This window comes from Bufo bufo, chromosome 2, assembly GCF_905171765.1.
Source record: "Bufo bufo chromosome 2, aBufBuf1.1, whole genome shotgun sequence".
Lineage (NCBI taxonomy): Eukaryota > Metazoa > Chordata > Amphibia > Anura > Bufonidae > Bufo > Bufo bufo.
The window spans coordinates 56,217,032-56,289,120 of record NC_053390.1 but is presented as its reverse complement, the minus strand read 5'-3'; positions in this window follow the sequence as shown (position 1 = coordinate 56,289,120).

Sequence of the window (72,089 nt, the reverse complement as noted above, 5' to 3'; positions counted from 1 at the left end):
AAATTTCTGTCGACAGTAAGCGGTAAGTACAGAGCCCGGGGAGCGCTGCATTCACTGCTTCTGGGTTCTTCGGTACTAATGAGCGCTTCCATAATGTAAGCGCTCATTAGTATTTGCTATTTTCAGGGGGGGAAAAAGTGTGTCTTATGGGGCAAAAAATACGATACTTACTTACTAACTACTTACATGTGTTCCTTCATCGTTTCGAAAAAAAAAGCAGATGTGAATGTACGCTAACATATACATATCGTCATAGCATATATTATACATATCATCACATCAAGTCATATATATTAGATGTGACTTGCATCATTCATGCTGACAAATCAGATTTCATTCGAGAACATTTTGATCTATGACGATATTCCTAAACTCCTATCTGTTGAAAACTATCTCATCATAATCTTCTCGTCAAAATCTATTGAGCACACAGGACACAAAGACACAGCATCTCAGCTACCATCTTACATTTGGTTGATGTATCACATTTGTTGTGAATGTAATTATGTTGCTTGGGCAGTCTAGTCTAATTGATTCTGTGGTGCGGAGTTACATTTATTTTATGGCAAGATTGTTTTTCCTTCTTCCGAATATCTCGGTTCAGGGATTTGGGGGTTTTGCTTGTTAGAAAATAACATAGTAAATATTATTGTTGCCACAACTAGCAGTTTCAATTACACTGCACATTATAATGGTACATTATACTTTATAATGATACATTATTCTTAATGGCTGCTTCATCCCATAAAAACGTCATGGAAATGGGTTTCCATCATCCACTCTGTATACTCAGGCTTGTTTTATTATATGTATGATCTTGGGGTACCTTCTCACATATGTAGAATAAATACATTGAGAAAAGCATCTTCATTATATTTTTCACATAAATAGAATTTACTTTTTTTTTTTTTAATTTAGAAATGTTTCAATTTTTCTTTTTTTAGAATTTCCTAATTTACCAAAATAGAAAAACAAATTTTTGTTGCAGATCACATTCTTAATTTTTGGAATTTAATGTTTTAGAAAAAAACTGAAAGTTTAAGAAATGTCCCATAAATCATACAGTACTGTGAAAAAGTAAGGATATGCAATGTAAATTTAGATTTTTATTGATTTGTGGTCTTAATATTTCATTTTCTTTCAAATACAATATATTTATTAAAAAGAAGTGTACACAAAACCGTTGTGGGAAGCTCACCAAAATAGAGCACAGCCCGCTACCATCCAATAGCTAGACAAATAATATACAAAGAAAGGCCAGCTCACAAGAAGTCACCTAAATCTTATTTATTTATCACTTATAAAATTATGCCTATTATATGGCTAATCATGTATACATTATTACACTATCATATACTGACATAAATGTGCCAAATAACAATATGAGACCAATGTAGTTGTAAAACAGTTATAAAATATAACATATAAAATCAACATAAAATCAAAATAACAGTATAATTATAATAGTCACGGTCCCTCCTTTCTATTAGGCTGCGGAGCTCTCGCAGCTTATTATATGTACTTTAGACTACAACCCTTTGTTGTTTTCATTATACAGTACAGACCAAAAGTTTGGACACACCTTCTCATTCAAAGAGTTTTCTTTATTTTCATGACTATGAAAATTGTAGATTCACACTGAAGGCATCAAAACTATGAATTAACACATGTGGAATTATACATAACAAACAAGTGTGAAACAACTGAAAATATGTCATATTCAGTAGCCACCTTTTGCTTTGATTACTGCTTTGCACACTCTTGGCATTCTCTTGATGAGCTTCAAGAGGTAGTCCCCTGAAATGGTTTTCACTTCACAGGTGTGCCCTGTCAGGTTTAATAAGTGGGATTTCTTGCCTTATAAATGGGGTTGGGACCATCAGTGGCGTTGAGGAGAAGTCAGGTGGATACACAGCTGATAGTCCTACTGAATAGACTGTTAGAATTTGTATTATGGCAAGAAAAAAGCAGCTAAGTAAAGAAAAACGAGTGGCCATCATTACTTTAAGAAATGAAGGTCAGTCAGTCAGCCGAAAAATTGGGAAAACTTTGAAAGTAAGGGCTATTTGACCATGAAGGAGAGTGATGGGGTGCTGCGCCAGATGACCTGGCCTCCACAGTCGCCGGACCTGAACCCAATCGAGATGGTTTGGGGTGAGCTGGACCGCAGAGTGAAGGCAAAAGGGCCAACAAGTGCTAAGCATCTCTGGGAACTCCTTCAAGACTGTTGGAAGACCATTTCAGGGGACTACCTCTTGAAGCTCATCAAGAGAATGCCAAGAGTGTGCAAAGCAGTAGTCCAAGCAAAAGGTGGCTACTTTGAAGAACCTAGAATATGACATATTTTCAGTTGTTTCACACTTGTTTGTTATGTATATAATTCCACATGTGTTAATTCATAGTTTTGATGCCTTCATAGTCATGAAAATAAAGAAAACTCTTTGAATGAGAAGGTGTGTCCAAACTTTTGGTCTGTACTGTATTTCTCTTGATTGGTATACTTCCAACAGAACAATGGAAAGTTCTATGAGGCTTGAGTGAGTGTCCAGTATGTTAATGCACAGTGGTATATGCGTTATATGATTCAATAATTTAGCACTGAGGAAGAAACCCATGCGGTTTTGAAACGCGTCTGGCTAGAAGACTACACCCCTGCTATAACTTGCAATATACTTCCAGAACAGTAAAATCTCGAATATCTATTCTGATGATTGAAAAGTGAAAGTGCGCATGCGTGAAGTTTCAGATATCGGAGTGAAACAACTTGATGTGCTGTGAGCGTCCGGATATCTGTACTGCGCAGGCGCGCAGTGTTGCCGGCAGCTGGAGGACACACGTGAAGTCGTGAGCGCCCGGAAATCTGTACTGCGCAGGCGCGCAGCGTCGCTAGCAACCAAAAACTATCTGTGGAGCTGCCGAACCTTGCAGATTACCATCAACATTGGGTAAGAAGCGCATAGCGCTACAAAAGAAAATTACCCATAATATCACAAGGGTGGTAAAGCGACTGGATATGTAAGTGGACCTACGCCCCACTACTAACAATCATATAACGCATATACCACTGTGCATTAACATACTGGACACTCACTCAAGCCCCATAGAACTTTCCATTGTTCTGTTGGAAGTATACCAATCAAGAGAAATATAATGAAAACAATTATAATTATACTGTTATTTTGATTTTATGTTGATTTTATGTTATATTTTTTAACTGTTTTACAACTACATTGGTCTTATATTGTTATTTGGCACATTTATGTCAGTATATGATAGTGTAATAATGTATACATGATTAGCCATATAATAGGCATAATTTTATAAGTGAGAAATAAATAAGATTTAGGTGACTTCTTGTGAGCTGGCCTTTCTTTGTATACAATATATTTATTACCTTAAAGGGAACCTGTCACCGGGATTTTGTGTATAGAGCTGAGGACATGGGTTGCTAGATGGCCGCTAGCACATCCGCAATACACAGTCCCCATAGCTCTGTGTGCTTTTAGTGTAGAAAAAAACCGATTTGATACATATGCAAATTAACCTGAGATGAGTCCTGTATGTGAGATAAGTCAGGGACAGGACTAGTTTTTTTACACAATAAAAGCACACAGAGCTATGGGGACTGGATATTGCGGATGTGCTAGCGGCCATCTAGCAATCCATGTCCTCAGCTCTATACACAAAATCCAGGAGACAGGTTCCCTTTAACATTGAGTCATAGGATAGCTGCCTTACATCTGGTGGCATCAGAGGCAGAGCTTGTTAACAGCTCATTTGCATCCCTTTCTTGGCCGAATTCCAGATGAGCATGCAGACGTCTGTGGAACACGGTCCGTGAGATACCGAACTGGCATTGTAGGAGCGCACGGCATCATTGGTTGCTATGACGCCGTGCGCTCCTGCAATGCCAGTCCGGTATCTCACGGACCGTATTCCACGGGTGTCTGCATGAGGCTTAAGGAGTTCTCTCCCCACAGAGAGATCGTACCCCCCAAATCATAACTGAACAAAAAACACACACACAAAAAAAAGAAAAAACACCATAAATATCCATGGAGACAGTGGCACCCATCAGTCTTAGACTGTTATGGTATCCATTTAACAGATACAGATAAAATACTGCTATGTCATGCAGCAAAAATATGGCAACTCCATCATATAATAACCAAACGGAGGCCAATAGGACTTTTATCTGGTGAATCGGGGCCTATAATTTTATTTAATGTATGCTTTGAGACTTTTCCCAGTACATACGGTAAACATAGTGTGAAAGGATCCTAATGCGACCCAATCGGTATACTAAGAAAATCAAGCTGCATCCTGTGTAGTTGACTTTACATACAAGTGGGTACCAAGTATGGGTTTGAGTGAACAAGTTTCAGCGGTTGGAGCTTTATTAAAGGGGTTTTCCCATGATTCATTTAAAATCAGAAAATTAGACATCATATAGTGCATGTCAACCTCTTTCTAACAAAGCCAGAACCAGCCCTGTTGTCACGCTTTGGTGTGGGAGGGAAACACCACACCTAGCATAGGAGGGAAGGGGGGAACAGGCAATCAGGCCTGAGAACTAGGGAAGGAAAATAGACACCTTGTTGTGGAAACCCTAACCAAAATCCTGACTGACTACCAGTATGAACAGATCCCAAAGGTAGGTGAGTTCATACACCGGAATACCTCGAGTACTATCTAGCCCTATAGGACCCTGGTACTAATGGCAGGGACAAGACTAGCTGTTCCCCCAAAAGGAAGGACGAACAAGAGTCTCCTTCAGGCTTAATACAAACAATCAGGAAATGCAACACACAGAACCTAAACAAAATACAAAAGGGAAAGGAAAGACTTAACTTCAAAGGAGCAATGGAAGCACCAGGAACTCGAGATCCAACCACAATCTATCCAAAGGTCCAAACAGAAGCTATAAACTGCACAGCATTGTGGGAGAAGCAACTATAAATAGAGAAGATTAAATGACCCTAATAGCCACACCTGGTGAAAGAAGGTGTTGCAAGCACCAGAAACAACACAGACATCATTTGATCCAAACGGAAAACATGTTAGATCAAACCACGCGTTGCCAGTCTCACCGATCTCCTGACACCTGTCGAGGGAACGTCCATGACACCTGTATCTCACATGGGTCCAGAGATCTCCCAAGCATTGCTCCAACCGCCACATGTTTTCTCTGTTTTAGGGCATGTCCAGATACCAAATGAAGTATTTTTAATGCTTTTGCGTAATAAAACCTATTCATTATTTTCCTTTGAACATTTTTTCAATACACTTAACTAATATTTGTTTTTTGGTTCCATTAGAGAACTTGAACTTGCAATCTTCCGATTGCTCCTATGGTTTTTGAAAATGTGCCATATTACCATGCCTGGAATGAAATAACTCTCTGACACCACAGCAGGTTATAGATGCATCACTGAAAAAGGTGCACTAAAACAATGTGCAAATGATAATATATAGCTAAGGCTACTTTCACACTACCGTTCAGAGCGGGTCCGTCTGATGTCTGCTCAGACGGATCCGCTCCTATAATGCAGACGTTTGGATCCGTTCAGAACGGATCCGTCTGCATTATAGTTTAAAAAAAATTCTAAGTGTGAAAGTAGCCTGAACGGATCCGTCCAGACTTTACATTGAAAGTCAATGGGGGACGGATCCGTTTGAAGATTAAGCCATATTGTGTCATCTTCAAACGGATCCGTCCCCATTGACTTACATCGTAAGTCTGGACGGATCCGCTTGCCTCCGCACGGCCAGGCGGACACCCGAACGCTGCAAGCAGCGTTCGGGTGTCCGCTTGCTGAGCGGAGCGGAGGCTGAACGCTGCCAGACTGATGCATTCTGAGCGGATCCGCGTCCACTCAGAATGCATTAGGGCAGTACGGATGTGTTCGGGGCCGCTTGTGAGAGCCTTCAAACGGAGCTCACAAGCGGAGCCCCGAACGCAGGTGTGAAAGTAGCCTAAACCCTCCTGCTGGTGTTAAAAATTTGATTTTAGCCAATATATTCAGTTCAAGAACATATCGGAGCCCGTGCACCCCGTCAAGGTATCTCAGTGTAGCGTGGGACCTAACACTAACCTATCTGTAGTGTGTGAACACTATCTGATAGGTGCAAAAGTCTGACTCACAGCCAAAGCTCCCAAAAACAAATGCAATGGGAGGAGGGAGAAGGCTGTGAGCGCCACCTATAACAGGCTCATGTGACGGAGGCTATCAGGTGCACCAGAATGTTACCAAAGATGAAAACCGGCACATTCCATACATATAACAAAACCAAATCACTGAATAAAGTGGCCTAAATGGGAAAAAGTGCTCAGAACCCCAAATACTGTAGCGCAGGCATGCTCAACCTGCGGCCCTCCAGCTGTTGCAAAACTACAACTCCCAGCATGTCCGAACAGCCTACAGGTTGTGTAGGATGTTGTTGTGGCACATGTGGTCCGTTGCCGGCATCCTCCATTGTATGCATTTTTGCTAGGGATTGCCGTTAGTAACGGATCACATGAGGAGGATTTTCTCCCCCGGTTATAAATGCGCTACAGTATTTGGGGTTCTGAGCACTTCCTCCCATTTAGGCCATTTTATTCAGTGAGCAGGTTATAGATGCTTATAAATCTTAAAGGGGTTTTCCCATGATTAATGTAAAAAATGAAAATCATATATAATCTAGTACATGACAACCTCTTTCTAACAAAGCTAGAACCAGCCCTGTACCTCACATGGGTCCAGAGATCTCCCCACCCATTGCTCCAATTGTCCTGCTAGATTTATTATACAAGCTGCCAGCTCAGGAATTGTGTCGTTTCTCAGAGGGCATGTCCTGTATGCTGCAGCTGGTGGCAGTTGAAGGCTAGAACCGAGCATGTGCTTCCAAGTGAGGGAACAGGACAAAGCAATTTGAAAAAGAGCAAACAGCAGGTGGCGCTATACAGATAGATTTCATGTTTAACAACATGCAATTACAAAAATATTCAGATTTTAGGGGCTGATTTGAAAACTGTAGAATATTATTCATGGGACAACCCCTCTAAAGGGGTCTAAATGTAGAGAAAGTTAATGTCACGGGGCACCAAAGGCGCACTCGGTCTCCCATCAGGCGCAGACTTGCTGCTTAGCTTCGGGAGCGAGGATCTGTGTTTGGCCTCGTTCCCATTGCGGCTTTGCTAGCTGGGAGGCTCCCTGCTCCTAGGTCTGCCATGAGCTCCGAGCTGATCACTCGGTGCTCGACTTGTCTGTCTGTCGGTCATGTGACGCTGGCCACGTCACATGACCCTCAGACCCCACTATAAATACAGGCAGCCTGCTGGCCACAGGTTGCCTGTTAATTCTAGGTTCCTGGCTATTTTTTGGACTACTGAATACTCACCTGATCCTGTTCCCTGACGATCCTTTGCCTGCTCCTCCTGTACTGCGCATCCCTCCTGGTATTGTGACCTCGGCTCCCACCTGACTACTCTTTGCGGACTCCTCTGGTACTTCTCTACTCTCCTGGTATTTGACCCCGGCTTCTCCTGACCATTCTTTGCTTAACCCTTTGTACTGCGTAGCTCTCTTGGTTCTGACCCGGTCCGTTCACATTCCGTTATTTGTCTTGTCTGTCTTCCCAGCACGTATCCTAAGTTAGGGACTGCCGTCTAGTTGTCCCCTGTCATTAGGACTTGCGAGGCAAGTAGGCAGGGCCAGGGGTGAGGGTGGAGCGCAGTGGTCACTATCCTCCCCCCTGTGTTTAGTGTACGTGACCGTCACAGTTAATATAAGCCACTTACTAATGTATTGTGATTGTTCATATTGCTTCCTTTGCTGGTTGGATTCAATTCTCCATCACGTTATGCACTGTTCATTTCCATGGTTACGACCACCCTCCAATCCATCAGCGGTGGTCGTTTTTGCACACTATTGTCTGCATCATAGGACACCAGCGAGCATAGACTGCCAGAGCTTACTTAGGATGCACCAGTGTCACAATAGCTATACGAGCACATATATTTCTGTTCAAGTGGCCATGTGATTAGCACTAGGAATGAGCAAATCGACTTCAGATGAAACATCCGAAGTTGATTCGCATAATACTTTGAATACTGTACGGAGCGAGCCCTCCGTACAGTATTAGAATATATTGGCTCCTATGAACTAAAGTTATTACTTCGCGAAGTCTCGCGAGACTTCGTGTAATAACTTCATAAATCAATTTCTACTGTAATAAACCCATTTCCCGAACTCGGGTTTGGTTCCATAGGAGCCAATAAATTCTAATACTGTACAGAGTGCTCGCTCCGTAGAGTATTCAAAGGAAGTATTATGCGAATTGACTTCGGATGTTTCATCCGAAGTCGATTCGCTCATCCCTAATTAGCGCTAGGGTCCTGGGTTTGAATAAGTTAATTCAGACTTTCGATTGTGAGCCCCAATGGGAACAGGGAATGATGTGAGTAACGGCAGAGCCTGTACAGCGATGCAGAGTATGCTGGAGCTATATAAATGACTAGAGATGAGCAACGTATTGAAAATCCGATTTGACTGCTTCGCCGAATTAAAACAAAAAAAATTACTTTGTCACGAAACGCATTTTTTTTGTAAGTAGTGGGTGCAATGACAGGGAACAGCGATTGTGCCGCCCCCATCATTGTACCCATCAGATGCCGTGTTCATAGCTGATTGCAGCATATGACATTGATATTACAGTGCAAAATTAAAAAATAAATAAAAATTTATAAAATCATACTTACCTCATCCATTTAATCGAGAAGATCCTCCATCTTTATTGAAGATCTAGCGCAAAATCTCGCGCGGCCCGTGATGACGTCATCATGTTGGCGGGCATGGTGACATCATACGCCATGCACGGGATCTTCAATCATGGTGGTGGCCGCCGGCTCTTCACGGTCAAACGGATGAGGTAAGTATGATTTTTTTTATTTTTTACCGCCATTCAGGGAAAATCAATTCGTTACCACGAAGCATGAGGAAATTTGGCTTTGCGGCGACTCAAATTTTCCCTGAGATTCAGATCCAAGTCCACGTCGTGGACTTCGATTCGCTCAAGACTATAAATGACTGTAATAATAATGCTTTGTAGATAAATTGGCCAAGCGTGCTTCTCTCCAGACCCAGGGGGGCCACCAATGTAACTTTCCTTTTTATCCTTTAATCTCCTTCCTAAAATGACTCCTAGTAAGTAAATAATAATCATAATGATGCCGCTAAAAACTCTTTTCGTATTAACATCTCCTTGTGACAGGGCAGCGAAGGGCCATTAGGAAAATGAGATGGGAAGAAAATGATCCTATTTTATTTAACGAAAGGAACGCTTTAACCCCTCCCCTGCTGGAGGGCTTAGAAAACAATCTTAATAAAAGGCATCGTTCTAACGTCACCCGCCAGCTGAGTCTATGGAGAAGTTCTGGACTCGGCACTTAACGAAGATGTTTATTCCAGTAATCACAAAGAAAAACAGATCTGATAATCTGTCAGGATTAATACTGGCTGAAATGTAACTAAAATCTGCTTGATTAAACCCTAAATGAAATTGCATGTAATTTCTTTGCAATCTGTCTGAAGACTATCCATGCAGAGTAGGACGCGGCCTTCTTATGTAGGGGCGCTTGTCTTTGCTATGCCGGTTAAGCAGGTCACCCTCTGTTTAACGGAGCCTCATTAGGCCTGGTGGTCAACTGACAATATATGACCATCGCTATACAGTTTGCCGTCATACCGGTGTCTTCAGAATGAAGCAAGCTTATATCCGTTCATTCTCTGCATCCAGGACACCAAAACTAGAAGAACCACGAGAAGCTTGGAAAATGGTCCAATCCCCAGTTATACATTTTCTACATTTGTACATAATTGTCTAACCTTTAATTGATGTACTCCCAGGTCTTTAGCAATCTCTTTCCCGGGTGCAAAATGCCTTGGCTACAACTTTTCCCTTTTTACATGCCCTATGAGACTGAGGAGAGTGCCCCTTCTATTACCTCTTTTAGCCACAGCAGAGAGATGCTAACAAATATGTTCCCTGATAGGTTTGAAGTCATGTATTACATCCTGAAATATGTGGCTCCAGTCGTCCAGTGTTACTGCTGATGGTGCTTCTTCCCAGAAATTAAGGACTAAATTGACAACTGGCCGATACCAGTTAGGGGTGTGGATAAAACTGTGATAGGGAATGTGTGATGACACTGTTATGTGCATTTGTGGATGACACTGTTATGGGGCATCTGTAGATGACACACTGTTATGGGGCATCTGTGGATGACACTGTTATGGGGGATCTGTGGATGACACACTGTTATAGGGCATCTGTGGATGACACACCGCTATGGAGGATCTGTGGATGAGACACTGTTATGGAGGATCTGTGGATAACACACTGTTATGGGGCATCTGTGGATGACACACTGTTATGGGGCATCTGTGGATGACACACCACTATGGAGGATTTGTGGATGACACTGTTATGAAGGATCTGTGGATAGCACACTGTTATGAAGGATCTGTGGATAACACATTGTTATGGAGGATCTGTGGATGACACACTGTTATGAGGGATCTGTTGATGACACACTGTTATGAGGGATCTGTAGATGACACACTGTTATGGTGGATCTGTGGATGACGCACTGTTATGGGGGATCTGTGGATGACACACTATTATGGGGGGATCTGTGGATGATACACTGTGTGGTAAGGTGAACAGAAAAGTGTATGGTAAAGTCCTGGAAGGGGTGTATATCCCACCCAGCTTCCTCAACTGGGTGAGGTAAATAAAATCCAGAAGGTTAAAATGGTCTCAGCAATATGTAGGTTGCTGAGACAGTTTTGTTAAGTTTATGGGCTGGATTTTATTGGACTGGGAGAAGGTAGGATTGGTAGAGGGACCTCCCCAGTCCACCCCATTCCGGGACAGGTTTTCCCCTAGCCTGAGGGATCCCCAGCTGAAGCCAGCTGGGATCGTTAAGGGGAAATAAAGCACAGTTCAGGCTGCCAATCTGGGAAGAGGAATGCCTACAGAAAGTCTGGGAAGATGGCTGCCCTGCTGGCTAGAGAAGCAGAATTCTCTGTGTGACCTGTGTTCAATAGGTGAGCTAGGATCTTCATTGTATTAGCGAGAGCCCAGATGGACTGGTGTTTATTTTGGTTTGGTTTATGTTTTGTGGTGCTGGACCTTCACCTTACCCAGTGAGCTATAACTGGGTTTGCCTGTATTGCCAGAGTATTATAAAAGAATAAAGCAACGTTTGGACTTTAACCCTGTGGTCTGCACGAGAATCTGTCATCTCCGCCCTGCCTGAGAGTGTAACCCCTTACAATTGGTCGAGGATGAGGACAATAGAAAGTTGCTAAGGGCAACAGCGTGACAGTTGATGATTTAATGTCCTGGGTGAAAGCTGCTGTAGCGTTACAAAGTTTATCGGATACCATGGAGGAAATGATGAAGATGTTTTTGAAGGCCAGTCTGGAGGATAAAAAGAGACACGAAGAAGTCTTACGTGACCAACAACAGGCTAATGCACAACAACAACAGGCCATGGCACAGCAGCAGGAAACCAATCGTTTACTGCTAGAGCAGATTGCTGTATTGAGAGAGACTGTTGTAGCTCCAACCCCGTGTGCTGGGGGAAGCCACCCAGAGACGTTGAATGTGAGGAGGCCTGTGCAGCGGGCCTTCAAAAACTGACACCCGATGATGATGTCGAGGCCTACTTGACTGTATTTGAGAGGGTGGCGGAAAGAGAAAGGCGGCCAGTAGCAAAGTGGGCAGAGGTCCTTGCGTCCTTTTTGTCCGGGACTATGCCAAATTAAAAATTGAGATCCTGGCTGTGAGCCGCACCTACAACAGACCATGTGACACAGAAGCTACCAGGTGCAGAAGAACGTTACCAACAAATTAAACTGGCACATTCCATACACATAAAGACAAAAACCTCACTGAAAAAAGTGGCCTAAATGGGTGAAAATGCTCCAAACCCAGACACTGTGGCGCGTCTATAACCAGGGGAACAATTCCTCTGCATGCGGTCCGCAGATAACGGCAATCCCCAGCAAAAAATGCGTACAATGGAGGATGCTGGGGCGGGCCGCATGCACCACAAGAACATCTTACACAAAATGATTCATTGTGCAGATGAACAAATATACATACAAAAATCACTACAGAAAATGCACCAAAATGATAGGCAACTGACAATACTAGCTAATTCCTCAGACAGATGTTAAAAGCTGAGAACTTTGCCAATATCTTCCAGTCAGGAACATATCGGAGCCCCTCATGCACCACGTCACGGTGTCTCAGCACGCATGGGGTCCTACCAATCAACTGCCCGTGGAGAGTCTGGCTGTGAGTTCGTTTCTAGCACTGTTCAGACCCTGTTCACACACCACGGGCAGTTGAGTGGTAGGACCCCATGCGTGCTGAGACACCGTGACGTGGTGCATGAGGGGCTCCGATATGTTCCTGACTGGAACCTGACTTTTCACCTGTTTAGGCCACTTTTTTTTTAGTGAGTTCTATTGCCCTCTGACCTCAGAGCCCATAGAGTGTGCAGGTAGCTGGAGACAGTCGCTGTATGCGGTGCCAGTGTGTGCCGCCTCACCAGAACTAGAGATTGAACCGCAGATGTGTACCCTGGTGATAAATGACTGCTCCGTCAGGGCTCTGTTGGACTCCGGTAGTCTGGTCACCTTAGTGCAGGCCAGCTTCGTGGCTGGGAATTATGTGCCGGACAAAAGAGTAAATGTGCTGTGCATCCATGGGATGCAAAATCCTACCCGGTGGCTTGCGTTAAGCTGGAGACTCCAGCTGGGACTGTATCCTATGAAGTCGGGGTTGTAAAAAGACTTATGCATGATATGATATTGGGCCAGGACTTCCCCTTGTTTTGGAAGTTGTGGGAGAAGAAAAACACTCCTGCAAAATCTGTGCCTTCTCCTTTAAATAATTATTGCTATGAGTGGCCCATTGAATACAATGGTTTAAAGGAAGAGACCATTGAAAACATTGGTGCTGATAAGGTGCAAAATGAAGATGTCATGTTAACTGAAAGGTCTGGTGAAAATGTGGGGTTATGTGACGTACATGATAATGACTCTTTTCCATTGCGGGTGTTAGCTGGGGAAGATGAAGCTTCCCCAACTGGGGAAAATGTGTTGGACTTAGGGGTGTCTCGGGGTAACTTTGGTACAGAGCAATTGAGAGACCCCACTCTCATGTACCAGAAGCTGACCAGAATTTTTTGCATTTTGCCATGAATGGAAACCTGCTGCATTGAGTTAATAAATGCAACAATTAAATTGTGGAGCAGCTTCTGGTGCCAAAACCCTATAGACGTATGGTACTAGATCTCGCACATAACCACGTACTTGGGGGTCATTTGGGTGTTAGAAAAACACAGGAGAGGGTACTACAAAGATTTTACTGGCCTGGAGTATACAAGAAAGTGGAAATATACTGCGAGTCCTGCCCCACCTGCCAGATAAGTGCCCCGCCCTTACATTTCCGGAGCCCCTTGGTGTCTCTTCCCATCATTGAGGTACCTCTTGAAAGAATTGCCATGGACTTGGTGGGTCCCATTTTTAAGTCGGCTAGGGGACACCAGTATATCTTGGTTGTGTTGGACTATGCCACATGATACCCGGAAGCGGTACCCTTACGAAACATGGCGTCCAAAAATATTGCCCGGGAATTATTTTTCATGTTCTGACGCACGGGGATCCCTAAAGAAATTCTCATTGACCAGGGTAACCCCTTTTATGTCGAAGGTCATGAAAGAGTTGTGCAAGTTGTTCAAAATCACCCAGATACGTACCTTGGTGTATCACCACCAGACAGATGGGTTGGTCGAGAGGTTTAACAAGACCCTGAAACAGATGTTAAAAAAAGTGGTAGAAAAGGATGGTTGGGACTGGGACTGCCTCCTACCATACCTTATGTTCTCTATTAGGGAGGTGCCCCAGGCTTCTACAGGGTTCTCGCCATTTGAGTTACTATATGGCCAACACACGAGGGGTTTACTCGATGTAGCTAAAGAAACCTGGGAGGCTGAGGCTACTCCCTATAAGAGCGTCATCGAACAGCGGCTGACATGCAAGACAGGATAACGACCGTGATGCCCATTGTTAAAGAACATCTGCAAAGAGCTCAAGAGGCTCAAAGCAGAATCTATAAAAGGTATGCCAAGGTAAGGGACTTTAATCCCGGGGACAGGGTCCTGATTCTAGTTCCCACTGTAGAAAGTAAGTTTCTGGCAAAGTGGCAGGGTCCCTACGAGGTTGTGGAAAAAGTGGACGGGGTGAACTAGAAGGTGCACCAACCAGGAAGGAGAAGACCCTACCAGATTTAACATGTAAATCTGATCAAGCTATGGAAAGATCGGGAGTCATTGGTGGCCGCACAGACCATGATTAGGGAGGTGTCACCACTAATTCCTCTGGTAAAAATTTGTGAGGCACTGTCAGTACCCCAGAAACAAGAAGTAAAGGAGTTTCTACAGAAAAATAGAGGAAGGTTTTCTGACCTAACAGGCCGTACCCTGTAATGATTTCCGGAAGCTAAATGAGGTGTCAAAATTTGATGCGTACCCCATGCCCAGAGTAGATTAACTAATTGAGAGGCTTGCGAAAGCAAGGTATATCACGATCCTGGACCTTACAAAAGGGTATTGGCAGATACCATTATCAGATGATGCAAAAGAAAAGACGGCATTCTCCACTCCAGAGGGGCTGTTCCAGTACACAGTGATGCCATTCGGGTTACATGGAGCCCCTGCTACATTTCAGAGGTTGATGGACCTAATCTTGAAGCCACAACGTGACTATGCTGCCGCTTATCTTGATGACGTGGTCATTTTTTCATCTGATTGGAGAAGTCACCTCTGGAAGGTACAGGCCGTTATAGACTCCATTAGTGATGCTGGCCTAACCATAAACCCTGAGAAATGTGCAGTAGGTCTAGAGGAAGCAAAATATTTGGGCTACATTATTGGTAAACGGCTGGTTAAACCCCAGATCAATAAAGTAGAGGCGATACAAGACTGGCCTAGGCCCTTAACAAAAAAAAGTCAGGGCCTTACTTGGCATAACAGGGTACTACCGCTGGTTCGTACCGAATTTTGCCTCGATGGCAGCACCATTGACTGACTTAACGAAAGGCCCTAAGTCAGTAATGGTGAAGTGGACCCCAGATGCAGAAAAGGCCTTTCAAAGCCTAAAGTCCGCTCTCTGTCAACAGCCAGTGCTGATTTCCCCGGATTTCGGAAAAGAGTTTCTGGTCCAGACTGATGCATCTGAGACAGGCTTGGGAGCGGTCCTGTCACAAGTGATAAATGGGGAGGAGCACCCAGTGATGTACCTAAGTAGGAAGTTGACCCCGGCAGAGAAAAATTATGCCATGAGAGTGTCTAGCCATTAAATGGGCTCTGGAGTCACTTAAGTATTACCTGCTGGGTAGGAAATTTCTGTTGGTAACAGATCACGCTCCTTTAACATAGATGAAACAAAACAGGGAGAAAACGCAAGAGTGACCAGGTGGTTTCTCTCCCTGCAAAATTTTAATTTCAAGGTTGAACATAGGCTGTTGGACAATTACAGGGGAACGCGGATGCTTTGTCCAGGATACACTGTTTGTTGGCTAAAAATATCCAGACCGTTGGTCTGGAAAGGGGTGTATATCCCACCCAGCTTCCTCAACTGGGTAAATAAAATCCAGAAGGTTAAAATGGTCTCAGCAATGTGTAGGTTGCTGAGACAGTTTTGTTAAGTTTATGGGCTGGATATTATTGGACTGGGAGAAGGTAGGCTTGGTAGAGGGACCTCCCAGTCAGGGCAGTTTCTAAGGAAATTTACCAACAGGGCGAACATCAAAAAAGCGCCCCCCCCCCCCCGATTGTGGGCGTATCTCTGCCGTACCCCATTGTAGTTGATGGGGGCGGCAGGCATTCAGTCTGCAGTGCCGGATCCAGTGAATTCCGGCAGGCTGTTCTCAGCTGGAACAGCCTGCCAGAATCACTAACGCAGTTGTGAAAGTAGCCTAATACAGCCCCACATACCTCTTATATCCAGTGATGTCCCCTTTGATGTAGATGTTCTCTTTCTTTATCTTCTCCATTCACACCAGACCGCCATGATGATTTATTTCAGCCATCTCTTCTCTCTGCAGAGTTTGACAGACATCTAGGTTTCCTACTTTTACATCATCCTATCACCTTCTCAACATCCCATCATGCACCCCCAAAACTATAACATAAACTGATAAACCCCCTGAAAATACTAGTTACACACAAATAGCGCCCCTTTCAATAATTATTGGAACACAATGCTCTAAAAAATAACTGCACCCAGCAAATAGTATCCCTTCTTGCCATACTGTACTCTAAATAAGAAAAACAATAAACATATACTTACCATATGCTGCTTAGCGATCCGATGCAGGCCTCTTCCGGCCTGTGTCCCGCTCTGTACGGCTCAGGCGGCGCGATGACGTCATTGCGCCGCCTGCACCGGCCTCTGATAGGCTACAAGCACTAAGCCTGTAGCCTATCAGAGGAAGGGCCAAGGGAGACGCCTCTCCCCTGCTCCTCCGCACCATTCATCTGTATCGCTGTCCTGAGGACGGCGATACAGATGAATTTGGAGATGAGCGCTTCCACAATGGAAGCGCTCATCTCCACTCCTGCTGCCTCCGGACAGAAAGGGCCCCCCTCCGGCGCTAGGCCCTGCTGATGGCGCCCTCCTCTTCTGTCCTGAGGGATGCCCCCCGTGCGGTCGCACCCATCTAGAAACGGCCCTGCTCCCAGTCCACCCCATTCCGGGACAGGTTTTCCCCTAGCCTGAGGGATCCCCAGCTGAAGCCAGCTGGGATCGTTAAGGGGAAATAAAGCACAGTTCAGGCTGTCAGTCTAGGAGAGTAATGCCTGGAGAAAGTCTGGGAAGATGACTGCCCTGCTGGCTAGAGAAGCCGAATTCTCTTTGTTACCTGTGTTCAATAGGTGAGCTAGGATCTTCATTGTATTAGCCAGAGCCCAGACGGGCAGGTGTTTATTTTGGTTTGGTTTATGTTTTGTGGTGCTGGACCTTCACCTTACCCAGTAAGTTATAACTGGGTCTGCCAGTATTGCTGGAGTGTTATAAAAGAATAAAGCATTGTTTGGACTTTAACCCTGTGGTCTGCACGAGAATCTGTAATCGCCGCCCTGCCTGAGAGTGTAACCCCTTACAACTGTTATGGGGGATCTGTGGATGACACACTGTTATGAGGGATCTGTGGATGACACTGTTATGTTGGATTCGTGGATGACACACTGTTATGAGGGATCTGTAGATGACACTGTTATGGTGGATTCGTGGATGACACACTGTTATGGGAGATCTGTAGATGACACTGTTATGGTGGATTTGTGGATGACACACTGTTATGGGGGATCTGTGGATGACACACTGACCCTCAGGCCCTGCAGTGGGTATAACACAATATTGTATCAGTTTTCCTGGAACATTGTATCGTTGTACAGTAATGCACTTATTCCAGTTCTGTAAACCTCCATTTTCACAGGTATACAGTGCATGCAGGCAATGCTGACTACCGGGTACTGATGATGTGCTGCAGCAGGGGTCCGTTCAGTCAAGTGACTTGTAGAGTGAACAAAGTAACCTAATTTGTGCCTATAATGAAAAGCTTTAATTCTTGACTAAATTCAATTACAGATAGTAAACAGAGCGCTGGGCTTTGTAAAACGCATTAGTGCAATTATTAAAGGGAAATTAAACTTAAAGGGAAAACTTTGTATTTTTCTCTAATGGTTAAAATTATACATTTAAAAATATTATTTTGTCCAATCTCTTCCTATTTTTTTTATTGTATATTGATGGTCTCTTTTCTGTACATGACTATGGGGGCTGCCATCTTGCCTGTGCTGCTTCCCTGAACTGTATGTGAGATTTGCTTTACAGCAGCCACACAGACACCTAAGTCAGAAAATGATTGGTTGACTTGTTTTCGAGAATGTGGTGGGCATGCTCTGTGTCATGTGCGGTAGGGGGAGGCTAGGAGGGAGGAACCATGCTGTAACCATCACCTGTTGTGAATATTCATGTGTTTATCTATCTATCTATCTATTGTTTGTCATTGTAATCCTTAGGGTGCATTCACACGTCAGTATTTTTACCTTTCCAGATAAACGTTCCTGTTTTTTGCGGATCCGAAAATCTGGATGACATGAGGATGCTTTTAGCATGTCATCCGCATTTTTGACGGATCCATTGACTAGAATGGGATGACGGAACGCAAAATCGGACAAATAGTAGGACAGGGTATATTTTTTTTCCAGGATCCGAATAACGGAACTCACGGAACGGAATCACGGAATCGGAGAGCACCATGAGTGCTGTCCGATTATTTGCGGATTCCATTGAAAATGAATGGATCCGCATAACGTTCCGTTTTTAATCGGAACGGATGCGGAACACCAAAACGGACGTGTGAATGGACCCTTACTGTGATGATAATGAGATGACTGCAGAGATGACTTCAGAACAGGAAGTGTCAGCCTATTGTAATGTTCAGTGTAAAAAATGCAATATATCAAGATTGAAAAAAGAAAACAAAAACAAAACAAAACTTTATTTAAACTGGAAAATTTGGTATTTTTAAGTTATATTTCAGATGTTCCATTGGCACTCATACTTAACCCCTTATGGACCGGGCCATTTTTTGCAAATCTGACGTGTCACTTTATGTGGTGATAACTTTAAAACGCTTTGACTTATCTAGGCCATTCTGAGATTGTTTTCTCATCACATATTGTACTTCATGACAGTGGTAAAATTGAGTCAAAATTTTTTTTTTTATTATTTTTAAATTACAGATTTGGAAAAAAATTGGAAAAATTAGCAAATTTCCAAATTTCTATTTCTCTACTTTTATAATAGATAGTAATAGCTCCAAAAATAGTTATTACTTTACATTCCCCAAATGTCTACTTCATGTTTGGATCATTTTGTGAATGCCATTTTATTTTTTGGGGACGTTAGAAGTCTTAGAAGTTTAGAAGCAAATCTTGAAATTTTTCAGAAAATTTCTAAAACCCACTTTTTCAGGACCAGTTCAGGTCTGAAGTCACTTTGTGAGGCTTACATAAGAGAAACCACCCAAAAATTACCCAATTTTACAAACTACACCCCTCAAGGTATTCAAAACTGATTTTTACAAACTTTGTTAACCCTTTAGGTGTTCCACAAGAATTAATGGAATATAGAGATAAAATTTCAAAATTTCACTTTTTTGGCAGATTTTCCATTTGAATCGATTTTTTCCAGTTACAAAGCAAGGGTTAACAGCCAAACAAAACTCAATATTTATGTCCCTGATTCTGTAGTTTACAGAAACGCCCCATATGTGGTCGTAAACTGCTGTACGGGCACACGGCAGGGCGCAGAAGGAAAGGAATGCCATACGGTTTTTGGAAGGCAAATTTTGCTGGACTGTTTTTTTGACACCATGTCCCATTTGAAGCCCCCCTGATGCAGCCCTAGAGTAGAAACTCCAAAAAAGTGACCCCATTTTGGAAACTACGGGATAGAGTGGCAGTTTTGTTTTTACTATTTTAGGGTACGTATGATTTTTGGTTGCTCTTTATTACACTTTTTGTGAGGCAAGGTAACAAGAAATAGCTGTTCTGGCACCGTTTTTTATTTTTTTTATTTACAACATTCATCTGACAGGTTAGATTATGTGGTATTTTTATAGAGCAGGTTGTCACAGACGTGACAATACCAAATATGACTACTTTTTTTGGTTGTTTGTTTCAGTTTTACATAACAAAGCAATTTTGAAAAAAAATTTATATTTTTTAGTGTCTCCACATTCTGAAAGCCGTAGTTTTATTTATTTTTTGGGCGACTGTCTTGTGTAGGGGCTCATTTTTTTTCGGAATGAGATGACTGTTTGATTGGTACTATTTTGTGGTGGGTATGACTTTTTGATCGCTTGCTATTACACTTTTTTTACGGTACGGTATTCACCTGAGAGGTTAGGTCATGTGATATTTTTATAGAGCAGGTTATTACGGATGCGGCGATACCTAATATGTCTGCTTTTTTTTTTATTTATGTAAGTTTTACACAATGATTTCATTTTTGAAACAAAAAAAATCATGCTTTAGTGTCTCCATAGTCTGAGATCCATATTTTTTTCAGATTTTGTGCGATTATCTTAGGTAGGGTATGATTTTTGCGGGATGAGATGACAGTTTGATTGGCACTATTCTGGGGTGCGTATGACATTTTGATCGCTTTCTATTACACTTTTTGTGATGTAAGGTGACAAAAAATTGCTTTTTTTACACCATTTTTATTTTTTTACGATATTCACCTGAGTGGTTTGGTCATGTGGTATTTTTATAGAGCAGGTTCTTACGGACGCAGCTATACCTAATATGTATACTTTTTTATTTACTTAAGTTTTACACAATACCAGCATTTTTTAAACAAAAAGAATTATGTTTTAGTGTCTCCATATTCTGAGCCATAGCTTTTTATTTTTAGGGCGATTCTCTTAGGTAGGGGCTCATGTTTTGCGGGATGAGGTGATGGTTAGATTGGTACTATTTTGGGGGGCATACGCCTTTTTGATCACTTGGTGTTGCACTTTTTGTGATGTAAGTTGACAAAAATGGCTTTTTTTAACAGTTTTTTTTTTTTTTATGGTATTTATCGGACAGGGTGGATCATGTGATATATTTATAGAGCCCATCATTAAGGACGCGTCGATACCTAATATGTGTGTTTTTTTTCTTTTTCTGTTTTTTATTATAAAATAAGGAGAACGGTCAGCTGGATAGAAGGGGTTAATCCGCAGCGATCACCGATACTTGGCATTGTCCCAGGGTGCCTGCTGATTGATTTCTGCAGGCACCCAGTTAAATTAAGTATTACTGCATTATACATGCAATAAAAATATTGTTAGTTTTTTATGTACATTGCATTTTCCTCTTTGGTAGCACCCCCTGCTGTTTATTCTTCTGGTCTACCTTCTCCTGCATTTAGTGCTGGACTGACATGCTCAGTAGAAAGGAAAGCTAAACGGTGATGTGAACTCAGCCTAATGCACACGGCTGTTGCCCGGCCGCAGCCGCATTGCGGCCCGCAAACAGCGAGTCCGCAATACACGGGCACCAGCCATGTGCACCCCGCATCATGGATGCAGACAGTGGCGTAGGGATCGCCATAGCAACCATAGCAGTGGCTATGGGGCCCTACGCCACTGGGGGGCCCGTCCGACCGCATTCATTTTTTATTTTTATTAACACACACAGACACTACACACAGGCAGCCAGTAGGTGGCGTAACTACCAGGGAAGCAGCTGCTTCGGGGCCCAACAGTTTATTTTCAAGTTAGTTAAATATCGATGTCTTAATGTTCAGGGCCCCCTTCACAGCAGCGGTCTTAATGTTCAGGCCCCCTCGCTAATGTGCTCTAATCTTACTGTATTCTAAAGTCTCCTGATGTGTCTGGGATTCGAACCCACAACCTCTAATGTATCAGTGTATCAGAGGCATATGTATAGATGTACACTTAGCCAGCTAGAACAGTAGAAGTGTCAAATTTTTTCAATCAGTTGCAATTGCAACTGATTGAAAAAATTTGACACTTCTACTGTTCTAGCTGGCTAAGTGTACATCTATACATATTACAGCTGCCCCAACACACTCAGCACTGCTATATCTCAATATATGAGCAGCTGTCATGTGTATAGATGTACACTTAGCCAGCTAGAACAGTAGAAGTCTCATAATTTTTCAGTCAGCAGCAAGGCTTCTCTTATGGTCTTGTGGTTAGGTGCTCTGCCTCTGATACAGAAAGGTCGTGGGTTCGAATCCCAGCAGAAACCTTTTCTGAAATACAAGCCCTGACTCCATATATGGACATACAGGGCGGGACACAATACAGGAAGAGGCTGCATCGCATCGCTGACATGGAGGTAAGTAGAAGTGTTTATTTTTATTTTTTTATTTATTTTATTTTATTTTTTTTAATACCCGACTGTTACTGCCATGGGGGGAGCGGGGGCACTTGATACTGGCACATGGGGGAGGGGGATCTGTGGATGGCACTATTTAGGGGAGGGGGGATCTGTTGATGGCACTATTTAGGGGAGGGGGTCTGTGGATGGCACTGTTTAGGGGAGGGGGATCTGTGGATGGCACTATTTAGGGGAGGGGGATCTGTGGATGGCACTATTTAGGGGAGAGGGATCTGTGGATGGCACTATTTAGGGGAGGGGGATCTGTGGATGGCACTATTTAGGGGAGGGGGATCTGTGGATGGCACTATTTAGGGGAGGGGGATCTGTGGATGGCACTATTTAGGGGAGGGGGATCTGTGGATGGCACTATTTAGGGGAGAGGGATCTGTGGATGGCACTGTTTAGGGGAGGGGGATCTGTGGATGGCACGGGGGGGGGGGCCATAAATTTTTTTTGCTATGGGGTCCATGCATTTCTAGCTACGCCCCTGGATGCAGACCACGTGTATTTTGCCATCCAGCTGGAAGTTATACAATTTGAAAAATGTACCTTTACTGCTTCCCCCTAACCTACGAATTGATCCCTTTTGGCAGGAAAGTTTTACAAAGAAGAAAAAAAATTTAAATCAAATCCACGTTGCTCTCGTCACATGTTATAATGCGCGTTGGAATCAGATGGCTTTCTGTTAATGTGAAACTCTATTATCAAAGTCATTGGGGTTAAATGGATATAATTAACTAAACCATCAACATTCAGAAATGTAGCACCCGGCACACTGGCCTAATGTTGCATGAAAGCTGATGTATTTCTGTTTGCCGGTAATGAAATGATGAGAATCGTGTAGACAAATGCAAAATAATGTTTGTTACATCTGAAGGTAACATATTAAAGTGCATTAAACAGCCGTCATATACTTGGTAATATCGTGCGGGGTCTTCAGGAGCTTCCAGCGTCTGAAAAATAACAGACTCAAACTTGCTAAGCTTATTCTGATTACTCTTCGAGGTGTAGATGGAGACAAATAGGCACAAGACAAGAGGAAGAACATAAAGTGCATATAACCTTACAGACGGGAATGTGTCTCTGCTGTGTCACTGAACAGATTTGGCTTGGGGCTACTATTATCTGAGTGCCCCCCCAAACCTTCAACCCTATACAGGGATCTGGACTGCGATGCAGGGGAACCACCAGGCTGCTACTTCTTGAAGTAGTCTTTGTTCAGTAGACTGCTGACTCGTGGCGACCGAGAGACGCTGGTGAGAAGCACCAAGAGATCAGGCAAAACCATAGTCAGCGGATGTGTTGAGGTCAGGGAAGGCAGAGTATGTTCAATACAAGAGTCAAGTAGAGGTCGAGGTTAGGCAGAAGAGGGTCAAATCCAGTAATCAGGCAGGGATCAGTACAGGGGCAAACAGAAAGAAGAATAGCATACCTTTTGTAGGGAACTTAGCAAACCTAAGGAACCTAGCATGTGCAGCAGCCCTCCATTCATTCCTATGTGAGCGCCGAAAATAGCCGAGCGGTGCGCTCAGTTATTTTCGGCAGTAATTCTGTAAGACACTCTCCTGTTCCGCGATCCACTGGGGTCCTCGTGGGGCTCGTCCTCAAGGGGACCCCGTTGTAGTGGGACAGGTCACGCATGTCCCTGGGGAATCTTCGGTTCTGAGTCCTTTGCGGGCAGACGCGGTAGTGCGTCCACATGGTCGCCTGAAGCAGATTGACCGGACTGGTGGCGGCACGCACCCTTCGGTCCTGTCTTTGGTATCGCCTGCGGGTTCCATTCCGGCGTCCGTGCCGATGCGAACGTGTATTCATGCTGGGCCGCTCGAGAGGAGGTTCGCAAAAGGATACGCGGCCGAACGTACGCGCATCTTATTCGCTACGCCGGCCACTGATGGGGATAATACCTGTATGTAAATTCTAGTAGATTAGAGGGCAGGTATGGGTTAAGTGAAGGACCAGCCTAGGCCGCACAAGTGTCAGGGATTAGGATCATTATATGACCTATGAGGAATAGACACATGGCACTCTGTGATTGCACAGGTTATTATTCGGGTTGGTTACCTGTATATGCTTACTGGTTTGGACTGTACTGCCGTTTATTTAATAAGTCCACTATTGTTTAACCTCTGGTTGCTTGGGGTTCTGCACCATTACAAAGTCCCATGGAAATGAATGGAGAGCGCACTGTGCAAGTTTGAAAAAGTTGCACAACCCTGTTTTGTGAGCCTAAATTTAGGCGCACGTGGCTTTTTTATGCGACCCTTGACACTGGGGGATGGGCAGGGGTAGGGCCATCAGCCCCATGAAATTCACTATCATTTAGACCAGTTTCCTGGGGCTGTAGTAGATTTCAACCTAGGAGCAAGGACTGGCGGAGGATGCATCTAATTTATGATGAGGCCTGCAGCTTGTCATAAAGTAAGCTCGGTCTCCACCAGTCCTGGGGATGTCAAAGACCAGCGTAAAATGATGAACAAAAAATGACCCTCAATCAGTTTGATGGTAATGCAGGTTCTCGCTGGCCACCGACAATAGGGTGACAATTCCTGTCTGTTTTCAACTTGTGCTGTGTACACTGGGGGCAATAAAGGGTAACATCTCTGATAGATAACACAGGAGCACACCATTAACTTAAAGGGTTTCTATCACTTCGTTTCACCTATTTAGCTGTCAGACACTAGCGATCCGCTAGTGTCTGCTTTATCTAACCATCCTAATATAAGAGCTTATTGTCCTGCCGTTTAGCTAAAAAAATAACTTATATAGATATGCATATGAGCCTCTAGGTGCTATGGGGGCGTGATTAGCACCTAGAGGCTCCGTCTACCTTAACAAACTGCCGCCGCCCAGCGCTTCCCTCCAGCCCGCCCATCTCCTCCGGAATGCGATGCTCCTCGTATTCGGCGCATGCGCAGTGAATGTCTGATCGCTTCCCTGCTCAGACATCTCCACTGCGCCTGTTCCTCGGAGCACTATGACGTCATCGGCGCAGGCGCAGTGGAGATGTCTGAGCAGGGAAGCGATCAGACATTCACTGCGCATGCGCCGAATACGAGGAGCATCGCATTCCGGAGGAGATGGGCGGGCTGGAGGGACGCGCTGGGCGGCGGCAGTTTGTTAAGGTAGACGGAGCCTCTAGGTGCTAATCACACCCCCATAGCACCTAGAGGCTCATTTGCATATCTATATAAGTTATTTTTTTAGCTAAACGGCAGGACAATAAGCTCTTATATTAGGATGGTTAGATAAAGCAGACACTAGCGGATCGCTAGTGTCTGACAGCTAAATAGGTGAAACGAAGTGATAGAAACCCTTTAAGCACTTCCCCATCCCTACACCATAAGCACTTCCCCATCCCTACACAGTGACCTTTGCATGTGCAGTACCTCAGTAGGACTACTGCAAAGGGTTAATTTCTGTAATATCATATTATTGAGTTAAATGTTGTTATGTTTGTGTACTGCATGGGTCTTGGCTCACTGTGTTAGGTTGTCAGGGTGATGGACTTAAATCTGCCCCTTGCTAAATTAGTTAGTTGAAGAATCTAATTTTGACTGAGGAAAAGTGAAGACCTACATACATAAGCTCCTCAGAGCTGGGCTTGGGATCAGAGAACATCCATCTCTGAGACTTCTGCTGCCAAGAAAGCAATCTTGTCATCAAAGTGCTCCAGAGAGAGACGGAAATTAGACGATCCAAAACTCCCAAGGCCATTCATTGGAGTCAGATATTAAGGTATTGTGCACGTTTTTAGCAGAAAGAGACTTTGCTGCTGTGAAGGGGAACATTGCTAAAACACCCTTTCACAATTTGAGATGGTTTGACCAACTGTATCCTAGATTTGCACCCCTCAACCTAGGAATTGCAGAAGCATCTACCAAGAGCTTCAATGCATGTTTAAGGGTCTGCTGAGAGGCTTTGAGTGAGATAGAGAGACAGACAGAGAGGAGTACTACAACCTCCATCACTGCTGCTGACCATACATTGCCACTGAAGAAAAACTTATGTTCTTGTTTTTGCCGTATACTACTACTGCTCCCACTATGCAATTTAATAAAGCAAGACTCTGAGAGGCCAGGAGAGTATGCACGTGCCCTATAAGACACCAGGAGATCCCAGCAACAGGCAAGGAATGTAGGCCGCAGTCTGCGGAAGATACTACATGTGCCAATGGTTGGAACCGCGGGTGGCTATGGGAATAGCGGAATTTGACCGGGAGAGAGCAGCCTGAGTGGGTAGCGGGGATGCTGGTGCAACTCTAATGCACATAGTAGAGCCATGTGGAGGATGCTTTATACGGAGTCCTTGTATGTTGCCATATAATATTATATGTGGCCATGTACTACAGAGTTATTTTTCCCTTGAAGTATGTATGTTTAAGATGAAAAAATAAGATGTCTTCCCTTTAAGCTTCTCTTCATTTCTGGTATTAAAGGGAACCTGTCACCGGGATTTTGTGTATAGAGCTGAGGACACGGGTTGCTAGATGGCCGCTAGCACATCCGCAATATCCAGTCCCCATAGCTCTGTGTGCTTTTATTGTGTAAAAAAAGATTTGATCCATATGCAAATTAACCTGAGATGAGTCCTGTCCCTGACTCCTCTCACGTACAGGACTCATCTCAGGTTAATTTGCATATGGATCAAATAGTTTTTTTACACAATAAAAGCACACAGAGCTAGGGGGACTGGGTATTGCGGATGTGCTAGCGGCCATCTAGCAACCCATGTCCTCAGCTCTATACACAAAATGCAGGTGACAGGTTCCCTTTAAGTGCTATTCTCTTGTGGACTTACCTTGCACTTCTATGATTATACAAAGGAGCTGGCCTTGGAAGAGTGAGCAGTAATGTGATACTGAAGACATGGTCCATGGAAAACAAAGAGACTTAAAGAAGAGACATGCAATTAATATTTAATAGAAAATATGATGGAAGGAAGAGAGTTTGAGAGACTGACACCATATACCTACAGAGCAGGGACGTGCACAGACATTTTGAAGGGCAGGGGCTTAAGTAAAAAAAGGGCACTTGTCATAATTTAAAAAAATGTTTGTACCACGAAGCTTACTTTTCTAGAAGTCGTACCTTGTTCTCCATGAATTTTTTGATACTGTAATTGTAAACACGACAAAATCCACAAATATAACTTTTTTGGTTTCACTGTACATATTATGGTAAAATAATGTCATTACAAGACTCTACAAACTCTAATATGCAAAGAGACAAAGCACTACAACCTCTTGTATGCAAAGGGTCAAAGCACTACAACTATTGTTCCTTTGCATACTTGTTTTGTTCCTGGACTTTAAATTCTATACAATATATTACCAGGGCGGGCACTGAGGGCAGACAGGCACTAAAGGAACTTGGGCAGCAGATGGAGTCACATAGGCCGGCGCTTGCTCCCTTGCATTAATCCTGCTGAGGTGTGTGTGTCACGTCACGTAGCAGACGTGCGTCACGCACGTCCGATACCCAGGCAGCCCTTGTGCTAGCCTTAAAGGACCCTGTCACCCTGACCCCGCACTGGTGAATAAATTGTACTGGTGAATAAATTGCGCTGCCACCGGCGGGATGGAGGAGGGGGGGTGACGCTTGGGCAGGGCCATCTTCAATATTGATTGGACCCTGGGCGAGAATTTACTTGGGCCCCCTGGATCCCGCTTTCCCACACCCTAGCATGCAATCACACCCTCCACCACTATGTATAATATAGCTTACAGCGAATGACTGTAAATACTTAGTTCTGAAGACTCCAGCAGGCTCAGGATCAGTGCTCTGGGCAGCTGGGCTCAGGGATGGAAGTGGGCACCGCTCTGCAGTTCAAGAAGGAGACTGGGGCTCGGCTCACCCTAGCGTTACAGTGCACCCCACAGTATGCAGTATAATACCCTATAGTATACAGCACCCCACAGTATGCAATACATAGTATAACACCGCACAGTATGCAGTATAGCATCCTACAGCATACAGTATAGCACCCCACAATATACAGTAGAGCAGTACGGCACCCAGTATGCAGCACCCCACAATATACAGTAGAGCAGTATAGCACCCAGTATACAGCACCCCACAGTATACAGTAGAGCAGTATAGCAGCCAGTATACAGCACTGAACGGTCGTGTGCATGAGGCCTTAGGCTACATGCACACGAACGTTGTTTGTTTCCGTGTTCGTTCCATTTTTTTGGGGGATAGGATGCGGACCCATTCATTTCAATGGGTCCGCAAAAAACACGGACAGCACACCGTGTGCTGTCCGCATCAGTATGTCCGTTCCGTTGCCCCGCAAAAAAAATAGTGCATGTCCTATTTTTTTCTAGTTTGCGGACAAGGATAGGCATTATTACAATGGGTCCGCAAAAAAAAACAGATGCCATACGGAACGTCATCCGTTTTTTGGGGCGGATCCGATAAAAGAGTCCTTTGGTAGCACTGCAAAGTAATTGTTATGTCGCTTGTCTCTTTATTCGTGGTAGCAAAATTACAGCATGTGGATCAAACCTCACACTCCAACACCAGTTGACGCGTTTCAGACACTTAGTCCTTAGTAAGGGCTCAGCAAGGTTGAACTTTGGCCTTAGCCGAGGCTTGGATCCTTGGTTGGGGTCCTTGGTTCTGGGAGCTCCTACTAACACAGCCTACCCCAGCAGGGGGGCGGCTCACACTGCCTAGAACCTTCCTTCCTCCCCCTGAAGTAGGATGTGGGAACATTCCACTCCTCCTCAGAAAGGGGGGAGCTAGACTGGAATGGACTATTCCAGCCTAGATCTATTAACTAACTATGGTCTGCTTACATATTTCTGCCACCTGCTGGTGTATATTAAGAATTACAGCATAAATACAAAACAGGCTTAGAAATATATATAAAATGGCAATGCACAGTTAAATCACATTAGATGACAATACACATTTACATTTAATATTATGAAGCAGGGGAACAGAAGTTTGGTGACATACTTCAGGATGTTACACATTCATCTGCTGTCCTTTCAGAAGCCCCCCCCCCAAGTCCTGTCCTGTGGGCCCCCTACTTATCTTATGCCCTGCCCTCTAGGCCCCCTATCCATCTGATGCCACACTCCTCTGGGCGCTCATGTGCAGCTTGGGGACACCAGTAAGAGGCCAGAATGGGGACTGGAAGATCACGGAGCGGCGGGGAGCAGGCGAGTATGGTACAACTGTACAATGCACCGCTAGTTCACATCACATTTTTGTCCCACATTTAAGGCTGGGTTCACATCACGTTTTTCCCATCTGTTTAACGTATACAAAAAAACGTATTCGGATGCCTCATACTGATGCCATGACAGTGACATCCGTTCACCATAGAGTTTCATTGTAAAAAAAGAAGTATCCATGTTTTTTTACCGGAATGTGCAGGATACAATAACGTGGAGTACTGCATTTTTGTATCGTGTACGTCATAGTCCAGTAAAAACACATGTATGTTAAAGAATCAAATACCACTGTATGACGCCTGCCTGCCCGTTTAAAAATTTGCTGTGGGGCCCAGTCATTTCTAGCTACTCCACTGGTTACCAGGGGCTCAGACCATGGGGACAGACTACAGTCGGTGTCAGCCCTGCAGCAATACATAGAATGGGCGCCTATCCTACAGCAGGGGTCATACTATGCTGTATGTCAGTGTAGTGTGATGTCATGTTCACCTCTCCGGGTATATTACCCAGGAAAGCACAATTCTGCAAAAAGGACATGTTCTATCTTTTGGTGGAACGGAAGTGCGGAATGGAACCACACAGAAGCACTGCGTAGTGCTTACGTAGTGTTCCGTTCCGTGATTCCATTTGAGCGCGGTGACGTCACCAAAGGTACTTTTCCTGCCAGGTCCTGAAAGAAGACGAGCCGGGCTGCGCGATTAAGTGGATGAGGTGAATAATTAAATATTTTATAATTTTTTAACCCCTCAAGCCACATGTTACTTAGCATTCTGTATTAAGAATGCTATTATTTTCCCTTATAACCATGTTATAAGAGAAAATAATAAAGTTCGGGTCCCTATCATCTCCTAGCAACCATCCGTGAAAATCGCATTGCTTCCACAATGCTTACGGATGCAATGCGATTTTCAAGCAGCCCCATTTACTTCTGTGGGGCCTGCGCTACGTGAAAAACGCAGAATATAGAGCATGCTGCGATTTTTACTTAACGCAAGAGTGATGGGTGAAAATCACTGATCATGTACACAGCCCCATTGAAGTGAATGGGTCCGGATTCAGTGCGGGTGCAATGTGTTCACATCACGCATTGTACCAGCGCGGAAAACTTGCCCGTGTCAAAGGGGCTTAAGACTTTGACACGGCCCCCACAACCGTATGATAGAATGACACTACATGACAGATAGGGTGTGTGTGTGTATGTATATAATATATATAATAGGAAAAGGATGGCGTGGCAGCCTGGTCTGGTCTAGATCGTGACTAGCCAAAGGAGCGGGGTTTACACGGGGGGGGGGGGGGGGGGGGGGGGGGGCATACTAAAATTTGCTGTGGGGCCCAGTCACCTCTAGTTACGCCCCTGGCCCCAGGTACTATACTGCTGAAAAAATAGTGACCCCACTAGAAATGTCCCTATAAAGTCTACAGCAATTCTAAATGCAACCTAGAGTGCCCCCAGTAATAATTATAAAACCTTAGAATAATTCCCCCCCCACTGCCCTCATATAGTAATTTCCCCCCACACTGCCTGCACAGTAGTAACTTCCCCCACATAGTAATTTTCTCCCACACTGCCCCATATAGTGATTTCCCCACACATAGTAATTACTCCCCCACAGTAGAAATATGCTCCACAGTAGTAATTTCCTCTCATACTATCCTCTAGTGCCCCCCTTATGGCCAGTAATGTCCCCCACTGCCCCCCTTATGGACAGTAATGTGCCCTCTTATGGCCAGTAATGTCCCCCCTTATGGACAGTAATGTCCCCCCAGGGCCCCCCCCCCCTTATGGCCAGTAATGTGCCCCCTTTGGTCAGTAATGTTGGCACTTAAAATAAATAAATAAATAAAAAAAAAAGCTAAAATCTTATACTCACCTGTGTCCTTTCACTGGCGCTCACTAGCTGCTGGTACAGCCTGGGATGGTGTGACGCAGACGCGCACACCTCACTGCTGTGCGTCCCGGCACAGGCGGGTGTGATGTCATGCGCTGGGATTTCACTACCAAATAGACCTCAAGCCTGTAGCGTAGGTGATCGGCGGCGGGGCAAGGAATTTTTGGCTCCCATGCTCTGCCACAATATTAAGCTACAGCGCGGCAGCCCTGTCTCCAATGACGACAAGGCTAGAGTCTTGTTGCCATCTGCAAATTTTAAGGCGCATTGGCGACCATTTTGGTCGCCATCTGGAGTAGAGATGTCGCGAACATAAAATTTTCCGTTCACGAACGGCGAACGTGAATTTTTGCAAATGTTCGCGAACGGGCGAACTGGGCGAACCGCCATTGACTTCAATAGGAAGGCGAATTTTAAAACCCACAGGGACTCTTTCTAGCCACAGTAGTGATGGAAAAGTTGTTTCAAAGGGACTAACACCTGGACTGTGGCATGCCGGAGGGGGATCCATGGCAAAACTCCCATAGAAAATTACATAGTTGACGCAGAGTTGGGTTTTAATCCATAAAGGGCATAAATCACTTAACAATCCTAATTTTTTTTTAACAATCCATTGTGTGTATACGATCAGGTATGATGTTGTATCGATCAGGTAGTGTAAGGGTTACGCCCGCTTCACAGACATTGACAGACCAAACTCCCCTTTTAATGCACCGCAAACAACCGCAAACAGTCTATTTGCCCAACCGCAAACTCCCCATTTGCACAAGGTTGGATACCAAGCTAGCCATGTCCCGTTGATGTCATTGAAGGTTTCTTCCTCCACCCAGCCACGTACAACACCAAGGGTCCCTGAAAGGTGAATTGAATAGATTTTTCGAACGGGGAGATGGTTAAAAAAACGCTGGCTCCCTCCCCTTTGTTTTAATCCACGGTCACTGCGTCTGCGCCGTGCAATTTACTGTCACACCCGATATGAGTGTTATTTTCTGTAGTTCTCTTCTCATCAGTTTAATCCCTGTTATGTCCCCAATCTGGGGTCTATTTATTGAATTGATTTTTTGAACGGGGAGATGGTTAAGAAAACGCAGGCTCCCTCCCCTTTGTTTGAATCCACGGTCACTGCGTCTGCGCCATGCAATTTACTCTCACACCCGATATGAGTGTTATTTTCTGTAGTTCTCTTCTCATCAGTTTAATCCCTGTTACGTCCCCAATCTGGGGTCCATTTATTGAATTGATTTTTTGAACGGGGAGATGGTTAAAAAAACGCTGGCTCCCTCCCCTTTGTTTGACTCCACGGTCACTGCGTCTGCGCCGTGCAATTTACTCTCACACCCGATATGAGTGTTATTTTCTGTAGTTCTCTTCTCATCAGTTTAATCCCTGTTACGTCCCCAATTTGGGGTCCATTTATTGAATTGATTTTTCGAACGGGGAGATGGTTAAAAAAACGCTGGCTCCCTCCCCTTTGTTTTAATCCACGGTCACTGCATCTGCGCCGTGCAATTTACTGTCACACCCGATAAGAGTGGTATTTTCTGTAGTACTATTCCTATCAGTTTAATCCCTGTTACGTCCCATATCAGGGATTGCCTTTTGTGAAAAAAAAATTAGGCCGGGTACCTTCGACTGCCTTCACAGTGACAGACCAAACTCTAATACACCAAACTGGATTGATTTTAGGAACCGGGAGATGGAAAAAGCAGCTTGGTCGGTCCTCTTACTCCCAAGTTGGGGCACTGCGCATGCACGGAGCAATGTGCTGTGACACCCTATATGAGTGGTGTCTTAACTAGTACTATTCCTATCAGTTTAATCCCTGTTACGTCCCCTATCCAGGGACGTGTGTCGAATTGATTAACCATTGTCGAATTAACAAACCATTATGACATCCTGAAATAATTTAGTTCTGAGCTCTGTACTTGCTTTGTATTGGAATTGATGGGGATTTTTTTAATTGTCTGCATTATTTCTAATAAACTATTAAGAGACTTTATTATGATTTTTTTATTTTATGTATTAAAAACCCATACAACTTTAAAAAAAAAAAGAAAAAAAAGAAAATTAATGTTTTTTCTATGAAAAATTATCCAGCCGATCGCTTTTGGTCTGATCATAATGAAGCAACGGCCTTATCATCTGGGGTGTGGCAACATTGCCAACACACTCATAGAGGTGATGATCGCTTCATTGTGATACGCAAGCCCCTTCACCACGACAAGGTAACGATCACGAAGGGGAATTGACACATGTATTGTTTTGTTTTGTTTTTGGAGCCACAGTGCAGCACCAGAGGCCAGAAAAATTAGGCATGTACACATTTCTGAAAAAAAAATGGTATTGTTGTTCTTCCCCCCAGCCACGTACAACACCACGGGTCCCAGATAGGTGACAACAACGAGCACCCTGGGATGCTTGCTGTGGTTGGTCTTCCTCCTCCTCAAAGCCACATTCCTCCTCTGACTCCTCTTCCTCATACTCCTCTTCCAGCGTTGCCGCAGGTCCGGCAAGCGATGATGACAAGGCTGTTTCTGGTGGTGATGGGGACCACAACTCTTCCTCTTCACGCTCATCTACAGCCTGATCCAGCACTCTTCACAGGGCACGCTCCAGGAAGAAAACAAATGGGATGAGGTCGCTGATGGTGCCTTCGGTGCGACTGACTAGGTTTGTCATCTCCTCAAAAGGACGCATGAGCCTACAGGCATTGCGCATGAGCGTCCAGTAACGTGGCAAAAAAATTCCCAGCTCCGCAGAGGCTGTCCTAGCACCCCGGTTATACAAATACTCGTTGACGGCTTTTTCTTGTTGGAGCAGGCGGTCGAACATTAGGAGTGTTGAATTCCAATGTGTCGGGCTGTCGCAAATAAAGCGCCTCACTGGCATGTTGTTTCGCCGCTGGATATCTGAAAAGTGCGCCATGGCCGTGTAGGAACGCCTGAAATGGCCACACACCTTCCTGGCCTGCTTGAGGACGTCCTGTATGCCTGGGTACTTAGACACAAATCGTTGTACGATGAGATTCAACACATGTGCCATGCACGGCACATGTGACAACTTGCCCAAATTCAATGCCGCCAACAATTTGCTTCCATTGTCACACACCACTTTGCCGATCTCCAGTTGGTGCGGGGTCAGCCACTGATCGACCTGTGCGTTCAGGGCGGACAGGAATGCTGGTCCGCTGTGGCTCTCTGCTTTCATGCAAGTCAACCCCAAGACAGCGTGACACTGTCGTATCCGGGATGTGGAATAGCCCCTGGGAAGCTGGGGGGATTCAGTTGATGTGCAGCCAGACGCCGCAGCAGAAGAGGACTCAGCCGAGGAGGTTATCGAAGAGGATGGAGTAGGAGGAGTAGAGGAGGTGGCAGTAGGCCTGCCTGCAAGTCGTGGCGGTGTCACCAACTCCGCTGCAGAGCCACGCATTCCATGCTTGTCAGCCGTCAGCAGGTTGACCCAATGCGCAGTGTAGGTGATATACCTGCCCTGACCGTGCTTTGCAGACCAGGTATCAGTGGTCAGATGGACCCTTGCCCCAACACTGTATGCCAGAGATGCCATGACTTCCTTTTCAATTTCAGAGTAGTGGTTTGGGATTGCCTTTTTTGAAAAAAAAATTCGTCCGGGTACCTTCCACTGTGGTGTCCCAATAGCGACAAATTTTTGGAACGCCTCAGACTCCACCAGCTGGTATGGTAAAAGCTGGCTAAGAGTTCCGTCAAGCCAGCTGTCAGACGCCGGGCAAGGGGTGACTTTGTGACATTGGCTTCTTACGCTCAAACATGTCCTTGACAGACACCTGACTGTGGGCAGATGAGCAGGAACTTCTCAAGGCGAGAGACGGAGTGGCGGATGGTTGAGAGGGGGCAAGGAGGACAGCAGTGGTTGACGTGGCTGAAGATGCTGGACCAGGAGGAGGATGGCGGCTTTGAGTTTGTGTGCTACTTGTACTCATGTGTTGATCCCATAGGCGTTTGTGATGTGCGATCATATGCCTTCGCAAAGCAGTTGTACCGAGGTGGGTGTTGGACTTCCCACGACTCAGTTTCTTTTGGCACAGGTTGCAAATGGCATTGCTGTTATCAGAGGCAGACACACAAAAAAAATGCCACACTGCTGAGCTTTGCAATGACGGCATTCTGGTGGTGGCAACAGCATGCGTTGATTGGCGTGCTGTCTGGCTGACCCCGGGTGCCGATACATGCTGTCTGACTGTGCCACTAGCTCCTTGCGACGACCTCCCCCTGCTTCCAACTCGTCTCCTCCTTCTCTCTGTCTCCCCTTCTGAATTTTCCCCCTCTTCTTCTTCTCTTCGAGCAGGCAACCACGTGGCATCCACGGACACATCGTCATCATCAACCACTTCACTTGTATCTGACACCTCAGCAAAGGAAGCAGCAGCGGGTACAACATCATCATCACACTGTACGTCCATGTGTGTAATCCTGCCTGACTGAGACATATCCCCTGTTATCTACATCCTCTGGCAATAATGGTTGCGCATCACTAATTTCATCCAACTGATGTGTAAATAACTCCTCTGACGGATCAAGTGAAGCGGCTGTGGTGGCTGTGGTGGTGGCGGCGGGCGGGAGAGTGGTAACTTCAGAGCAGGTGACCGAAGCTGAGATGGAGGAGGGTGGTGCGTCAAGGTTCTTAGCGGAAGCTGTTGAAGATTGGGTGTCCTGTGTAAGCCAGTCAACTATTTTCTCCAAATTTTTCGGGTTCAGGGTACGTGGCCTCTGAACACTGGCCATTATTCCAGGGCCAGTGGAAATCACAGCACCATGACGGCCCCGGCGGGGTGGCCTGCCTCCGCCTGTCATTTTTTTTTAGATAAGTGGTACTATGCGTGCAAGGTACTCTGCCACCCTATATAAGTGGTGGGCAGTGGGCACAGTACAGTTTGTGTGATTTATATTTATTACTGAGAAAAAAAATTGGCTTTTTTTTATCTGCCAGGTATTGTGAGTGTGACACCCTGTAACGGTATGAGTGGTGGCCTGGCCAGTGGCCACAGTACAGTCTGTGAGCCTGCAGCATCTCACTGTCTGGCAACTGCGATTATATATGAAAAAAAAATTGTATCTGCAAGGTACTGTCTGTGACACCCTGTATGAATGGTGTGCACACAGTACAGTCTGTGAGCCTGCAGCCTCTCACACACCGGCAGGCAACTGCAATAGATATATATATATATATATATATATATATATATATAAAAAAAAGCAGACCGATGAACCAGCCCTAAAAAGGGCTTTTTGGGGTGCTGTCAGGACGCTATCCTTACAGCAGATGAGTCTGTGGACACAGAACACTGCCCTAGCTAACGCTTTCCCTATTAAATCAGCAGCAGCAGCACTGTCCCTCCTCTCACTAAGAATGCAGCTTCCGAATGAATCTAAAATGGATGCTGTCCAGGAGGTGGGAGGGAGGGTCTGCTGCTGATTGGCTGGAATGTGTCTGCTGACTGTGAGGTACAGGGTCAAAGTTTACACAATGATGACGAATAGGGGGCGGACCGAACATCGCATATGTTCACCCGCCGCGGCGAACGCGAACAAGCTATGTTCGCCGGGAACTATTCGCCGGCGAACTATTCGGGACATCTCTAATCTGGAGCGCTGGACAATGTGGAGGAAGGAAGCACATACTGAAGCTTCTACTCCAAATGTTCTTATCCAGATCTTCTGTGACACCACTACTCCAGAGAGATTAATGAAACCAAGACTACTATCTTAGCCAAAAGAGTAACCAGCAACCATAGCTTTATAGACCCTGCTGCAGGTGAGGGAATACAGTATGGACACCCATAACCTAGATAACATTCAGGCCATACTAACTCCAAGCCTGTATTATACAGTAGATACCTAAATCCTCAAGTGCCAGCTTAAAGCTGTTACTCAAAAGTACAAGAGAGAGTTATCAGCAAGATAGCTTATCTGAGGTGCATTAATTGCCACTTATCCAGCCACCGTATCTCATCTGGGTGACACAAAATACACTTTGCACCTACCACCGCTGGATGTACAGTACAGACCAAAAGTTTGGACACACCTTCTCATTCAAAGAGTTTTCTTTATTTTCATGACTATGAAAATTGTAGATTCACACTGAAGGCATCAAAACTATGAATTAACACATGTGGAATTATATACATAACAGACAAGTGTGAAACAACTGAAAATATGTCATATTCTAGGTTCTTCAAAGTAGCCACCTTTTGCTTTGATTACTGCTTTGCACACTCTTGGCATTCTCTTGATGAGCTTCAAGAGGTAGTCCCCTGAAATGGTTTTCACTTCACAGGTGTGCCCTGTCAGGTTTAATAAGTGGGATTTCTTGCCTTATAAATGGGGTTGGGACCATCAGTTGCGTTGAGGAGAAGTCAGGTGGATACACAGCTGATAGTCCTACTGAATAGACTGTTAGAATTTGTATTATGGCAAGAAAAAAGCAGCTGAGTAAAGAAAAACTAGTGGCCATCATTACTTTAAGAAATGAAGGTCTGTCATTCAGCCGAAAAATTGGGAAAACTTTGAAAGTAAGGGCTATTTGACCACGAAGGAGAGTGATGGGGTGCTGCGCCAGATGACCTGGCCTCCACAGTCACCGGACCTGAACCCAATCGAGATGGTTTGGGGTGAGCTGGACTGCAGAGTGAAGGCAAAAGGGCCAACAAGTGCTAAGCATCTCTGGGAACTCCTTCAAGACTGTTGGAAGACCATTTCAGGGGACTACCTCTTGAAGCTCATCAAGAGTGTGCAAAGCAGTAATCAAAGCAAAAGGTGGCTACTTTGAAGAATCTAGAATATGACATATTTTCAGTTGTTTCACACTTGTTTGTTATGTATATAATTCCACATGTGTTAATTCATAGTTTTGATGCCTTCATAGTCATGAAAATAAAGAAAACTCTTTGAATGAGAAGGTGTGTCCAAACTTTTGGTCTGTACTGTACTTCAAATTATATTTTGCACTAACAAAAAAGAGATTACTTTTAGTTCTGGCCTGACTCTTCAAACCACCTTTCCACTGCACCGATCCCCAGTGAGCAATGGCCTGAGGGAGCACATCATGACACAATATCTCATCAGGGCCACTCCCACTCCCATCCTCTGCACTGACTCTTGCACTGGATCCATCAACAGAAAAGGGGGTAGGAGGAGTAAACTCAAGGGATAATTCAGAGGACAGGACCGGAGCAACATAACAAAGCCAGGAGGATAATTCGAAGTACAAGGGTGAAGCTAGGTGAAAGACAGCGCTGAGGTAAAAATCCAGGATGAACCACAAGTATCAGTGAACTAAACAGAAGGTCTCGCCTAAGGTTTGGTCAGGAACAGGGACAGGGTCACAAATTAATATTGATTGTAGTACATAACAATAATGAATGGCTTTGGGAGACAGGAGTGTTGAAGGCTGAAACTGGAGAACTGATACCTAGCACTTGAGACATCAAGGTGGAAGAAATATTGGGTTGCAGATCCACCCAATGTAATGTATAGGCCCCCCAGAGTGCTCAGCTTGGGGGACACATGGGGGCACATACACCTTTAGGGTAGGGTATTAGTTTTCTTAGGAGTTGTATGTTCTCTTTCCCCACCCTTTCTTTGTCTGTTTTATATTTGACAGGTAAAAATTACCTCAGGAGAATTACCTAAGATGAAAAGGTTAATCTGGTTTGAAGCGGATACTGCTGGAAAGTGGAGGTCTCTGCTGATTGGTTGCCATCCATTGCTGGGGGAGAAATCCAAGCTGTTGATTTGTTGTGGCGGGAAAACTGACCCCTTTATATGGCACCACTGGACCTGAGCTGGGTGCCAGTCTGAAGAGGACCTGATCTGCGCTGGACCTGCATCTGACCTGCGCCATGGAAGAGCTCCTGCGACAGCTGATCCTGAAAGTGAAGGCCACCAGCGGGGAAGAATGGCTGAGGAGCTGCCTGGATCAAGCGCCGCTGAAAAGGGGTAGAGCCGGAGGAAGAGAGCCCTGGAGCACCGGACGTGATGGCGAAAAGATGCTGCTGCCTGTCAGCGAGGAGTTGTCGGCGCTTCCTTGCAAAAGAGCTAGGAAGTCTAGGAGCGCCAATACTCCTCCTCCTGAGGCGAGGCGCCAGCGCAGCAGAGTGCGGAGTCCATCGCCAGCAGCAGGAACAGAAAGACGTGCATTGGTCCTCCAGAAGGGAGGACTTAGGAGTACAGAGCGGCGAGCCCTGTGGAGCGCAGGGTGAAGACGTCAAAAGGGAGCGTTGGCTGTGGAGCGTTGCGTTCCACATATAGCAGAGGCATCCAGGAACCAAACATCGTGGGTCCTTCATGCAGCCAAGCAGTGGTGGGGCAGCTTGTTGAGGGGCTCCCCCTTGGTGCGGTAGAGCCACCTCCAAGCCTCCACAGAAGGTTGAAGACAGCCTCTGGAGCGGTCCAGGAGGATCATATGGATGGCGAAAGTCTCCATGTATTGTCTTTGAATCCACGTTGTTGTCTGGGCTGCTTAAGCTGTTGGCAGAGGTTGCTAACAGGCAGGTGCCTCACACAGCGTCTGATGTTTGGAGTAATAGTAAAAAGCAGGTTGCTTCTAGTAATGCTGCAGTTAATGCTTTGCCAGTGTTGGAAAAGGGTGTTGGAGTTAATGAAATGTGTGTTAAAGAAACGATGGTGTGTAAGATATTGCCCCTTGGTTATCATTTGGCCTCTGGTATTAAAGAGAGGATTTGGAGGATGGAATATGTGGAGATCATGTCCCTTTTGCCTTCTGCAAAGGAGAATGTGGTACGGGATATGAAAGAAGAAAAAAGCGAGGATGATAGGAAGTGTGCTTTGCCAAGGTTGTTTAATAATTTGCTGCAAGCTTTTTGTATTTACTCTGCAGTACTTGGTGAGAAACATCCTGACCATTGTAGTGGCCTTTTTCAGCACCTGGACATTATTCTTGAAGCATACCGTAATTTTAGTGGTATGGCGTGGTATCAGTATGATGAAGTATTCCGTCAGAAGTTGGCGGTGCATCCTTCACTTAACCTCTTAAGGACTCAGCCCTATTTCACCTTAAGGACTTGGCCATTTTTTGAAAATCTGACCAGTGTCACTTAGTGCTGATAACTTTAAAACGCTTTGACTTACCGAGGCCGTTCTGAGATTGTTTTTTCGTCACATATTGTACTTCATGACACTACTAAAATTGGGTCAAAAAAGTTCATTTTTTTGCACAAAAAAATACCAAATTTTACCAAAAATTTAGAAAAATTAGCAAATTTCAAAGTTTCAGTTTCTCTACTTCTGTAATACATAGTAATACCCCCAAAAATTGTGATGACTTTACATTCCCCAAATGTCTACTTCATGTTTGTATTTTGGGAATGCCATTTTATTTTTTGGGATGTTACACAGCTTAGAATTTAGAAGCAAATTTTGAAATTCTTCTGAAATTTTCCAAATCCCCACTTTTTATGGACCAGTCCAGGTTTGAAGTCACTTTGTGAGGCTTACGTAATAGAAACCACCCAAAATGACCCCATTTTAGAAACTACACCCCTCAAGATATTCAAAACTGATTTTACAAACTTTGTTAACCCTTTAGGTCTTCCACAAGACTTCATGGCAAATGGACATCAAATTTTAGAATTTGATTTATTTTTTTGAAAATGTTCCAATATAATCCATTTTTTCCAGGAACAAAGCAAGGGTTAACTGCCAAACAAAACTCAATATGGGTTGCCCTGATTCTGTAGTTTGCAGAAACACCCCATATGTGGTCGTAAACTACTGTTTGGCCAAACGGGAGGGACATAAAAGGAGGGGAACGCCATATGGTTTTTTGCAAGGCAGATTTGCAGGACTGGTTTTGTTTATACCATGTCCCATTTCAAGCCCCCCGCTGCACCCCTAGAAATAGAAATTCCTAAAAAAGTGACTCCATCTAAGAAATGGATTACGTTTTTTGGTATATATTAAACGGATGGGAAAAACGTGATGTGAACCCAGCCTTAAATGTGGGACAAAAATGTGATGTGAACTAGCGGTGCATTGTACAGTTGTTGAAAAAACCATACTCGCCTGCTCCCCGCTGCTCCGTGATCTTCAGTCCCCATTCTGGCCTCATACTGGTGTCTCCAAGCTGCACATGGGCGCCCAGAGGAGTGTGGCAATCAGATAGATAGGGGGCCTAGAGGGCAGGGGCATCAGATAAGTAGGGGGGCCCACAGGACAGACTGGGGGGGCTTCTGAAAGGACAGCAGATTGAATGCAGCTGGGGGGGGGGGGGGCAAAAGGACAGCAGATGAATGCAGCTGGGGGGGGGCAAAGGACAGCAGATGAATGCAGCTGGGGGGGGGGGGGGGGGGGGCTACATGAGATGCAGGACAGGTAGGGTTGGCAGGGATAAGCCTGGAATGTATGGGTTCCTGATAGTGACAGGCACAGCATCTTCTTTCTGCAGCACTTCCTGTCTCCCCTCTCCCTCCTGTTACTGCCGACTACAGAGCAGTCTCTGTAGCAGAAGCTGGGCTGTACTAATAGTTAGGAGAGGGAGGGGAGACAGGATCTCCCTGTAGAACACTGTACTGAGCCCTGGCTGCACTATTAAGCAGCCAGGCTCCTCTATTAATGGTCAGTGCTGATGGGCGGGGCTTAGCTCCCTGCTCTGCTCCGAGGACGTTCTAAAGAAGCAGTGAAGTGAGTGTAGAGGGGGGTGTGCCCAGTCTGACTGTTTACTACTGCTCCGGGCCCCTTGTCAGCCCGGGCCCGAAGCAGCTGCTTCCCCTGCTTCCCTGGTAGTTACGCCACTGACTGCAAGAGCACAGCGCAGACTGCTCAATGAGGTGAAGAAGAATCCTAGAGTGTCAGAAAAAGACTTGCAAAAGTCTCTGGCATATGCTAACATCCCAGTTAGCAAATCTACGATACGTAAAACACTAAACAAGAATGGATTTCATGGGAGGATACCACAGAGGAACCCACTGCTGTCCAAAAAAACATTGCTGCACATTTACAGTCTGCACAAGAGTACCTGGATGTTCCACAGCAGTACTGGCAAAATACTCTGTGCACAGATGAAACCAAAGTTGAGTTGTTTGGAAGAAACATACAACAATATGTGTGGAGAAAAAGAGGCACAGCACACCAACATCAAAACCTCATCCCAACTGTGAAGTATGGTGGTGGGGGCATCATGTGTGGGGCTGCTTTGCTGTGTCAGGGCCTGGACGGATTGCTATCATCGAAGGAAAAAATGAATTCCCAAGTTTATCAAGACATTTTGCAGGAGAACTTAAGGCCATCTATCCACCAGCTGAAGCTCAACAGAAGATGGGTGTTGCAACAGGGACAACAACCCAAAGCATAGAAGTAAATCAACAACAAAATGGCTTAAACAGAAGAAAATACGCCTTCTGGAGTGGCCCAGTCAGAGTCCTCACCTCAACCCGATTGAGATACTGTGGCATGACCTCAAGAAAGCGATTCACACCAGACATCCCAAGAATATTGCTGAACTGAAACAGTTTCTGTAAAGAGGAATGGTCAAGAATTACTCCTGACCGTTGTGCACGTCTGATCTGCAACTACAGGAAACGTTGGTTGAAGTTTTTGCTGCCAAAGGAGGTTCAACCAGTTATTAAATCCAAGGGTTCACATACTTTTTCCACCTGCACTGTGAATGTTTACATGGTGTGTTCAATAAAAACATGGTAACCATTTAATTCTTTGTGTGTTATTAGTTTAAGCAGACTGTGATTGTCTATTGTGACTTAGATGAAGATCAGATCACATTTTATGACCAATTTGTGCAGAAATCTATATCATTCCAAAGGGTTCACATACTTTTTCTTGCAACTGTAGAAGAAGGGGAACGCCATATGGTTTTTGGAAGGCAGATTTTGCTGGACTGGTTTCTTATTTACACCATGTACCCTTTCAAGCCCCCTGATGCACCCCTAGAGTAGAAGTGGTCTAGGGTCTCAAGCTAAAAACAATAAATTTTAGATAAAGTGTTTTTTTTTTCCCCTACTTTTCCCTTTTATCCCTGCCTAACGGTGCCTCTCCCTCACTGACCCTAACCTACCTGGAGGGTGATGGGTGCCGACAACGGGGGATCGCAGGAGCCTGGTGAGGACGGCGCTGGACGGTGCAGGTGCTGAAACAGGAAGAGGAGGGGAGAGAGGAGCGCCGGGAGTTTGAATCTCCCGCCTTTCTCCCTTCACCAATCAGCACCATGGACAGCACCGCCACCACCAATCAGCACCACGACCAGCACCGCCTCTCCCAAATGCTCGGACTGTGATTGGTGGTGTGTAATCACACCACCGCCACAGTCCTTTTCTGGTTCATCGGGTCACCGGAGACCCGAATGGACCGGAAACGCAGCAAACCGCAGGTCTGAATTGACCTGCGGTTTGCTGCGATCGCCGATGCGGGGGGGTCACATGTCACATGACCCCTCCCCGGCGTTGTGACAGGATGCCCGCTGAATGATTTCAGCGGACATCCTGTTCGGATTAACCCCCGCCGCGCTGCAATCGCGATTTAAAGTTAGGACGTACCGGTACGCCCTGGGTCCTTAAGGACCCGGGAAACAGGGCGTTCCGGTACGCCCTAAGTCCCTAAGGGGTAAATGGGGAGTCAAAGATATTGGTCTGTGGTGAATTTAATGTTGCCGCAGAAACCCTTTCAAGCTAAAGTTGCTAATCCTCCTCAGTCCAATATGAGAAAAGGGGTTTATTTCTCTTTCAATGAATCAAATTGCAAATGGTTATTAAATTGTCGCTACAAACATGAATGTTCATTTTGCAGTGGATCTCATCCTATGCTGAGGTGTTTTAAAAGGACCCCCCCCCCCCAGTCTATACAGCAGCAGCCCAGTACCAAAGAGCAAATTTCTAAAAGCTTGGACGCCAGTGAAGCTTTTAGAAATGCTACCATGGTTAAAAATTTATCTAGACCAAATAAAGTCTAAATTAATTTTTGAGGGTTTTTATTTTGGTTTTGAGGTGCCTGAATGTTTGGGGAAAGGTTGCTGCTGGGTAGATAATTTGAAATCTGTTGTTTTATTTAAAGAAGTAATAAGGAGTAAATTGCAAAAGGAATTGGGTCTTGGTAGGATAGCAGATCCTTTAGTGAATCCTCCTTTTGAGAACTTTCATTTGTCGCCATTGGGAGTGGTCCCAAAAAAGGACCCAGGGGAGTTTAGGAATGTACGCCACTTGTCTTTCCAGAAAATACTCCTTTTAATGATGTGGTAGACAAGTCTAAGGCCTCTGTAGAATATGCATCTTTTGATGTCGCATTGGCTTTGGTAAGGCGCTTTGGGAGTAGGCTTTGCTTGCTAAAGCAGATGTGGTCGGCCTTTCGCTTCTTGCCAGTAAGGCTGTCCGGGTTTCAATTCATTGGGCTTTCAGTTTGATGGGAGTTATTATTTTGATAATGCCTTCCAATGGGGTTTTCCTTATCTTGCTTTTATTTTGTGGCGTTTTCAACGTTCATTCATTGGGTGGTTCAGTCGTTGGTTCCACAAGGCGGTTTATTACACTACTTGGATGATTTTCTGTTTGTTGGTAATGGTGATTCTAGTTTGTGTTCCGAGTTATTGTTTACATTTTTGAAGGTTGGTGAATTGTTTGGCATCCTAGTTGCAGAAGAAAAGGACAGTTTTACCTTGTAATTGTTTGGAGTTTTTGGGATAGGTATTGATACGGTTAAAATGGAATTTCATTTGTCATCAGAGAAGTTAGATAAGATTAAGTTTTTGTTGGTTTCTTTAACACCTTAAGGACCAGCCTTTTCTAGCAAATCTGACATGTGTAACTTTATATGGTAATAACTTTCAAACATTTTTACTTATCCAGGCCATTCTGAAAATGTTTTTCTCGTCACATATTGTACTTCATGACAGTGGTAAAATTGAGTTTTCCAAAATTTTGGAAAAAGAAAAAGATTTACAAATTTCAATTTCTCTACTTTTATAATAGTGTGACACAGTGAGAGGTTTGGTCTGTGAAAGCAAGGTATTTTTCCTCCCAGCATGTGCTGCTGGGCTGATTTACAGCCAGGTTAGGTCAAATAACGGACCGGATTTTAATGCCAGTTCAGGTTTTGGCAGCAACCTGGCTGTCCTTAACCACCTCCGGACCGCCTAACGCAGGATCGCGTTCCGGAGGTGGCAGCCCTGCGCAGAGTCACGCATATATGCGTCATCTCGCGAGACGCGAGATTTCCTGTGAACGCGCGCACACAGGCGCGCGCGCTCCACATGAACGGAAGGTAAGAGAGTTGATCTCCAGCCTGACAGCGGCGATCGTTCGCTGGCAGGCTGGAGATGTGTTTTTTTTAACCCCTAACAGGTATATTAGACGCTGTTTTGATAACAGCGTCTAATATACCTGCTACCTGGTCCTCTGGTGGTCCCCTTTGTTTGGATCGACCACCAGAGGACACAGGTAGCTCAGTAAAGTAGCACCAAGCACCACTACACTACACTACACCCCCCCCCCGGTCACTTATTAACCCCTTATTAGCCCCTGATCACCCCATATAGACTCCCTGATCACCCCCCTGTCATTGATTACCCCCCTGTCATTGATTACCCCCCTGTCATTGATCACCCCCCTGTAAAGCTCCATTCACGCTTTAGGGCCCCTAGAATGCCAGGGCAGTATAAATACCCCACATGTGACCCATTTCGGAAAGAAGACACCCCCAGGTATTCCGTGAGGGGCATATTGAGTCCATGAAAGATTGAAATTTTTGTCCCAAGTTAGCGGAACGGGAGACTTTGTGAGAAAAAAATAAAAAATATAAATTTCCGCTAACTTGTGCCCAAAAATTTTTTTTTCTATGAACTCGCCATGCCCCTCATTGAATACCTTGGGGTGTCTTCTTTCCAAAATGGGGTCACATGTGGGGTATTTATACTGCCCTGGCATTCTAGGGGCCCCAAAGCGTGAGAAGAAGTCTGGTATCCAAATGTCTAAAAATGCCCTCCTAAAAGGAATTTGGGCACCTTTGCGCATCTAGGCTGCAAAAAAGTGTCACACATCTGGTATCGCCGTACTCAGGAGAAGTTGGGGAATGTGTTTTGGGGTGTCATTTTACATATACCCATGCTGGGTGAGATAAATATCTTGGTCAAATGCCAACTTTGTATAATAAAATGGGAAAAGTTGTCTTTTGCCAAGATATTTCTCTCACCCAGCAATGTATAATGTAAAATGACACCCAAAACACATTCCCCAACTTCTCCTGAATACGGCGATACCACATGTGTGACACTTTTTTGCAGCCTAGGTGGGCAAAGGGGCCCATATTCCAAAGAGCACCTTTAGGATTTCACAGGTCATTTACCTACTTACCACACATTAGGGCCCCTGGAAAATGCCAGGGCAGTATATTGCCCTGGTATTCTAGGGGCCCAAATGTGTGGTAAGGAGTTTGAAATCAAATTCTGTAAAAAATGACCTGTGAAATCCGAAAGGTGCTCTTTGGAATGTGGGCCCCTTTGCCCACCTAGGCTGCAAAAAAGTGTCACACATCTGGTATCTCCGTACTCAGGAGAAGTTGGGGAATGTGTTTTGGGGTGTCATTTTACATATACCCATGCTGGGTGAGAGAAATATCTTGGCAAAAGACAACTTTTCCCATTTTTTTATACAAAGTTGGCATTTGACCAAGATATTTATCTCACCCAGCATGGGTATATGTAAAAAGACACCCCAAAACACATTCCTCAACTTCTCCTGAATACAGAGATACCAGATGTGTGACACTTTTTTGCAGCCTAGGTGGGCAAAGGGGCCCACATTCCAAAGAGCACCTTTCGGATTTCACTCGTCATTTTTTACAGAATTTGATTTCAAACTCTTTACCACACATTTGGGCCCTAGAATGCCAGGGCAGTATAACTACCCCACAAGTGACCCCATTTTGGAAAGAAGAGACCCCAAGGTATTCGCTGATGGGCATAGTGAGTTCATAGAACTTTTATTTTTGTCACAAGTTAGTGGAATATGAGACATTGTAAGACAAAAAAATAAACAATAAAAAAATCATCATTTTCCGCTAAACTTGTGACAAAAAAATAAAAGTTCTATGAACTCACTATGCCCATTCAGACGAATACCTTAGGGTGAGTCTTTCCGAAATGGGGTCATTTGTGGGGTATTTGTACTGTCTGGGCATTGTAGAACCTCAGGAAACATGACAGGTGCTCAGAAAGTCAGAGCTGCTTCAAAAAGCGGAATTCACATTTTTGTACCCATAGTTTGTAAACGCTATAACTTTTACCCAACACCATTTTTTTTTTTACCCAAACATTTTTTTTTTATTCAAAGACATGTAGAACAATAAATTTTGAGCAAAATTTATATATGGATGTAGTTTTTTTTGCAAAATTTTACAACTGAAAGTGAAAAAATGTCATTTTTTTGCAAAAAAATCGTTTTTTTTTAAATTTCGATTAATAACAAAAAAAGTAAAATGTCAGCAGCAATGAAATACCACCAAATGAAAGCTCTATTAGTGAGAAGAAAAGGAGGTAAAATTCATTTGGGTGGTAAGTTGCATGACCGAGAAATAAACGGTGAAATTAGGTTAGGTCAGAAGTGTAAAAAGTGGCCTGGTCATTAAGGGTGTTTAAAGGGACACTGACAGGCCAAATCAGCATATATAGTTAGATATATCACATTACAGGTCTTATACAGTCTTTTAAATCGCATATAAGTATCCCCCTGTCCACCTTATAAAGAGCGAAATATAAAGTTTTATAACCTGCTTCTTCGGTCAGCAATCAGCCCAAGGGGCGGCGTTTCATGTGAAAATGCGCCCAGCCAGCCTTCCAACTGCCGTCTTAAGCCCCGCCCAGCTCATCATTATTCACTTCGCTGGGCGGCGGCTAGAACTCTCCCCAGTCCCGATCCTGCGCCTGCGCAATTCAATCCTCCGGGCATCGTTCATGCCCAATCTTCTGCGCCTGCGCCCCGCCGTGCCGTTAGATCGGCGCCTGCGTACACACACCAGCCTGCGTCTTCGAGGCAGCTGCAGGCTGGTGTGTGTACGCAGGCGCGATCTAACGGCACGGCGGGGCGCCAGAAGATTGGGCATGAACGATGCCGGAGGATTGAATTGCGCAGGATCGGGACTGGGGAGAGTTCTAGCCGCCGCCCAGCGAAGTGAATAATGATGAGCTGGGCGGGGCTTAAGAACGGCAGTTGGGAAGGCTGGCTGGGCGCATTTTCACATGAAACGCCGCCCCTTGGGCAGATTGCTGACCGAAGAAGCAGGTTATAAAACTTTATATTTCGCTCTTTATAAGGTGGACAGGGGGGATACTTATATGCTTTTAAAAGACTGTATAAGACCTGTAATGTGATATATCTAACTATATATGCTGATTTGGCCTGTCAGTGTCCCTTTAAGCTATGGGGGCTGAGGTGGTTAATGCTCACCACAGGTCCTGTTCAGCAAAGGAGACAGAAGGAGATGCCGGCATCGCGATCAAGTGGACTAAGGTGAGTTAAGTAAATTATTATTATAATTTTTTTAACCCCCTCCGGCGCTAGCTTAACTATGCATTCTGTATTCAGAATGCTATTATTTTCCCTTATAACCATGTTATAAGGGAAAATAATACTGATCGGGTCTCCATCCCGATCGTCTCCTAGCAACCGTGCGTGAAAATCGCACCGCATCCGCACTTGCTTGCGGATGCTTGCGATTTTCACGCAGCCCCATTCACTTCTATGGGGCCTGCGTTGCGTGAAAAACGCACAAAATAGAGCATGCTGCGATTTTCACGCAACGCACAAGTGATGCGTGAAAATCACCGCTCGTGTGCACAGCCCCATAGAAATGAATGGGTCCAGATTCAGTGCGGGTGCAATGCCTTCACATCACGCATTGCACCCGCGCGGAAATCTCGCCCGTGTGAAAGGGGCCTAAGATAGCTCTTTTATAATTGTTAAAATTGCATGAGGGTGTTTTTTTTGCAAGAGACTTTTCTGCCCTTGTGACAAAAAATAGCTGTCGCGAAAGTTAAATTAGCTTTGAGTTTATTTACCATAAGCATAATGATTCAGCAGTTTCTTATCTTTAGCAAATACGTAGGAAACCGTTTGGGAACCATCTATCGGCATTAATTCCATGTAGGTTAGATTTGGATATTATGATTTACAGAGTTTACTAAGCCATTGATCAGAGAGGGACAAACTTCTGGACTGCGAGACTCCCCTGTAAATATTACTGTATCAAACCGATGAACTGGTTATGTACTGCTATATTAATGGGATGAATAATCAATAATACATGGCGGTGGGTGGCTCTGCATGGCTGTTTACTGGCAGTTATAGTGCAGTCTGTATGGAAAAATGACCGGTTAATTGCATGCAGCTTTTTAATAATTACATATATGCGCGCGGTTATTTTATTATTGATGCTTTCTGGTTATGCAGGGCTGTTAGAGCAGACTAGACGGCTCACACAGGCATACATTACAGTTACTTAAGGAGAACCCGGGGTTATTTAAAGAATTTCTATCAGTAAAGCCTCATTCACACGTCCGTGTCCGTGCTCAAATCCAGGAGCAGGTGGTCAGTGATGCATCGTGAAGCTGTCCGTGAAGGATCCGTGTTGGGTCCGCGTGTCCGTTTTTTTGCGGCCGTGTTTGCATCCGTGTTTCACTGACACTGAACAGCTGAAAAATAATTTTCAAAGCATCTCTTCCTAATGATTTATGAAACACGGATGGCATCCGTATTGCATCCGTGGTTTTCACGGACCTATAGACTATAATGGACGTGATGGATCTGTGAACACGGGACGAATAGAGAAGCATCGTGCCTAAAACACTGACCCACAGACCGTGCTAAAACACTGATGTCTGAATACACACATTAAGGCCTCATGCACACGGCCGTTGGGCATGGTGATGGATCATGTGACGGACCATGTGATGAGCGTAGTGACGTCATCAAAGGTCCTATTCCTCACAGAACAAGACAGAAGAGATGCCGGCTGCGCGAACAAGTGGATTAAGGTGAGTTAAATTATTATTATTATTTTTTTAACCCCTCCAGCCCTTTTGTACTATGCATTCTGTATTCAGAATGCTATTATTTTCCTTATAAACCATGTTATAAGGGAAATAATACAATTCTACACACCTTAAAACCCAAACCTGAACTTCTGTGATGAAGTTGGGTCTGGGATACCACATTCAGTTTTTTATCACGAGCGTGCAAAACGCATTGCACCCGCGCGATAAAAACTGAACAACGGAACGCAATCGCAGTCAAAAACTGACTGCAATTAGGTACCTACTCGCGCGGGTTTGCCGCAATGCATCCGGACCTTATCGGACACGCTCGTGGGAAAGAGGCCCCCTAACAAAGCTGGAACCAGCCCTGTACCTCACATGATCAGGATCTCCACATTCATTGTGTCAATTGCCCTGGTAGATATATTTTAGGCTGGCAGTCAGGAAGCATGTCCTTTCCACTGAGCTGGTCGCAGTTTGAAGGATGAAAACTGAGCCTGTGCTTCCCATCTCAGTAGAGCTGGACAAAGAATTTAGAAAAATAGCAAACAGCAGGTGGCGCTATACAGAAAGATTTCAGTTATTAATTCAGTGGCTAGCCTAAATTTTAATTTACATGCAATTACAAAAGTATTTAGATCCAGAAGCTGGTTTAGAAATGTAGAATATTTTTTGTGGGTCAACCACTTTAAGTAAAGAAGGCAGTTGGAGGTCAGATTTGTTAAACGAGCGCTTAAATGCGTTATCCCCCCATCTGACTGTAGTCTATCCACAGGTATGCCCGTTAATTTCCAATAGTCCTAGCCCCTCCTTTTGAGAAACTCGAGAATGGGTCCTATATCACAGCCTGCAGTGAATGGAGAGGCGGCAGCGGGCGTGAATGGTGAGGTTGCTGCACATGCAATATATGGCAAAATTTTACGTGACACAATTATTTTCAGGGACCCTATTGTAGTGCCATTATTATTTAGATGCTATGGCACTGTTTTAGTTTAGCTGACAGTGTAGCAGCAGAAGCCAGGGGCCCAAAACTGTCCTTAGCATAAACTCTGCAGTGGTAACGAGTTTGTCATGGTGGTCCTGGGTGGACGGACAAGCGATTATCTATAATTATTTGAACTTTATAAAAAAGTCACATACATTATGGTAAGATTGATAGAATGTATAGTTAGCACGTAGGATTTGTGCTTCCAGTGTATACTGTGTTGTGGTTTGGTTCTTTACCAACAAGTTGTGAAGTGAATGGAAGAAGCCATGCTGTACAATTTATAGCAGGGGTGCACAACTGTGGCACCGGGGGCCGCATGTGGCCCCCCCTGACAGGGCCGGAATTAAGAGCATCATGGGCCTGGTGCTGAGGATTTTGCTGGGCCTTTTTATGGAACTGCACTCGTGGTCTTAATTACAACTATATTTTATCGATACCATTAAAGTATTTTGTTCCTGCAACTACCCTTCATTTAGCGTCTATCTTGGCAACAAGGAGGGGGGACCACGGGAGGGGGACCCCTGCGGGTGGGGGCACCCTCAGGGCACTATAGTGTCAGGAAAACCGCTTTGTTTTTCCTGACACTATAGTGATCATTTAACATGACTATGAAGATTACTGTTTTCTAGCTGCTGTGGACTGTGGACAACAGCAGCTAGAAACAGTAATTTTCATAGAGCTGTGTTATGATTTATGGACACAGCACTCAGCATGCTTAGCAGTCAGATAGAAGGCTAGCTAAGCATGCTGAGAGCTGTGTCTAATAACATAACACATTAAAGGGATTCTGTCACCAGGTTTACCCCTGTCAGCTAAAAATATGCTGATGTTCAGGGCGTCTTCAGATTCCCTAATGTGGGCTTATAAATGTCATCTGTGGGCTTACTTTAGCTAAAAAACAGCTTTTACTAACCTGTCAGACAAACAAATAAGGTGCCCAAGGGGATGTTAATGGATGCCAGGTGCCGGCCGCACCCGCCGCCATTCGTGCCCAGCGCGCCTTTCCAGACTTTCTGCGCCGCCTCCTAATCCTATGTGCCGCCTCTCGCTCTCCCTCCCTCCCCCCTCCTCCTGCTATAAGATCTCGCGGCATACAGGGGTTGAGCGAAGTGCGGCTCATGCCACACTTCGCTGTAAGAGCCAAATGGAGAAGTCCGCACGGGTGCATCAGGCAGAGCCCCCTGTGCGCAAGCGCGAGATCTTAAGCAGAAGGAGGGGGGAGGGAGGAGAGCGGAGAGGCGGCACAGAAGTCCGGAAAGGCGGCACTGGGCACGAACGGCGGCGGGTGCGGGCCGGCACCTTGCATCCATTAACATCCCCCCTTGGGCACCTTTATTTGTTTGACTGCACAGGTTAGTAATAGCTGTTTTTTTTTAGCTAAATAAGCCACAGATGAACTTTATAAGCCCACATTAGGAATCGTGAAGACGCCCTGAACATCAGCATATTTTTAGCTGACAGGGGTAAAACCTGGTGACAGAATCCCTTTAAAGAAATTACTGTTTCTAGCTGCTGTGGACTAGCCTGTGGACTAGCAGCTAGAAACAGTAATTTCTTTATGTGTTATGTTATTTAGACTGAGCTATCAGCATGCTTAGCCAGTCAGTACTTTTCATAGTGCTGTTATGATTTATGGACACAGCTCTCAGCATGCTTAGCCAGCCCTTCTATCTGGCTGTGCTTCTTGAAGAGTCCACAGTCCACAGGCTCAGAAACAGCCAGATAGACGGCTGGCTACGCATGCTGAGAGCTTGTGGTCCATAAATCAGAACAGCACTATGATTGCCCTCCCTTCCAACTGGATGAGTTTATCTGATATCTGCTCCAGAAGGCACCGCATGCGCTATGTGGACTGTACCTTCTCCTGCAGCATAACTGACTCCTCCCACACCTGATCACATGGCCATGACATCATCACAGGTCCTGCTGTCTCGCGGGCTGGTGTGGCTGAGCGCTGTGGGCCGTGTGCTGGTCGAAACTGCTGAGCAGGTAGTACACAGCGCAGCGTGCAGGAGGGGATAACCGCGGGCGCTTTGAGGTCATATCCGGCGGGCCGGCATTACAGGAACCACACCAGCTGCTCTGACGTCCTGCCGCCGGATATCCTGTGACGTATATCCGGCGGCAGGACGTCAGAGCAGCTGGTGCTGTTCCTGTAATGCCGCGGCCCGCCGGATATGGACCTCAGTGCGCCCGCGATTATCCCTCCTGCACGCTGCGCTGTGTACAACAGGGACTTTTAGCGCAGGCCGCTCCCGACGGCCTTTTGGCTGGCGGATGGGCCTATTTTATGGTATGGGCCTGGAGCTGCAGCTCCATCAGCCCCTACGTTAATCCGGCCCTGCCCCCAGAGCCATGGTTTGCTGTTTGCAGTGCTGTGTTTTTTGCCCGCACCAGCGCTGGATTACAGCTCCTGCCCCCGCACTCTAGCAGGAGCAGGTCGGTTTGATCTGAGGAGAAGACAGAAGAGGTTTATCAGTGGTTCTGCCTTCTCCTCAATGAGGCTCTGTAGGGTGGACCTGGCGATCACATGGTCACCGGGCATCTTGGGGGCAGAGCACAGCAAGAGCTGCAGGGTCAGTAGATGCTTATCAGCTCTGCCTTGTACAAACCCCCCCACAAGCAGGCTGGTTTACCCTGTAACTGGGGCTTCTTTGGATGCCCTCTTGGGGACAAATTATATGGAAAAAATATATATAAAAAAAGTTTAAATGATTTTTAAAAAAATTATGAAAACAATAAAAGAAAAAATACAAATAAAAGAAAAAAAAGAAAAAAAATCATCTTGGGGGCCATATTATGTGGCAAAAATATAGTTAAAAATAAAAAAATATAATAATTTTTTTAAAATAATAAAATACAAATAAAATAAAAAAAATTAAAAGGAAAATGTGAAAAATAAAAGAGTGTTCACTGTTCCCCAAAAGTCTTTTTATGACCTCTTGGGGGACATATTATGTAGCAGAAATATATTAAAAAATAAGTTAAAAAAAAAATGCATAAAAGAAAAAAACACCCACACAACCAAAACTGTCGCCATTATCACCCCATTCACATGAAACTATACATATTATATAATAAAACGACAGACACAAAATAGGGAACTACGGTAATTATAATTATTCATTTTGGTGTCAGTTTGCATATTTAAAGAATAAGGAGCTATAGATAGAAAAAAAAATAGGACTTTTTAAACATGTTTTAGATAGTTTCCTCCAAATAAAAATAAAAAATAAATTATAAAGCCCTATGTGTCAAGTAAAGAAAAAATGTTGCAAAAATTATTTTGGTAGTCCAACAAATAAAAAAGTTACAAGTGTTTGAACCATCAAGTGCGCTAAATCACAATAAAGTGCCTGGTCATTAAGGCCTTTTCATTAAAGGGTTAACTAATGAGCGCTTTCTCCGCTAGTAAGGTAAAGTGCTTACTGGTTAGTACATGGTGCCTGTAACTGGGGGGCAGGAGGCGGTAATAACCAGTGAGCGACGTCCTCTGCAGTGAAGGAAGTTGATGATTTATGAATAGGAGGCAGGATGGAAGGAAATGTCGCCACTTTCCTGTGTTTTTCTGGTAAAAATGATTGTTTAACAAGTTCCTGCAACATGGCCCCTGAAATAGAAGATTCATACTTACCTGCCCCACGCCGCTCCAGTCTCCGTACTGTCCCCGCTGCCTCCAGGTTCTGGTCCCTACACTGTTTACACCTGGCAGTGCATGGACATAGTCATACTCCACTCCAGTCAATGATTGGCTTCAGCGATGACACGCTGCTTGTGGCCACATCACTGCGGATTTGCGGAAGCCAGTCATTGGCTGGAGAGATGCATGTGACCATGTCCATGCACTGCCAGGTGGACTCCTGCATAACGGTTACCAGATGGATCCGTTATGCGGTCCATAGACTTCTATTATGACGGAATGCAAAACGGAATGCCTCTTAAAAGGATTCTGTTATGCATTTCGTCATAGAATTCCGTTATGCCCCGTGATAACAGAATCCATAACAGAATTGTAATAACACTTGAACCCAAACCCCGAACTCAAACTTGTAAAATATAAGTTCACTTATCCCTACTCTCTACTCATTCTTCTCCATCTCTCTGCTGCTTTTGACACTGTAAACCACCAACTCCTACTGGACATGCTTCAATCCATTGGCTGTAAGGACACCGCTCTCTCTTGGTTTTCTTCCTATCTCTCTGACTGCTCCTTCAGTGTATAATTTGCTGGCTGTACTTCCCCTCCTCTCCCTCTTGCTGTTGAGGTTCCTCAGGGCACAGTCCTAGGTCCTCTCCTCTTTCTCTCTACACAGCCTCTGTCGGAGAAGCAGTAGATTTGGTTTTCAGTATCATCTCTTGGCTGAGGACACCCAACTATATATGTTATCTCTGGACATCACCCCCGCAGTACTACAGAAGACCAGTGACTGTCCGTTGTCTCTAGCATCATGTCCTTTCTATCTGAAACTGAATCTTTCAAAAACTTCTTGTGTTTTCTCAATCTACTAACCTACCTTAGGCTACTTTCACACTCGGGTTTTGGGCGGATCCGCCATGGATTTGCAAAAACGGATCCGTTACAATAATACAACTGCATGCATCCGCCATGAACGGATCCGTTTGTATTATCTGTAACATAGCCAAGACGGATCCGTCATGAACTCCATTGAAAGTCAATGGGAGACGGATCCGTTTTCTATTGTGCCAGATTGTGTCAGAGAAAACAGATCCATTCCCATTGACTTACATTGTTGGCCAGGACGGATCCATTTGGCTCAGTTTCGTCAAGTGGACAGCAAAACGCTGCAGGCAGCGTTTTGGTGTCCGCCTCCAGAGCGGAATGGAGACGGAACGGAGGCAAACTGATGCCTTCTGAGCGGATCCTTTTCCATTCAGAATGCATTAGGGCAAAACTGATCCGTTTTGGACCGATTGTGAGAGCCCATGATGGATCTCACAAACAGAAAGCCATAGTGTGTAACCAGCAAGCCTGCTGTCTCGGTGTCATGTTTGACACTGATCTTTCTTTCACCCCTTATAGTCAATCACTTGCTCTCTCATGTCGCCTGTCCCTCAAAAATGTCTATAGAATTTGCCCTTTTCTTACTATAGAAACAACAAAATATCTCATTGCTGCCCTAATCCATTTGCGTCTTGATTACGGTAACTCATTATTAATTAGTCCCCCACTCCATTAAACTCTCCCCTCTCTAGTCTATCCTGAACCCAGCAGCCAGGCTCATCTATCTTTCTAATCACTACTCTGATGCTTCCACCCTGTGCCAGTCATTGCACTTTTTGCCCATATAGTATAGGACTCGATTTAAACTTTTTGCTTTCATCTCCAAAGTTCTCCACAATGCTGCACGCCCCTACATCTCCTCCCTCATCTCTGTCTACCACCCTACCTACACTCTGCAAATGATTTAAGACAAACATCCACCACAATCCGAACTTCTGATTCTCTTCCAGAGACTTCTCCCTAGCTGCACCAGTTCTTTAGAATGCCCTACCCCAAGCCATAAGTTTAATTTCCAACTCCTACAGTTTTAGGCACACATCTTTTTAGGGTGACCTATCACATCCTGAAATCCAACACTTCTCCATTAACTCCCCCCCAACATCATTCTTCAGAACTTGGTCCGTCATCCAAACACAATCCACCACACCCCATGCACTCAAAAGCACAACGGATATCGGCGGGTAATGCTCATGCAGCTTGATATCTACTCCCTTATTGTGTTAAGATTGCCGGATCATTGTACAAAGCAAACACTTTTTACCTTACGTGCATGGGCGTAACTACCATAGCGGCAGACCATGTGACTGCTATGGGGCCCAGGTAAAGAAGGGGCCTGAAGGGTTAAATAGAATAAGCTATATGATCTGTATGAATGACAGGATGTTGGGCAACATCATACTAAAGGGTGAATGTATTTACATTAGCCTTATTTCCATATAAGGAATTGTTTCTACTCAGCACCATTGTATATGTGAACCACATCTGTTTCCTGTATGTATGTATATATAAGAAGCCTATTGTCAAGATAAAATCAGAGCTGTTTCTAGGACCATACTGTGTGTGTCATTGACATAGCTCTCCAGGCGCCTGTCATTGAGGATGAAGGAGGAATCAGGTGCATACAGAAGCAGATCCCTTTCAGCTGGGGGCTCCGTCCGGGATAGAACACACAGGAATTCGGTAAGTACATAAACTCCCTACCTTTAGGACTGGGGAAATTCCGATGCCTTCCGAAAACTCTGTTGTTTCTATTTTGAATCCACTTCAGACACACTGAAAGTAATAGTATCTATCTTTAGGGAAGATAGACTTTTAAATAGACTACCGGCCAAGTCTAAAAGATAAATTCTTTAGGGAAGCATTTAAAAGAGGAATTCTTTTGGGAAGAATTCAAATATTGTCTGCACCCTGGTTTCTCTTGTCAGCCAATTTTTATCGCTTCTTATCTGTCGCTTTCTTATGCCCTCTTTTATGTTATAATGTTAAGAAGCATTAAGCAATTTTATTTTATGCTGAAGGTAAGCAGCAAATGATACTGTGAAAACTGTACTTACTTTATTGTGTGTGTCCTGGAAAACCGTAAGACGCCCCACCACTCTGGCGAGGGGAAACCCGCTAACCCAGAAACTGGTGAATGCAAGTGACAGTTTTAAGGGATAATACTAACAGATGGTTGAGAAGGAAGTTGAGCATAGACATAAGTCCTCTCTACCCAGTTGACAGGAATTGTCGGAGCCTTTACGGTTCAGTACAGCCAGTCCTGGGGAGAGTTCTGCTCTGCCTCCATCTCAATTAAGTTATAAGAAATGGGTGCAATGCAAGGAAAGGTCTCTCCACCCCCTCCGTATGTAGGAGAAACATGTAAGGATTATGTAGCCCGGGTCTGTGGGACTGATTATTGTTTAGTTACTCCCTGGGTGGATAATATGGTAGGATGGACAGAGGGGATGAAGAGTATAAATTTGTTCCCTCGGGAAGGGGCTAACGACACCTTCCATATGGACATAGTAAAAGAGTTATGTTTGGGTGACACTGAAGCTTACCCATATTATGGTCCAGACCCCCAGTGGGACATGCAGTATATGAAGTTGGGAGGGGAAAATTGGCTTACTTATGCACCATATTGGTATGACAGACCAAATAAAAAGGTTAAGAAACAGAAGGCAGAGAACCAGGAGAGATATAAAAAGAAACATGAGTTAGAAAAAGAATTGACAAGGGGTTCACTTCAGAAGCCCCCTCCTCCCTATTTAGGAAATATCCCACAGATATATCCATCCCTTTCAAAAGATGACTTAGATTTACTGGCTGGATATACTGCTACCAACATCCAACCACCTACAGCTCCCCAGCTCCCGCAGCCACCTTCGCAGTTGCCCCAACCTATGCCTGATCAGAGTGGTCAGGATCCAGCGGCAGGTGCTGTTGGTGATGGGGATGTCATATCTCCCATGCGCCTTAGATCACAAAAGTCTTTTCCCAAACCTGAACATATACCTCATCCTGATGAGGACAGTGACCTTGAGTCCCTTTTATGACTGTAGGGGACACCTTATTAAAGAAACCTATTGAAGTAGATTATATTATTACGATTGTTAAACACTGCCCTAAACCCTCTTCATCTGGGACATTGTCAAGAGCTGTTTCTAGGACCATACTGTGTGTGTGTGTCATTGACATAGCTCTCCAGGCACCTGTCATTGGGAATGAAGGAGGAATCAGGGTGCATACAGAAGCAGATCCCTTTCAGGGCCCAGTTGGGATAATCCCCTCTTCTACTGGGGGTGAAAACTTGGTCAGGACGCCACCCTCTAAAGAAACAACTTTTAGCAAACGAGGCAGTGTAAAAAATGGCCCAAGGGTTATTGAAAAGGGGTTTAGGCGGAAACCCTTTTGTCCTGTGAGGGGGCCTGGTTTGATCCTTGCTGTGGGGCTCTTACTTCTCTATGTACACCACTGCTTACATGTAACCCCTATCTCCTCATAAATTGTAAGCTCTTGGGAGCACGGCCCCCCACTCCTTTTGTGCGAATTTTGGATTAGTTTGTTACTCTGTAATGTCTGATTTTGTTTGCACATGAAACCTCTGATTGTAAAGTGCGGCAGAATATGTTGGTGCTATATAAATAAAGATGATTATTATTATCAAATATTAAAATATTTGACTAAGGCAATGTTTGGCTTGACACTTACAGTGTGACATAAATCTGGGTAACATTTAAAACCCCCCACAAAAAACTGCTTTTATAAAAAGAAAACACAAAAATACACATCTTTTTGTTGTATAAGACTCAGTCTAAAATGTTCATTTGATGCATTTTGTTTGCTTATTTAAGACAAAACCAGAAAAATCGGAACATTTATCCATTTAAAATCTGTACATAATTGGTTTGATGGATAGTACAAAGGTATCTGTTGGCATTTTACCATCTGTGATCATTGCTGGATGTATTTTTTAGATTTCAAAATGTCATACAAGAACTTATACTCACGTGCTACACGTTGACAGACACCTACCAACATCTTACCACTGAGCAAAACTCTAGTGTAATGTATTCCAGGGCTGGCCGTGTCTTAGGTCATGCATTCCAATGGCTCACCTTGGCATAAATTGTTGTAGGCAATGTAACATGCACTCAAAGTGTATATCTGCAGCCTTTTTGAAAATTGTTGAGAGAAAATTGATAGTCAGGGACTCATATGTCCACCATAATTTGTACAGTCTGAACCAAAATCAGTGAATATTTTGTAAGTTGAGGCATCAAGCATCCTGAACATTGTCCTATATATAGCAGAATATGTTCTTGGTCAGGGTATCGTCTAATGTTTACCCATTAGACCGTGAAGTGTAGTTATGTTGTCCGTGCCCCCTGGGCTCTCTAGTCCATGAATTTGAAACCATTTGAAATGTTGATGAAAGGGAATGAAAAATATCATTCCAAAAATATTCTCGCCAGGAGGTCTAAAAACCCATTAGTGACGTTTACCCAAGCGCTCTAGTGCTCCAAACAAAAAATTACATTTCTAATGTTTTATTTCCTGTAGAAACACCTTGATAACTCCCATTCTAAGGGGAGGGTTACTTTCAACGTGCTACAAAATATCAGGTCTGACATTAAGTTATAAGAGTGTAACAAGCAAGAGCATTGCTACGGTCTTAAAAGATTAGTGACAAAAGCCCCCCCCCCCTAAAAAAAAACAAAAAAAAAAACATAGTTTTACAAAGTAAAATAGTCCTGTTGCACCCAGTGATTGACAGGTGTTATCTTCTCTCTCTCTATGGATCCAGACCACCATGATGACTTTTGTCATCCATGACACAAACTCATCACCTTGCTGCTAAGCCCATATCCCTTCTTAGTGCTCCAGTAGAGTAATAGTGCTCCCTTTCATGCCTCACACAGTACTAATGCTTCCTTTTATGCCCTACAAATAGGGGCCTCACTAAGTAATAATTTCCTTTGTGCCTACCACAAAGTAGTAATTCCCCTTTGTGCCCCTACAATAACAATCGCCCCCTCTTTGTGCCACCAACCCCTATTGTGCCATTAATAGTCTCTTCCTTTGTGCTCTCACACAGTATAAACACTCCCTTTGTGCTGCCCCACAAAGTAATAATGACCCCTTGTTGCCCCACAGCAATAGTGCCCACACAGTGTTGATATGCACTTTGTACCCATCACATAGTAATGCTTCCCACTCCTTTGTGCACCTCATAGTAATATAAGTGCACCCCCAAAAAGTAATAATATCCCCTTTGTACCTCACTGTAAGTCATATAACTTACCAGGCTCGGACTGGCCCACCGGGGAGCTGGGGAAATCCTCATTGGGCCCCTGCCTAGTTAGAGTCTACATATTAATCAGCAAAATGTTTTCAAGTAAATAGGCCACGGCACTCTTTTCATAAAATGGCAAGGGTGTGTGCACGTCCAGGTTATGTTCTATATCTCCACCTCAAGAACTGTAAGTGTCATAAATATTTAGACAGCACTCCTTAAGTGGTGATAATTAATGCTTTTATTTCATATTATTTCAGCCGGAATAGGTGGTATGTCAGTTGCAACGTTTCAGGCTTGATAATCGCCCTTCATCAGGCACTCTGAGGACCACACTGTGTGTACAGCCGGCGCTGTCAGCAGTGGCAGGCAGCCCCAGCTTTCTGCTGGCAAGCGCCGCTGCCTGCCGCTTCAATAGGAAGAGCAGAGCTACACAGACATACAGAAGGTGGCGAGATGATCTTGATCATCTCGCCACTTAACTTGCAGTGATGCTGGCGGCTGGCGCTGCCATCTTTCAGTCGGCGGCAGGAACTGCCTCTGGATACATGTGGTGCGGTGCCTGCGCTTCCTTCTCACTCCCTGCGCTGCACGCACTCTGCGCCCTCACAGAGCCCTGCCGCCCGCCCATATTCTAGAGTCTGCAGAGCATTGCGGCGGGCTTTTACTGTGCTCCTGAGTGTGCTGGTGGTGCTGCTGTGTCCCCCATGAAACAGAAGCTGCCTGTGACTCAGTGGTGGACATCACAGGCTGCCGCTAGTCCCCCAAGACAGTATAAAATATAGGTAAATCATAATAAAAATATAATTTCACATTTTACTGCATTCCCCTCTGGAAATTACAGCATGCCCTGTGAGATGCAAACCTTCAGGACCTGCTGGGAGTTGTAGTTTTCCTGAAACATGCTGTAATTTTATATCACGATTATGATTGCATGCTACAAAAATTTGATTAAACATTGGTAAAAAAAAGTCATACACTCCAACATACGGTATCAATATAGTACAGATCGGCCCCTAAAAAAATGATTCCTCACACTGCTCCGTAGACGTAAATGTAAAAGAATACAATATTTTTTGTTTCATTTTGTGCTTTAGTTTATTTTTTTTATATATTTTTTGTATTAAGGCTATTTTCACACTTGCGGCAGTGTGACCCGGTGGGCAGTTCCGTCGTCGGAACTGCTCTCCGGATCCGCCGATCTGGATGTGACTGAAAGCATTTGTGAGACGCATCCGGATGCGGATGCGTCTCACAAATGCATTGCAAGGACGGATCCGTCTCTCCTCTTGTCATGTGGACAGACGGATCCATCTTGTATCTTTTTTCTCATTTTTACCGGTCTGCGCATGCGCAGGCCGGAAGGACTGATCCGGCATTCCGGTATTTTGAATGCCGGATCCGGCACTAATACATTCCTATGGGGAAAAATGCTGGATCCGGCATTCAGGCAAGTCTTCCGTTTTTTTCGCCGGAGATAAAACCGTAGCATGCTACGGTTTTATCTTTTGTCTGATCAGTCAAAATGACTGAACTGAAGACGTCCTGATTCATCCTGAACGGATTACTCTCCATTCAGAATGCATGTGGATATGCCTGATCAGTTCTTTTCTGGTATAGAGCCCCTGTGACGGAACTCTATGCCGGAAAAGAAAAACGCTAGTGTGAAAGTACCCTGACCTGTAGGATACCTAGGTGACAAGTAAAAAAAACACAGCTTTCCCATAATAAAGTCATAATAAATTATAAATAACAGAAAAAAAAAAGAAAAACAGACATATATTAGGTATCGCTGCGTCTGTAAAGACCTGCTCTATAAAAATATGACACGATCTATCCCCTCAGGTGAATGCCATAAAAAAAAATAAAAAAAAACAGTGCCAAAACAAAGTCTAATGCCAAGCAATCTAAAAATTGTATGTACTCACCTCATCCTGCAAAAAACAAGCTCCTACATAAATCAATCACCCCAAAAAAAAATAAAAAAAATATGGCTTTCAGAAAATGGTAACACAAAAAGATATTTTTCACTGTGTAAAACTTAAAGGGATTGTCTTATCTCAGACAATGGGGGCATATGGCTTGTCTTATAGATGTGGGTCCCACCTTCACTCACCTAAAGAATTATTAGGAACACCTGTTCTATTTCTCATTAATGCAATTATCTAGTCAACCAATCACATGGCAGTTGCTTCAATGCATTTAGGGGGGTGGTCCTGGTCAAGACAATCTCCTGAACTCCAAACTGAATGTCAGAATGGGAAAGAAAGGTGATTTAAGCAATTTTGAGCGTGGCATGGTTGTTGGTGCCAGACGGGCCGGTCTGAGTATTTCACAATCTGCTCAGTTACTGGGATTTTCACGCACAACCATTTCTAGGGTTTACAAAGAATGGTGTGAAAAGGGAAAAACATCCAGTATGCGGCAGTCCTGTGGGCAAAAATGCCTCGTGGATGCTCGAGGTCAGAAGAGAATGGGCCGACTGATTCAAGCTGATAGAAGAGCAACGTTGACTGAAATAACCACTCGTTACAACCGAGGTATGCAGCAAAGCATTTGTGAAGCCACAACACGCACAACCTTGAGGCGGATGGGCTACAACAGCAGAAGACCCCACCGGGTACCACTCATCTCCACTACAAATAGGAAAAAGTGGCTACAATTTGCACGAGCTCACCAAAATTGGACTGTTGAAGACTGGAAAAATGTTGCCTGGTCTGATGAGTCTCGATTTCTGTTGAGACATTCAAATGGTAGAGTCCGAATTTGGCGTAAACAGAATGAGAACATGTATCCATCCTCTGATGGCTACTTCCAGCAGGATAATGCACCATGTCACAAAGCTCGAATCATTTCAAATTGGTTTCTTGAACATGATAATGAGTTCACTGTACTAAAATGGCCCCCACAGTCACCAGATCTCAACCCAATAGAGCATCTTTGGGATGTGGTGGAACGGGAGCTTCGTGCCCTGGATGTGCATCCCTCAAATCTCCATCAACTGCAAGATGCTATCCTATCAATATGGGCCAACATTTCTAAAGAATGCTATCAGCACCTTGTGGAATCAATGCCACGTAGAATTAAGGCAGTTCTAAAGGCAAAAGGGGGTCCAACACCGTATTAGTATGGTGTTCCTAATAATTCTTTAGGTGAGTGTATATCAGCAAGGTGGTGTTTGAAGGACTCTGGTCTGGCCACCACCATGCGGTCTCCCCACAGAAGTGAATGGGAGCACACTGCTCATGACCAGCCACCGCTCCCATTCACTTCTATGGGCCCGACGAAATAGCAGAGCCAACGCATGCCCCATGGAAAATAAATGGAGGGCGGCTGCATATGCGCTGCACGCCCTCCACCACTTTCAGGGCTCCATTCTAAATATAGGTGCGGGTCCTAGCGGTGTGACCTGCACGTATAAGACAATGGGGGCATATTCTAGCAATATGCCCCCATTGTCTGAGATGAGACAATCCCTTTAATAGAAAAAATATATAAAAATAGACATATTAGGTATCGCTGCATCTGTAACGACCTGCTCTATAAAAATATGACATAAAAAAATGCCATAAAATAAAAACAGCCATTTTTTGGTCCCCTTGCCCCAAAAAAGTGTAATATTGAATGATCAAAAAATCATATGCACCCAAAAAATACAAAAATAAATATGTCAACTCTTCCTGCAAAAAAGGAGCCCCTACACAAGATCATTGGCAGAAAAATAAAAAAATATATCGCTTTCAGAAATGGAAACATGATTTTTTTTTTAAATGCTTTATTTTGTAAAAAAATATTAAAATAGACATATTGTCACAGTGTAGTTCACTGTGACATGGGTTACTGTATTGCTCGCTTTAGTAGCTCTTGGGCGTAGTGGCTGCGGTGGCTGTATAATGCCCCAGAGGTGCATTACCACTGCTACACCTCTCCACTGTCTCCCATGGTTAACCCTGTGTCATCCCCTGCATTAATTTCCCGGGCCTGCAAAATGTGTATTCCCATTTCCCTGTAATGTTATGTTCAGATGTAATATGCCTGGTTCACCAGCAGGTGGCAGCAAGCTTGGCAGAGCTATGTTACCTAAAGTGGAACCTTCTATCCATTCTAGCCCTTTCTAGAGGGGGAGTAGTTCAGTTAGCTAGGAGTTAGTTGAGAATACCCCATGCTTGGGTAAGCAAGCAGGCCCTCGTCCCTGCTGGATGAGCTCTGCAGCAGTGAGTCTAAAGTACCCCCTGTAAGTGGAAGGCTGTGTGTCAGCCAGCAGAGTCCTGTCTGCTCTGCTGGAACAAGAGAAAAGAGCAAAGAGCCTCAGAAGCCAGGAGGAAAGGTTTCCTGGATAAAGACAAAGATATTTAATCCTGTTATTTAATCCAGCAGAACCAAAGAGAGCAACAGATGTAGCAGAGCCGAGTGTGTTTCCCTGCCAGAATTTATTCCAAAGCCTGCTGGTAACCAAGAAAAAGTTGTTAGATTGTTTCCTGATGGAAGTTTATTCAAGCAAAGCTGCTGTTCAACGTTATTCAAAGTCAAAGTCACTTTATTTTATCACCCCCTTCATCAACTATTCCCTTTTTTGCACCGGACGACCACGCCTGGGGTTCCAGGATATCTATGTAGGAGCACCGTGACAAGTGCACAGCCACATCTAGAGGGACATTTAGGCCACCCTACACCACTCATTTAGGCCACCCTACACCTAGGCATTCCTACACCTGGGTATCCCCAACACCATCTACAAAAAGGGGGCCCTGTCCCCTCGTTGCTACAATGCAACTGGCGTCACGACAAACATTCATAACACCTTAAAGGGATCCCATGGTGCTCGGCCTTTCCGCCTGCTGCAGATGCCATGTAGGCTGATTACCTGATTAAAGAACGAAACGCTCATTAATCGGGTACCGTAATTCGATCGCTTGTGCGCACATAAAAATGATACTGGAAGTAGATTGTGCTGTGTAATCAAGATCTGCTGCCGGCAAACAAGTAATTAGTATGGGAAAGAACAGTAGTGTTTACTGCTCCCCATACAATGGAGATCACTGCATGTAAATACAGCGTTCTCCTCCGTTAAAAAGCAGGCAATTGTCGGGAAGGAACGCTTCCTTCCCAACAATCTCCTGCTCTGTTGCCCTGTGTAAAGGGACCTTAACAGATTAGGTTATCAACTACAATGAGCTGCTTAATGAAAAACAATCTGATATAGAGCAGTGCACAATACTGTCCTGTTTTGCACACTGTACTGAAATAAATTCGCCATTAAAAGTGTCCTGTCTGACCCAGGAAGAAGTACAACAGCGACTTAAAAATATCAAAATAGACAAATCGCCAGGACCGGATGGCATACACCCCCCGTATCCTAAGGGAATTAAGTAATGTCATAGCCAGACCCTTATTTCTGATATTTGCGGACTCTGTACTGACAGGGAATGTCCCACAGGATTGGCGCATGGCAAATGTGGTGCCAATATTCAAAAAGGGTCCAAAAACAGAGCCTGGAAACTATAGGCCGGTAAGTTTAACATCTGTTGTGGGTAAACTGTTTGAAGGTTTTCTGAGAGATGCTATATTAGAGCATCTTAACGGAAATAAGCAAATAACGCCATATCAGCATGGCTTCGTGAGGGATCGGTCATGTCAAACTAATTTAATCAGTTTCTATGAGGAGGTAAGTACTAGACTTGACAGCGGCGAATCAATGGATGTCGTGTATCTGGACTTCTCCAAAGCATTTGACACTGTACCTCATAAAAGGTTAGTATATAAAATGAGAATGCTCGAACTGGGAGAAAACGTCTGTAAGTGGGTAAGTAACTGGCTCAGTGATAGAAAACAGAGGGTGGTTATTAACGGTACATACTCAGATTGGGTCACTGTCACTAGTGGAGTACCTCAGGGGTCAGTATTGGGCCCTATTCTCTTCAATATATTTATTAATGATCTTGTAGAAGGCTTGCATAGTAAAATATCAATTTTTGCAGATGACACTAAACTGTGTAAAGTAATGAACACTGAAGAGGACAGTATACTGATACAGAGGGATCTGGATAGATTGGAGGCTTGGGCAGATAAGTGGCAGATGAGGTTTAACACTGAGAAATGTAAAGTTATGCACATGGGAAGGAATAATGCAAGTCACCAGTACATACTAAATGGTAAAACACTCGGTAACACTGACATGGAAAAGGATCTAGGAATTTTAATAAACAGCAAACTAAGCTGCAAAAAACAGTGTCAGGCAGCTGCTGCCAAGGCCAATAAGATAATGGGTTGCATCAAAAGGGGCATAGATGCCCGTGATGAGAACATATTCCTACTACTTTACAAATCACTGGTCAGACCACACATGGAGGACTGTGTACAGTTCTGGGCTCCTGTAAACAAGGCAGACATAGCAGAGCTGGAGAGGGTCCAGAGGAGGGCAACTAAAGTAATAACTGGAATGGGGCAACTACAGTACCCTGAAAGATTATCAAAATTAGGGTTATTCACGTTAGAAAAAAGACGACTGAGGGGAGATCTAATTACTATGTATAAATATATCAGGGGGCAGTACAGAGATCTCTCCCATCATCTATTTAGTCCCAGAACTGTGACTGTGACGAGGGGACATCCTCTGCGTTTGGAGGAAAGAAGGTTTGTACACAAACATAGAAAAGGGTTCTTTACGGTAAGAGCAGTGAGACTATGGAACTCTCTGCCTGAGGAGGTGGTGATGGTGAGTACAATAAAGGAATTCAAGAGGGGCCTGGATGTATTTCTGGAGTGTAATAATATTACAGGCTATAGCTACTAGAGAGGGGTCGTTGATCCAGGGAGTTATTCTGATTGCCTGATTGGAGTCGGGAAGGAATTTTTTATTCCCCTAAAGTGAGGAAAATTGGCTTCTACCTCACAGGGTTTTTTTTTTGCCTTCCTCTGGATCAACTTGTAGGATGACAGGCCGAACTGGATGGACAAATGTCTTTTTTCGGCCTTATGTACTATGTTACTATGTTACTATGTAATACAGCGTTCTCCTCCGTTAAAAAGCAGGCAATTGTCGGGAAGGAACGCTTCCTTCCCAACAATCTCCTGCTCTGTTGCCCTGTGTAAAGGGACCTTAACAGATTAGGTTATCAACTACAATGAGCTGCTTAATGAAAAACAATCTGATATAGAGCAGTGCACAATACTGTCCTGTTTTGCACACTGTATTGTGTGCTAAACTGCAAATATTCATGTGCATGAGCCCGAAAAATGAACAAGTAATATTTCTTTTTGGTAGGTGTAGAATAATTTCCACTGGTGGGCCCTAGGCACTCCAGTCCGACACGGTCGCCTACCTTTGTGCCCCCAAAATAATAAAACCTAACACGTACCCAATCTGTAACGGGGCGCCGAAGGCGCACTCGGCCTACCATCAGCCGCAGACCTGCTGCTTGGCTTCGGGAGCGAGGATCTGTGTTTGGCTTCGTTCCCAGGGCGGCTTTGCTAGCTGGGAGGCTCCCTGCTCCTAGGTCTGCCTTGAGCGCCGAGCTGATCACTCGGTGCTCGACTTGTCTGTCTGTCGGTCATGTGACGCTGGCCACGTCACATGACCCTCATTCCCCACTATAAATACAGACGGCCTGCTGGCTACAGGTTGCCTGTGATTTCCGTCCTATAGGCTGTGTACTTAATTGTTATTAAGCTACCTCTGGAATTGAACCTCGATCCGACTCTTGACACCTCTTCTGCCTGCTCCCTGTACCTTGACGCTACCTCTCGGATTTTGACCTTGGCTTGTTTACGGACTTGTCTTTGCCTCTTCCCTTGTTCTGACGTGACCTCCTGGACTGACCTCGGCTAGTTGACCCGCCTCTCCTTCCGTTTTTGTTCTACCTCTTGTCCGCTTATTGTAACTTCTCAGTGGCTGTCCTCTTCCCTGCTGTCTCATTCTCTCTGCCTGCACTTAGTAGGTTAGGGACTGTCGCCCAGTTGCGCTCCGTCACCTAGGGCGGTTGGTGCAAGTAGGCAGGGACAGGGGACCGGGTGGCAGCTCAGGGGGTGCACCTCCGCTCTATCTTGATTCCCGTGACTCTACCCGTGACACAATCTCTTTTCCTCAGAGAGCTGAATGGGCCGCACACAACCTGCTCAGTGCAGGGCACGCATATACTGTAGTTGACTGTGTCAGTCACCTGCAGATCTGTAAAAAATAGATGATAACAAGTATGTCTCATGAATAATGGAGCACTTAGAGTCTCAAATTGCTTCTTTGTGCACTTTATTCTCAGTTACTTTTTTGAACCCCAAAATGAGCAATAAAAAAAATTACAACTCAACCTGCACAAAATAAGATGGTAGGCTGTGTTCACACTAGTGTCATGGCTTTTATTTATGATGTAAGCCTTGACACTGTGACGGATCCATCGTAAGGAGGGTTTAAGCGGTCACTAATGGAAATAAGTGGTTATCGAAGACTTGACTCCATTGGACTTTAAAGGGAACCTATAGCTCCTAGATGGGACAAGCCCAGGCACTCAGCATATACAAAAATATGTATCCAATAATATATCTTTATTGAAATCGATAAAACAAATAAATAGATGCAGAAATTGGCAAAGACAAACACAACCACATGGAGAGTGCGCAAAGCACGTCGGGACATCAAGTTATAGCATTACAAGTAGTGGAAAAGGTGGGATGGAAGAACAAGTATAAATAAATACAAAATCAAACCATGTGGCTCCCCCACCTAGATAAAAAACCATGATTCACAACATATACACAATACAGACCCGGCTAGTGGCATCTCCAAGAGACCCCGACGCGTGTTTCGCGTCAGCTTCCTCCCCCTGTCTCTCAAGGCTTTACTTGAAACTTTTGGAGTCGTTCTCTCTGAAGAATCTTGCATCTAGAACAGGAGCTCTGCAGTGCGCTTCCTCTCCTCTTGGCAGGGAGCAGAACTGGACCACTCATAGTGGGGGAAGCCTGTTCCTGCCAACCATTCCTTGCTGGTAGCTACGGCCAAAAGCGAACAATAAAATACATAATACATAACCATATAAACAAAAGACAATTAGTAGTACCCCAAGTTCCTTTAAATGGGGTCCTGACATAAAACTCAATAAAACCCTCCCAAAGCAAGTGTGAACAGTCTTATAAAACTAAATCATTAATAAAATAAAAAATTTGGAGTTGTCAGAATGCTGGTGGGGAGGACATATAATGAGGGCAACCTGTTTCGTCACACAGGGGGGCCAGTAGTTAAGGGGGTGGGCATTGTTACCAAAGCCAAATATTTCATAACCACATATTACCAACAAGACGGCCACACAAGTGGGATGCAGTACAGAAGTGAACTGTGTGACTATGAGAGATGTGGCAAGGTTCCTTGGGTCATGAGGACGCACTGAATAATAGCAACAGTCATGGTTGATTATCCCAGAAGGATAATAGATAGGATTACTGAACAAAGGAGAGAGAAAGCGGACAGATGCTTTAAAGATCTGCAGGAATTAGGAGACGTGTAGTCTTAAACCAGGAGGATTTTATTTCCAGCTTGTCATGAAAGAGAAGACGAGCCATGACGATGCTTTATTAGGGTCACTTTCAGTTATATGGATATAATAGCGCAGGGCCTGGGAGCGGATGTATGCATGATGGCACCAGATGACTAGATGAGCCCATTACCTGTGAATATGATAAAGCCAACAAAGTGGAATAGCAGTCAAAATATAGAAAACAATGTACAGAGATAAATAGATGATAGATGAATATAGAGAAATTAGACAGATGACAGATAAAGACATGAGATAAATGCATCATAGAGACATGATAGATAGATAGATATTAGATAGATGGATATTAGATAGATAGACGATGATTGATAGATAGATGGATAGATAGAAAATAAATAGATAGATAGATATTAGATATATAGACGATGATAGATAGATAGATAGATAGATAGATAGATAGAAAAAAAAAATTGAAAACGGTGTGAGCAGCACAGTGGTCAAATAGATATGGTGTGCTAGCGGCTGAAGAGGCGATCCACCAACCAAAAAGGAAAAAATTCCACGGCACTCCCAAAAGAAGTAAATTAAAAAAGATGTTCTTTAATCACCAGGCATCTATCTATCTATCTCATCTATTATCTTTATCTGTCTCATATCCATCTATATAATATCTATATCTAATCAACGATCTATCTATCTATCATCTATCTCATGTTTGTATCCATTTATGGTAGTGATCCAATCGGGTCGCGGCCAGCTGTGGCCAAGAACTGAGCTACCAATTTGGCCGCAGCTGCCTGATATTTAGCTAGCTGTGACCCGAATCTATGTATCTATCTTTCTACCAAAAAGACAAAAAGGAAAAAATTCCACGGCACTCCCAAAAGAAGTAAATAAAAAAAGATGTTCTTTAATCACCACCAGGCAGCGACGTTTCAGTCCTCTTACTGGAACTTCTCTCAAGCAGTGACAACATACAATTGTGCAATGTGCAAGCAACTGTGAGATATTTTGATAATCACTAATCATGTATAAGCTATGGGATATGTTGATTATCACTAATTATGTAGAAGACATGGATATAAATGAATTATTATGAATTATTTATTTTTTCCTTTACATATGGATTCACTATAATGATTACGATGAAGTTTGGTGATAGATCATGTTCTATTTTCATTTATGTATAAGAATTGTGTTTTATTCACTAATTATGTTTAATGATAAATTACTATGGAGATGTTTATATACTTGCACATTGCACCATTGTATGTTGTCACTGCTTGAGAAAAGTCCCAGTAAGAGGACTGAAACGTCGCTGCCTGGTGGTGATTAAAGAACATCTTTTTTTATTTACTTCTTTTGGGAGTGCCGTGGAATTTTTTCCTTTTTGGTAGAAAGATAGATACATAGATTCGGGTCACAGCTAGCTAAATATCAGGCAGCTGCGGCCTAATTGGTAGCTCAGTTCTTGGCCACAGCTGGCCGCGACCCGATTGGATCACTACCATAAATGGATAGAAACATGAGATAGATGATAGATAGATCGTGTAATGCAAGGCACCAACAAACAGACCAGTGATGAAAGCAAAAAGGTGTTTATTCACCAGAAACATAAACGTCCAGGACACTTGCTGGTAACAAGGAATAATAACAAAAAACCAGGCAAGGAGATTCCAGGAATAGTC